Source organism: Eschrichtius robustus, chromosome 17 (genome assembly GCF_028021215.1).
Source record: "Eschrichtius robustus isolate mEscRob2 chromosome 17, mEscRob2.pri, whole genome shotgun sequence".
Lineage (NCBI taxonomy): Eukaryota > Metazoa > Chordata > Mammalia > Artiodactyla > Eschrichtiidae > Eschrichtius > Eschrichtius robustus.
Genome location: NC_090840.1, coordinates 8,331,115 through 8,403,203, shown reverse-complemented (window position 1 = coordinate 8,403,203; position 72,089 = coordinate 8,331,115). Strand labels below are relative to the sequence as shown.

At 46.4% G+C, this 72,089-nt stretch overlaps 1 long non-coding RNA gene across 1 annotated transcript; it reads right to left on the bottom strand.

The window, feature by feature from the left end:
- Positions 1-31,560: 31,560 nt before the first annotated feature.
- LOC137751092 (uncharacterized) lies at positions 31,561-61,579 on the bottom strand. The gene is made up of 3 exons (XR_011070688.1): positions 61,473-61,579; positions 56,914-57,027; positions 31,561-31,652 (listed from the first exon to the last, which is right to left on the bottom strand). It is a non-coding gene; the product is annotated as an uncharacterized lncRNA (long non-coding RNA).
- Positions 61,580-72,089: the final 10,510 nt, after the last annotated feature.

Here is a 72,089-nt window from a genome sequence, read left to right as displayed (position 1 = left end):
GAGGAAGCCATCTCACCTTTGCCGGCTGGAGGCCAGGCTGGAGGACGGACGTGGGTGTAGGTAAATTGTAGGTAGAGGGTGGGAAGTTACCAGAAAGCACACGCATGCCCTCAGTTTTCTCAGTGACTCACGAGGTGAAGTTGTCTGCTGAGAGCAGGGGCGTAGGAACTGAGAGTGTGTCTTGAGAGGAGCGCTGAGGTCTATAAATAGTCTTCTAACTAATTAGACTGCGGAGGGAGACTGGGGGTCTGTCTGGGTGCATTCGAGGCCTGATGGTGACCTCTTACTGGGGACCACAAACCCAGCTCTGCGCCCACTCTGCGTGTGCCAGACGTGCAGTTAACATACCCAGCTCGCGGAGCTTTGCAGCCGCAGGGTCTCGGCCATATTTAAACAGCATTGAGGCCTGGAAGAAGCTATTGATTCCAAAGTGGGAGCTTTTTTAAAAATGGTTTGGCTTATTGTGAATTTTTTGTTTGTGCTTTCAAAACATATGGCTTGATACTAACTGAAATAGTGTGGCCTTCGGAAAGTTTCTTAACTTCTCTGTGCTTCCTTTGCCTCTTTTGGAAAAAGTAAACAAGCGAATTAATCCTCATAGGATTCTTGTGACAATTAAATAAAATGATATATGTAAAACACTGAAAAAAGTTTCTGTTTATAAAAATTAAAGTGCTCAATAAATGATAATTATTTTTGTCAAAAAATATGACTTGTACATATAGATCCATACATTGAATGTATATATATTTATATGTTCGGTGAAAGTATACATATACAATGTGTTGTAGCATTAATATATGTATGTATATGTATGTAGGTATGCACATATGTGTATTATATATGTATGTATGTGTGTATAAACACATATATATATAATTATAGCAACCATTTATTCAATATGCATTTGTTGAGCACATTCTACGTGCCAAGAACTACGCTAGATTCCAAAGAGACAATAATGAACAAAAATAGACGAAGCATCTGCCATTATGGGGTGAACAGTCTGATGGTTACTACAAGAAGAGGGTCGAACTGATGTAAAATGATAATGTGCTCAGTGCTGTAAAGCGCTCTACCGAGTGCAGTGAAAAGGTAAATCAGCACAGGTCAGGGGGTTCCACCCCACCTGAGGTCACAGGCTGACGTGTCCTTGTCCTTCTCCCCGACTACACTACGATTCCTTCGAAAGCTGTGGGTCACTGCCTACTCCTCTCTGTTTATGGCACCTGACCCCCTGACCACCGTGCGCATAGCAGGTGTTCAGTGTGTGTTTGCTGGCTAACCTGATGCCATGGGATGTTCACTAGCAGTTTTAGTCACGACGGCCATGTGGGGCACCCACCGCCTTTCTTCATAAGAAACCACAGATGGGCATCTTGGTGGTAACGGAACATCGCCGTTGTCTGGCTGGTTTGGCAGGAACAGCTCACCCCAGCCACTGCGGGGACTCTCAGCCCTAAAATGCAGCGTCATTGATGCTTTTCCTTCTAAAAAAGCACAAATCACAGTGTTCTTTGTGCTAACGTACATCGAGGACCTATATGTTTATTTCCTCTTGTTTGTCAGCGCAACTTCCATTGATCCAGCAGGTTGTCAGGAAAATGGGGGAATGATTGTTCAATGGGTACAGAGTTTCCCCTTGGGATAACGAAAATTTTCTAGAAATGGATAGTGGAGATGGTTGTACAATATTGTGAATGTACTTAATGCCAGTGAATTATACAATTAAAATGGTTAAAATGGTAAGTTTTGTTATGTTTATTTTACACAATAAAAAAATCCGCCCCCCCCAAAAAAAAAAGATTTAAGCTTGGGAATTTAGAAAATAGAAAAAAAAAAAAAAAACTAGGTATGAATAACTGTCACCTTTTTCTTAAAGTCCTTCAACAGTTCCCCATTTTCTCCTGACCAAATCCCAACCAGGCCCTTCATGGACTGGGTCCCGCTTGGCTCCTCCTACGTCTGTCCTTCCTGAACCCCAGGCTCCACCCAGGCCAGATAGCTTGCGTTTCCCCCATCATGCATCTGTGTTTTGCCTGCATGGGTTCTGATCTCTGGGATGCTCTTCTCATCCCCCACCTTCTAGCTGGAAAGCATTATGCATCTCAGCCTAGCCTCCTCTAGGGAACTTTTCCCAACACCCATTTCAAATCTTTCAGCCCCGGCCAGAGAAATGACTGCTTTCTCTCTCTCTCTCTCTCTCCCACTTTCCCTTGTGTAGCTCATTATCACAGCAAACACAACATTAAATGCACTTGTTTATTTATAGGTCTGTCTTCCTGTGCCCTACCTTGGTGGCAGCAGGGGCAAAATCTTTGTTTTATTTGCATACTATGGTTTTAAAATCTTTGGCTCCAACGGTGTGACCTTGGGCAAGATATTTAACCTCTTCTAGATCTGTTTCATCTTCCATACAATTTGAATAATAATAATAGTCTCTATGACATACAGTAGTTATGAAGCATAAATGAAATAATGCATGTGACGTGCTTAGAGAGGGTCTGATGCACAATCAACAATAAAGCGTTTGAAGAAAGGAGGTTCATAACCAATGACAATTGTTCAGTGGCTAAAAGGATGAATATTTAACGTTGAGAGTTGACAGGAAGAATGAATAACCTAATTCCAGATGTTTATTTAGAAAGACATATGAGGAAGCTGAATGACTGGAAGAAAGAGCATTATAGGAGAACACCTTTTGGTGTGTGTATCATAATATAGTCAAAATACTTCCAACGACCTCCCACGTTTCTGCCATAAACTCTTCCGCTCCCTCCAGAACCAGCCTGATCAGGCTACAGAGGTCTTTATAACTAAAATATCAGAGTCTTCTTAGAAAACAAAAACTCAATGAAACCGATAAGAAAGGCTCATTGCCATAGTCTTCAATACCGAACCAGTGGAGGCTCTTCATGCTTTAAAGAATATAAGGCAGTCCTGCCGTAGACGTTGAGGAATTTTTGAGTGTTTTCTATACTGACCCACTTGCATCAAAATTTTGGCAAACTAGCCTGACTCCTGGAACTTAAATCAGTAAGTAACCTTTTCTCCAATCAGCTTGGCTTTGGGTGTAAATTCTTATTTTACTTAAGCAGATGCTGGCTATTTTCAAGGTATGGAGCTGGCTTATGCAGTGGACACAAAACATCACGTGACGCTTATGCACCGTTTCTTATAAGGCAACACACACTGCAGTGAACAGTGCCAGAGCCCTCCTGGTGACTGTACCCGATTTCCATGCAGTCCCACTAAAGCGGGCTCCACACCGAGCCCCAGGAGTGGAGCTTGTGACCAAGGCCTATGCCATCAGCATATCTCACTTCCCCATCCTTTGATCTTCGTGGATCATATGTGACCTAGTCAGAGTCAATGAAATGCAATGACATTTTCACTGCACTTTCTGGGGAAGAGACTCTCACTCATAACCTTTGACCTAAAACATAAGAGAATGAGTGGGTTAGCAGGGACCTTTCTGGTACCCATAAAACCCAAGGCTAAAGTCAGCGCAGTGGAAGGCAGAACAAAGGAATAAAGTTTCTAAAAGTTGGCAGGTGCCAGTGGTAAGCCTGAGCCCTGAACTGAGACCCATCTGTAGCTAACATCCTCTTTCAGCTTCTGAGTCAATAAATTCCCTTTTGGACTAAGCCAGTTTGGGTTGGGCTTTTCTGTAACCGCAACTAAATAATCCCAACTGGCCTTCATCAAAGCCACTTTTCCCAAACGGGAGCTCCACACTCTGATTCCATCCAAAAGATAACTGGCGTCTCTAGAGAACCCACATGTGAATAGAATCAGGGCATATACAAGAGGGTAAGTGTCTGGGTAAGAAAGTCTCTCCTTTGGGGATACCTGTGGTTCACATTTCTGTGTGGGCCAGGAAACTCCTATAAATTTCACCTGTTGACGCATTTTCTTTGCAGGCACTTTGCTACTTCAGGGGGGAGGAGCCGGAAACAGAGGTGGAGAAGGGAAAGCATGAGGCAAAATGTGAATTATTGTGCAGGAAGCAATATAGCTGATGGCCTTTTAGCAGAGGCCTGGCGTGTGGGTTCATGCGGTGTGAATTCATGGTGGAGGAACTAATCAGGCAATGTTATCTGATCTGGAACAACAAGAAAAAGAAAGGGTCTCTTTCATTTTCCCCTGCTTTGGTATGTCTGAAAGCCCTTATCAGTGTGATAGGGCTTGGAAGCACCCAACCAGAAAACCTTGACTTGGGATTGTGCTAAAGTGGGGACCTGGGATCTGGGTTGTTTTCCAAGGACCAACCATCATTTCATTTTCAGAATGAATCTGGATTTTTGTTCTGCGAAAACAGGGCAGGTTCTGGATTGAAAACAAAAGTCAGACGTGCTGATGCTTGAATATAAAGAACTACGGAGTTTCATAAGTTCTTCTGAGTAATAGAGGCTAGTCTCCAGCCTGGGGCCGAGGAGGCAGTGGGAGCAGACCCAGAGTCCGTGAGGTTATTTCTCCCATGAAAAGCAAAAGCCCGAAGCAGTACTCTGAATAATCTAAGTGCAAAGCTGCTCCCATGGAAGGCAACAGAGCTTTCAGGAGGGGCCCTGGCCTTTGGGTACCAGGACTGGTTTCAAACTTGCTTCCATCCCCCACTGTCTCCATGGTGACGGAGAAGTTAGTTATCCTCTCTGAATCTATTTCCTCATCTGTAAGCATCAGTTAGGTTCTTGAGAGAAGTAAGTGGGTTGACTTACATCAAGAGTGTATGGCCCATCATAAGAACCCAAATAAATGGCAACAACACGATTTCAGTTACTCTGGGGAGACTTGAATCAAGTACAGGGCTGCAGGTACTGAGACATGAATACCTTCTTCTCATTTGTCAGGCAGAGGGGGCAAAGTTCAGTTTCATCTTAATGTGATTTTCTGCAGAATATCAAGAGAAAAACACCAATTTGCCACCAAATTTCTGCATTTTTCTGGCTTCTTCAAAGCTCAGCAAAATCTTATCCCTAAATCGCTGAACAGCTCTATAATTCCAGACTGGCTAGAGACAAAACTAAATCAAAAGATTTTCATTGGACCATCAGTTTCTCAAGTATTCTCAAGTATAAGAATTGGGTTTTATTCCTCTTTTTAGGCCAGATACATAGCACAGCACCTTACGGGTTGCTCAAGAAATTTTTATTCTCTTATCTAAGAAAATGAATTCATTTTCATACCAGCCAACCTAAACTTCTGTTGGAATGTGCTCAAAGAAGCGAGGAAGGATGGAAGGATGGAAGGAAGGAAGGGAGGGAGGGGGGAAGGAAGGAAGGGAGACTTTCTTGGTGTATTAGTTAGGGTAAGAGCTAAGCTGCTAAGGGCTGATAAAGAAACCCCACATTTCAGTGGTTTAAAAGCAGATAGAAGCTCATTTCTCCACCGCGCAACAGTGCAAAGGTGAGTGATGGTGCTGCACCAGGTCATTCTGGACCCCAGGGCGCTGTTCGCACCAGCGTGACCAAAGCTGGTCATAAAAAAGAGTCCAGGGCTTCCCTGGTGGCGCAGTGGTGGAGAATCTGCCTGCCAATGCAGGGCACACGGGTTCGAGCCCTGGTCTGGGAGGATCCCGCGTGCCGCGGAGCAGCTGGGCCCGTGAGCCACAACTGCTGAGCCTGCGCGTCTGGAGCCTGTGCCCCGCAACAAGAGAGGCCGCCATAGCGAGAGGGCCGCGCACCGCGATGAAGAGTGGCCCCCGCTCGCCGCAACTAGAGAAAGCCCTCGCACAGAAATGAAGACCCAACGCAGCCATAAATTAATTAATTAATTTAAAAAAAAAAAAGGATGAAACTGAGGTGAAAAAAAAAAAAAAAGAGTAGGTTAAAAAAAAAAAAAAAAAAAGAGTCCAGAGAAGCACACACATTATTTTAAGGACTGAACCCAGAAGTAGCACACTTCACTTCTACTCGCATTTCACAAGTAACAACTCAGTCACGTGGCCACACCCAGCAACAAGAGAGGCTGCAGAATGGACGCACATCCGTTGTTGAAGAGGATTAAAGACAAGTTACATGATATTTGCAGGGCACATATCTGATAAATGTCTTGCATCATGAATATATAAAGACTCTCAACACAATAATTAGAAAACCAACAACTCAAAGACAGTGAACAAAATATTTAAATAGGCACTAAAGCATATGGACAGATGGCAAATAAGCACATGAAAACATGCTCAACATCATGAGTCATTAGGGACACGCAAGATACCACAACACATCTGTTAGAATGCCTAAAATTGCAAAAATAGATGTTATCGATTATCAGTGACGATAGGGAGGAACTAGAACTCTCATACATTGCTAGTATATGACTCTAAAATGGTACAATCAAGTGAAAACAGTTTGTCATTTTCTTAGGAAGTTATATGTATACCTACTGTATGACCCATCCTTTCTATCCCTAGATATTTACCCAACAAAAAAGAAAGCATATGTCCATACACAGACTCACACATGAATATTCATTGCAGCTTTTTTTGTAATATCCAAAACCTGGAAACAACCAAATGTCCAGCAAAAGTTGAGTGAATAAACAAATTGTATACTACCTGTCTGATGAAATACTGCTTACCAATAAAAATGAACGAACTCCTGAAATACACAAACAGCGTGGATGAACCTCAAAATAATTTCACCGAGTGAAAGAAGGCAGACTAAAAAGAGTGTATACTATACGATTCCATTTATATAAAATTCTAGAAAATGCAAATTAATGTATTGTAACAAAAAGCAGATTAGAGGTTACCTGGGGAAAAGGGGATAAGGCAGAGAGGGACAGAGATGGGGGAATTGCAAAGGGATACAAGGAAACTTTTTGGAGTCATAGATATATTCTCTGTCTTGATTGTGGTGATGTTTTCATGGCTGTAGACATATGCCAAAATTAGTGACTTGTACACTTTTAGGATTTGCAGTTTACTGTATGTTAATTCTACCTCAATTTTAAAAGTATGTGCCTTTTTTAATGGATAATGAGGAGAACAGAACTTGGTGGTCAATCGGAAGTATCCACCACATCTAGTTTCTTTCGTCACGTTACTATCAAGTTCTGGGACATTCTGGACCACAGGAAGGGAGACTATGGAAGGAAGATTTCTGTTGGGAAATAAGACTCAGGAGATTTATCTACAGCTCTCGTCCCTGCCTCGAGCTCACGCGCTTCTCAAGCATCGACCAAGCTTCCTGCTCTGGTCTTGACTCTTTGCAGTGAACACATCCCGTCCCGCACAATTGCATGAAACTCTCCCACCCACCACCAGTCCACAGTGCCAACTGCCAGAGACTTTGCACCCCAGCCTCAGCCCGCCTGCCAGACCACACCTTTCACTGTAGCCTGCTGGCCCCAGGCCCCACTCCAGTTCAGCCCACTGGACAAAGTTCTAGCCGGGTGGACGCTGACCTGGCCAATGGGGTGATTTTGCTTTCCCTGACACTTTCAACAGAGTGAGAAAAGTGACTGTATCTGCACCCCATTGAAGCTCACCTAAAACCTTTCCCCAGAATTCCAGTTAGCGTCGATGGGACTTTTTCTCTCAATACTCTTCCAAAAGATGTCTTCAAGTCTAACCCCTTCTGCAGCCACCACGCTCCTTCCCAACTGCACGGCACATTCGTTTTGGTGACACTTTCGAATCGTCCCAGGTGGAAGGCTGAGATATATAAAGCCATCATAAAAGAATTCTAGAGGGCTTGGGCAGGATTATTCTAAGAATTTTATCCATCCACTTCAAGCAATTTCTTCTGTTGATCTTTAGGATTACTACGGAAACAGCCAAGGCTTTTGCTGATTTATCCCAGAATATCATCCTTGTGGGAGCATAGTGGTGAGGTATCACGGATGCAAAGGTTTTTTTCCTCTGACTGGCTCAAAGTGGGATACCAGAGCTAAGTAAGAAATAAGCCTATGTAAGAATGAGAAGATTTAAAGATTATAATTGATTCTCATAAACTTAGTTGGGGAGAGCAGGCTTGCAGGGGGAGTGATTTTCATCTTCCTGCATCATGTACTCAGGCCTCACATGAGAAACACAGCGTACCACCCACCCTCCATTTAGAGGTGAGATTTTTCTTGGAGGGTTGTGTGTGTGTGTGTGTGTGTGTGTGTGTGTGTGAAGGATGCTAGCATGAGCAGGGCTAGATCAACGGAAATGGTGCTAGCTGGAGTAAATAGCTGCTGATAAATCAAGGAAATACGTGAGAGAAGAGATGGAGGATAGAAAATGCCAGAGGTTGACTAAGTCGAATTACACTGGGACAATGAGATCGGGGCGGTCCTGTTGACCGAAGGCCTTCCCTCTTGGGTTCTTGGAGCAGAATTATCAAAAACAAACTGCAGGAGAGCCTTTCTCCAGCCAGAATTCTTGATAGGCAGTCATGTGGGGGTAATTGCGCCTTTGTCTGGCTCCTACTCCCTCCTCGCCCTCAGACCCTCTGATTTCTGCCTGAATGGAAAGAACTCTTGCTGCCATTAGGTCTTGGGGAGGCGTGGAGGGTGGGGAAGGAGAGGCGCTCCACCATCCTGACAAAGGCCCTGGTGGTTTACCTCTCCCCGCGTGAGACAGGCAGGAAGGAAGCTGGTGGTGATGGATTGTCCAGGATGGCAGGCACTGGGGTAGGTGATTTCTCCTTCAATATCTGCCATAACCCTTACAGCATCCCATGAGATGGGAACTATTAACCCCATCTTCACAGAATAAGGGACCGAGGAAAATAATTTACAGAATAATTTAACCTAAGGAGGTTAAATAAGTTGCCCAAACTTCACAGCTACTACGTGATGGGCTGGAGAACTTTTCCCACACCTGCCCGAAGGTGGGAGTTGACTCACCTGCGGAAGTAAAGAAGCTGGGGGTCTGGGCAAGGCTTGACATCCTGAAACAGGTACTCAGTGATAAATGATACCCAGATCTCACAGACAGGGGCAGAGACAGAGAGAGCGAGAGAGAGATCTCCATCTTGTCTGCCTCAGACCATGTTGATGCAGAGCCTCTAATTTTCAGACGATTTACAAAAAAAACGAGGTCAGGTAGACTTCTTTTTCTGTAGACTCTCTCCTTTTTTGCTGTTTTTTTTTTCTATGTTATTATAGACTGAGATTTTAAGATGTTTAATTCCAATCTAGAAGGCTATGAGATAAGCAAAACTCAGTAGCAAACAAAGGAAATTAATTTAATGCCCTCTCTTGAGGTCCACCCTAGCAAGTGTTCCACATCCTTTGGAGGGAGAGTCTGGCCACTGCCAGAGTCAAAAACTTCTTGACTGTGGCCACAGAAGGCAGACAGCGTTATTACATGTTCAGGCTGGCACACGGCTAAACTGCACTCCCCAGCCTCTTCGCAGGGTGATGTGGCCCTGGTCCAGCATCCCTCCTGCTCTGATCAGTTGAAAAGGAGCAGAATTGATCCACCCCAATCCCAGGTCTGGATCACAAGTCACCTGTGACCCTCCATGTGCTCTTCTCTTCCAGCCACTGGAACGATCGGACTCTGGGAACTGTCTTGAGAGCCACACACTGAACCTGGTGGAGTCACAGAGGAGAGGAGCCGCTTCTTCCAGTCGCCTCGTGGAGGAGAGCTGCCCGACCGGAAGTGTCAGCCTTGGACCATCCTGAGATCAGGACACAGGCTTGCGGCACATAAGGCAGCTACCATGCGGGGATTTTTCTGTTACAGCAGCTGGCACTTCCTTAACCCACACACCGAAGGCCGGGTTCTGCCCACCTTCCCAGGATCAGGATGGGAACCTAAAAGCACCAGACCTGGAAGAACAAAAACTGCTCTTCCAGAAAAAAAAAGACCTATGGATTTCTGAACCTCAGGACTTTCCTCTCCTGCACTTCACATCCCAACTATAGGAAGTGTGGAAAGACTTCTTGGAAAACATTTTCTTTATCTGGTTTAGAAAGCAGCATCCAATGATGGCACCAAGAATATACATACCTTATTGGAGGGTAAAGTCTTAAAGTAAAACATTCTTTCTCAGACCGACTGTGGGAGAAGGGCAAAGGAAATTAGCGATCGGGTGAATGATAGGGTATTTAGGTAGTTTTATTGCAGAAAATAAACAGTAGGCTGAAAGCCCGCAGCCTCCAGAAATCCTCAAAAACCTGCTTGTGTGAATCCAGACGATTTATGTGGACCTGGCATCCATTGTTTGAGTGCGATATGATGGTTTAAAGCGCTTGAGGTGGTTTGAGACAGTTTTTCTCTTAAACACTCTAAATTCACCCTTCCGGCAAATGTGTTTAGTCTGGTAACGTGCACTATCTGAGCAACAAGTAGATTTCATTTCAGCATCTGTCAAACGCTGCAGATTCCAAATGGGTGGCACTACGTTTAATGAGGTTTGTTGAGTCGGTCTCCTTCATATTCCACGATGGGAGTAAAGTATACTATTACTTTAGGAAGGAAGGCTCAACATCGTTAGATGATGAAAGGGTTGGTGTGAAAGATAAGTCTTCTCCAAGGACATAAGAAATCCTGAAATAGGAGCAAGCAAGGAGGCAATGATTTTAGATGCACAGGACTTAGACCGAGACCTTGGGTGCAGATATCGCAGGGCTCTCGCAAGTCCTGACTTCAGCCTAGGTAACCAGGGATTATCACTGGAGCATCATTTACCTGGTCAGGGTGCAGAGGAGAAGATCAGGGCTCTCCCAGGGCTGACTCATGCATCCGCCCTCCTAGGGAAGAGCGATGAGACGGACTGAACAACCCATCTGCACCAAGACCTGGAAGAAGCGTAAAAACATGGAGAAGATGCACTGGGTCTTCAGAGCTGAAAGCCAGCACCCATGGATTACACTCTGCTCCCGGTGTCTTTAAGACGCTACAATGTGTGTGTGGCTGGCCCTTTAAAAACAGTTCCAAGCCAGAGAAACCTCAGCCAGCAGAATTAGTTTGTTTTAGCAACTGCTTCCCGTGCCCTGGTCTCCCATTACTTCATCTGCATTCCCCAGATGCTGGCCCTGTCCGCCCCCAAGCCCACGGCAGTTCCCCTCGTGGCTTTCGTAATCTCCCAGGGAACTCCCAGTACCAGTCCGAGCCCTGTGCCCCGCAGGACGCCGCCTCCTGGGTCACAGGTGGAACCCGATGCCCTCACCCAGCTTCTCTGTTTGCAACCCTACCTGCCCCAGATTTCAGACCTGCGTCAGAGGCTGCCACAGGAGGAGGGGGGAGGTGACCTTGTCTGGTCCTGCCCAGCCCGGCCTCCACCATGCAACTCCAGGCAGCTGAGAGCAGTTCTGAATCCAGGGGTTGCTTAGGAAGGCTTCATTCAGAGGCCTGCCCCGCAAGGACTGTCTGTGTCTTTGCCCAGGGGCTCAGAGACCCGTCTGGTCGGCCTCTGCCTGGCCAGGGGCTCTGCAGCACACCCTCCCTCACACTGTCTCCCACCACCAAGGAGTGGGCGTCAGAGAAATCCCCTTGGATGCAAGGGACAGAGGCCGATTCCAGTGAGCTTAAAACAGAGGTTACTGGCTGGGAAGTGACACCGAGTCCAAGGACGCAGCGGGCTTCGGGCAGAGCTGCATCCAGAGCTGGTCCAGATGCTCTTGTCAGGGACCTGTCTCTCTCCATCTCAGAAGGAGGGAGTCTACTCGACAGGCAGGACGTCTGCTAGAGGCCGGGACTTGCACCCCAATGCTTAGCAACCCCAGGGGAAGGGCCCGTCTGTCCTGACAGCTCCAGGGGGAGATGGCCAGAGAGCCGTACAAGCGGCCAGTCTGGGCCACGTGCTCCACTCTGAACTGGTCACCGAGGCCAGAGGAAGGGATCCCCGTGGTCAGCCAGACCTGGGCCCACAAGCCCCCCCCTGAGGCTAAGGCAGGGGCCGGAGCCACAGCTAAAGTGTATTGACGGGTTTTCTTTACAAAAACTCGGGCTCAGCAGTGGCCTCCCCTTTGCTGGGACCAGCTGTCACCTGTAGGCTTTATCTTCGTTGTCATGGACAACCACCCAAAACACCGACCTGCTCACCCCATTGTCCCAGTCTCCCCCTTAACGGGTCTTTCTCAGCGCCCTGGCCTCCTCACGCTGGAGGCCCCCAAGCTCAGGCCTTGACCTCTCTCCTGTCTCACCCGCACCTCCCCACCCCCAATGGTAACCTTATTCTGCCTGTGGACTCGAATGCCATCTCTGTGCCATGGGCACCAAGTGTCTCTCTGGAGAACCGTCCTCTCGTGGGCTCCAGACTCTACTCTTCCGCTGCGGTGACCGATAGGCATCTGGGGAAGACCCAGCCCCCAGTGCCTTGCCCACTCCGCCCCTCCAGCCCTCTCCTGGCCCCCCATTCTCACTGCCCTTCAGGCCAAAAATCCCACCCCACGTCTTTTTCTCCACTCTCTCTGTCCCACATCACGTGCAGGCTGTTCGACCGCTGTCTGAGCTCCGTTTCTCACCTCGTCCACCTTGGCCAGTCTGGGCCGAGTCATGTCACGTCTCACCAGTATGGTCACAACCCCCCACCTGGGCGCCGTCTCCTCCTTGGTCCTCTTTGGCATCCTCTCATCTCAGCCATCAGAATGAACTCATGAAAGTAGTCAGACGATGACTTCCTCGGGTCAGCACCCGAAGCGACCCTCAACTCACTCAGAGTAAAACTCGTACAGCTGTCTGCAGAGCCCCTCACCCCACCCTCCCCATCTCCTCTCTGATATGCTCTGCCGCCCTACCTTGTCCCTCACTCACACCAGCTCCCTTGCCGGTCCTCTGGCTCACTGAGCACAACTGTGCCTCAGGGCCTTTGCACCTGCGTTCCCCCCTCTGTGCACGGGAAGTGCCTCATTTGTGTGCCACGTGTGATCAGGCCACCGAGAACCAGGGCGTTTCTCCTGCCTCCCAGGCCCCTCTGTGGGACCAGCAAGCTGTGTCCAAGTCCAACCAGTGGCGATGTTTAATGTCCCTTTTCTGCCCAGGGCAGTCACCGTGCCTTAGAGAATGCGTTATTTTGGGAGAAATGATCCTGCCACTTGGAGCCCTTGGAGGCTGGGGGAATGGGATGGGAGATGCAGGCAAAGCACAAGAATGCATCTCCCTCAGACTCCATGGATGAAGATGAAGTCAACAATTTCCTCCAATGGGCAAAATATGCATCTTCAAAAAAAGAAGAATTTGGATGCAAAAGGGGGTTGTTATAGAAACACACAAGGAAAGGAGGAGAGCGTGAACACAGTAAAAAATAAAATAGAATCAAAAACAAGAATGGGAGTTTCTAAGGTTGGAAATCACCCATAGCGCTGTAAGGAGCAGCTGAAATCAGACCGCAAAGAGTTAAGTCCAGTCTTAGCTAACAGCACCTACTGATAAGTCCAGGGCACACAGTGTTATTGTGTTAAAGATAATAGCAGACTTATTACAACAGAGAGCTCCACATACATTAGTGCCCACACAATGTCACCTGTCTGTGAATTCAGCAGAATTGGCTCACAGAAGAATACAGTATTGCCATTGTCACAGCTTAGAACTACACATTCATTAATAGAAATGGTATCTCTAGCACCTCTGTGCAATACTCAGTCCCAAAAAAGGCTCATTATGGAATGTGGCCCCAGAGCCAGTAATGGCAGTCATTATGACAATGTGCATTAATATCAAAGGGTCTGTAATTATTTTTATTCTTCCTGGTGTCATCAGTGATTCTCTAAATTGTGCACCTCTTTTGGTGTAGTCATGGGCCCTTAGAGCCTCTGACCATATGCAAAATTTATTGCAAGCTGTTGCAGAAGATATGCCTAGTAGAATGTTTATTAGCTACCATTTTGTTTCAAATTGAACCTCAGATTGTAGTCAAGGTGATTTTGCTATCATTTAGTGATATTTAGCCAAAATCAAATCAATCAAGTGCTTCAGAATTTATAATTGGAATGAACGTAATGAAGGCAACATCTCTCCTCTTCTCTGTATTGGGTTAGGATGGTTTGAGCTAGCCACCAAAACTGGAGGAAAGGAGAGAAATTGATATACCCAAGAAAACTCAGTGGGAAAAAAAGATGACTTCGCCAGATTTGTATTCATTGCTGTAGAAATTCACAATCTTACCCACATCCAGTTCTCCCCTCCACTTATAGGTGGGCCATGTCCCAAGTTCTAGCCTAGACATGACAATGGAAGTGTGATGGTTATTTCTGGGCTGAGTTATAGAAGAGTCTGTGATACCTTGTACCCTTTCTCTTCCTTTTCTGCAATGTTCTTGTGAAAATTCAGCAAGCTGTATATTTCAATGTGCTTTTCTGTGCATGCATTATCCTTCCATTAAAAAACATAAAAATAATATACATACAATGGAATATTATTCAGCCATGAAAAAGAATCAAATAATGCCATTTGCAGCAACACAGACGGACCTAGAGATTGTCATATTAAGTGAAGTAAGTCAGACAAAGACAAATATCATATGATATCACTTATCTGTGGAATCTAAAGCAATGATACAGATGAACTTATTTATGAAACAGAAAGAGACTCACAGACATAGGAAACAAACTTATGGTTACCAAAGGGGATAGCTGGGGTCAGGGGGAGGATAGATAAATTAGGAGTTTGGGATTAAAATATACCCATTACTCTATATAAAATAGGTAAACAACAGGGACCTACTGTGTAGCATAGGGAACTATACTCAATATCTTGTAATAACCTATAATGGAAAAGAATCTGAAAAAGTATATATACCACTGAAACACTTTGCTGTATACTTGAAATTAACACAACACTGTAAATTAATTATACTGAATACTTCAATTTAAAAATTAAAAATTTTAAAAAGTAAAAATAAGAGGTGGCCTTGAATAAATTTTGCCCTTCAGTTCTAAAAATTCTGCCATTAGCAGCTCCACTCACCAGGGTTCTTATTTTTGTTCATGGGATAATGAACAGAATGCCTTCTCCCTAGGCCCAAGGACCAAAGGAGGGAGAATATCAGAGTCTTGGTCAGAGATCCAGGTGTTCAGGATTCGTTGAGGGAGCGCCTTATGGGAAAAACTGGTGAGGAAGGGAGGGAGTCAAGCATGGCAGGGAGAGAAAAGAGCTGAGCAAGGCTGTTGTCTTGGGTGAAGTCCAGCTCTGCCTGACCCATGGTGGGGGGGTGGAAGGAGCCCTAGGGCAGGGACAGAACTGCAGAGCTATCCCCCCGACCGTGATGCAAATGATCCCGCCTTTTGTACCCTTTTATCAGTGAGTCATTGCCTATGGGCCCCCCAACCTGGAGGGCAGTGAAAGTTTTCCTGACAAGGCTGTTCCCGTCAGCGGAGGGAAATGATTTGGAGAAGCATCCACCTCTGGGAACCAAGATATCTAAAACTGTGTGGACGGAAAACACAAATTTCCCAAGTCAGTCATGATGTTGGAAATGATGGTGAAGAAAGCCACAACTGCTTCCTGGAGCCAGGTTTTGACCTCTCATCCTAAGAAATCTACTACATCCTGAAACAGTGCCTCATCCTCACGGAGTGTGAACTTCATGCGGTCACACTCTATGTGTGACCCAGATGCTTTGTTAAAAGGCTCTTCCACTATTGCGTCATGTTAGCAACTTCTGAATGGTGGGGTAGAGGGTCGAATGAATGATCTCACGGTCATGCACCCACTGCCACACCTCCTTTGCCACAGAGCGAGCCTTTGGTCTAAGGACATGTTGTGTATGATCCTGGGTCACGGACTCTCGGTAAGCCCTTGTACAGTCTAATGACCAAGGTCTTGTGGGCAGAAAAGACCAACCCATGTCCAGAATGTGCATCAATCCCAATGAGTGTGAATCACGGCTCCGTCCAGAATGGGAGGGAACCTTTGTGATAGACTTACCACAAGCGCCTTTTTGGTCTGCTCAAGGAGCTCGGCTTTGCTTAGCTAAGAGATCTGACTTCCAGCAGCACAGTTGCTAAATTTGCCTTGGTGAGCGGAAGCCCATGCTTTGGGGCCCATGCAGAGCCTCCTTCTCTGCCTTCATGCTTACTGCGTTCATGAGCCCGTTGCTCACACACTGGGGAAGCCAAGGGTGGAGGTTAACATCAACTGGTCAAGTCATCCTGTCTGTTTGGCTGTTGAGTACTCCTTACTGCAGTGGCTCTTGGCGTGTGAAGTGGCCAAGGCCCAACCTCTCTCCTGAAAGTTGTTTATGAATGAATAGGAGAGATGAATATGAGAAAGAATTCTCAGTTCATATGAGAGAGATCAAAAGCAAAAAAGGGATTCAAGCTGGTTGGAATTTTGACTAGAGGAAGTCAAATCCTCCGGAAATCTTAATTCACAGAGAGTACCCATCTAAACAACTTTTGTCTCATATGATTCAAGCCAATCTGGGAAGTACAAGGAATTCAAAACCTGAGAGATTAAGTCACCTAATTCAACCATTATCCATTGGAAACACCACCATCGACTGAGTCCTGAGAAAAATAACCACCATCCTGTACTGAAGGAACTTGCAAGCCTATTGGGATGAACTTGGATGCAGTGGGCCAGAAATGAACCACAGAAGGCTCAATGGCCTCATTTTACAGTGTTTCTCAAATTGCAGGTTTCAACCCAAAATTGTATCTCTTGTAGGAAGAATAAGTATTGTTTTGTGAAGTTGTGTTACTTTGGATGAAGCAAAATATATTTCTTACTGTGGTCAAAAAAATTGGAAAAGACTGCATTGAACATACAAAAAAATATAATACTTCAACAAACAAATCAAGCCAGCCTCCAACCAAGGGGCACGGAGTTAGCACGACATCAAGAGAAAAGTGAATGACCAAAACAGAAATGTTTCCAAGACTGATATAGCTATCTGAGACTGATATAGCTACAGATGTTTCTGTATCCTAAGGGGTCACATTAATGAAAAATAACACAGGTAACAGCAATAACAACAAAAAGAGCGTAATGCTTTTAAACGTTCTTTGATCGTGACCCTCTCTCAGGGTCATCTAAGAGAGATAAGTGTTTGTGCATGTCCAGAGTCACTTCACATCACAAAAGGACCTCCTCCAACACCACTCATACATGCTGAGCACTCATTTCTCCATAAAGTGGGTCTGAGGAAGTGGCTTTGATACACAGGCCTGAGCGGGGGAGCGACACACCAACCACAAGGGCAGAGGAGGCTGACGTGGACTTGAGATGCTTGCCAATGCTGCTTAAAAGACTGATCAGCACCAATCCTTATGTTGGCCACCAAGAAATCCAGGATTTCTTCTGTAGCAATCCACTCCACAACAATAACTCTCCTGATCTGAGAATTCCCCCATTATGGGTCAACAAAAGTATAAAATGAAAAGGAAAAAATGTATAGTTTTTCAAAGCACTTTTCATCCAGGAAGGGCTCTATATGAGTCATGCTTCATACTTTCCTTCCCAAAGGGTCCTGAGAGCCTCACCCTGCTTATCACTGCCTCCCATATGGGAAGCAAAGATCCTTGTTAGGGACTCCCGGGGGCCCCAAGCCCTCAAACAGGGCTGGGTTGTGTGCAGCCTGGAGAAGAAGGATATTCATGCTTCTATCTACTGCTGAGATGCTGCAGTTCCGAAGTCTCAAGCATGTCAATAGCCATAGTTTTATGCTTGGTTCATAAACCAAAACTGAGCTGCTGGAATGTCAGGGACTCGAGTCACACTGGACAACCGGAAACACAGCCAGAACTGATTGCAAAGGGGGAGTTGGAAAATCAGTTCAGGAGTTTCGCCCAGAACTTGCCTGCACCGCGTCCTCCCCCAGGAGTCTCTTCCCTCCCACTCTGTGCTGGCCTGGCTGCTTCTCACCCTCAGACTGCAACACAAATGTCACCTTGTTGGAAAGCCCCTCCCTGACCACCCACCTGAGCCAGGTCACCCATCAACGTGCTCTCAGTGCATCACTTCCTTCACAGCGCTGATCACAATGAATAATTATATGCTGATCGGTGTGTTCATGTGTTTAACACCTGCCTCCTCAGGTGACCAGAGGCTCTAGAACAGCCTGTGGGGTTCACCCCGGACACCCAATACACGGCCCCTGGCACCCAGCACTCCAAGATAGAGAATGTTTGTTGAAAGAGCAAACGAGTTCCCTTTATGAAATTGAAATTTCATTACCTGTTATTTACCATTAAGCAGTTGGTTTGCTATCAAGTTTTGAAGAGATAATCACTAGTATCAAAATATGAAGTGTTTAACGTACACTCGTGTTCCTAGTAGCATTGTTTGCAGTAGTCAAAAGATGGAAGCAACCCAAGTGTCCGTCGACAGATGAGTGGATAAACAAGTGTGGTCTATATGTACAGTGGAAAATTATTCAACCATAAAAGGGAAAGACATGTTGGCACAGGCTGCACCATGAAGGAATCTTAAAGACAGTATGTTAAGTGAAATAATCCAATCACAAAAGGACAAAGACTGTGTAATTCTACTTAATATGAGGCACCTAGAGTAGCCAAATCCATAGAGACAGAAAGTAAAATGGTGATTACCAGGGGCTGGGGGCAGGGAGGAATGGGGATTTAACGTTTAATTGGTACAGAGTTACACTTTGGGAAAGATGAAAAAGTTCTGGAGATGGATGGTGATTATGGTTACACAAAAAGGTGCATGTAGTTAATGCCAGCAAACTGCACATTTAAAAATGGTTATGATGGTAAGCTTTATGCTATGGGTATTATAAAAAAATAAAATTTAAAAAATATTTTAAAATATTAAGTGTTTATTACTACTCAGGTGCATGCTTTTGGTGTTACGGCAGTATAGGGCATATTTTGTATAAATGTTAAAAATACTGAAAATGTCGGTCCTCTATTGAATGCAAGTTTTGTATTCTGGCTGTGATTTCGGTGGAGCTTTCATCTCCCGCCTCTTCTAGTTGGAGAGGCCCAGTGTCAAGCTCAGTGTCAGACACACGGCGGGAGCTTAGAAATACTCATTGTATGGCTGCTGGAGGTCCGATAGGATGCAAGGGTGAACAGACAAGTGGGTAGATTAATAAAAGGATGCCCATGATAAAAGAAGTTGTTCAAAAGTATGTTATGGAAACTAGAATTCATATCCTAGATTTTGGTAGTTGTGACACCTATGTCCTCAAATCACTTCATTCCCTTTTCTAATGAAAGGTATATAAATGATAGATATTTTTAAATAATCAAATTTGAGGGGAATCTTAAATAAGAAAGGCAGAATTTGAAATTGTATGACACTCTTTCTGAAAGAAGAGTTTCATTCCCAAAGATTCAAAAAAATCATAATCCTCATTTTAACATTTACAAGTTAGCCATTTTTTATCAGCCACATTTTACAGGAAAGATCATTGGAGCAGAGAGAGATAAGGACCCTGCTTAAGAGCACGTGACAAGAAAGTGACAGAGCCGGGGTACAAGCCAGAGCCCGTCTCGTGAACCAAAAGTTCTACTAGCTCTTCCTCTTAAAAGAAAGAAAGATAGGAAGGAAAGGGGAAGGGAGGGAGAGAGAAGGGACAGGAAGGGAAAGAAGCTTTTAGTTCAGCTTCTTAAAATTTAAAAGCCAAGTCATAATCAACTATTTGGTCTAATTTAATGCTCACATTTTAATACAAACAACTTAGAGTGGAGCTTCTGTGAACCCCAAGCCCACGTCCAGTCCAAGTCTGAGTCTTGCCAAGTGAAGTCTCTTGTTTCCCAGGACGCTGGACCCCGCAGCTGCCCTGAGAGCCTGGCCAGGGGTCCCACAACATCCAGCGCCTCGCTCACCCTTCCTGTAACAGAGGATAACTTCCCTTAAGACACTCCACAGTTTCCAGGAAGCAGCATTGTTCTCAAATTCCCATTTTGGAGTTCCAAAAGACCTCATTTCCTCCGGCTGTTCTTTCCCCTTCCCAGGCAAGCAGGGGAACAACATAAACCCTTCCATCCCCCTTTGCTCTGGTTCACCACCTCCTAAGGGACCTTACAAAATACACTGAAAGTGGTTAAGACACCAATATCCTCCGTGAAGACGCTTTACCACCACGGGAGCACAACCTCGGTGTGGTGTGGAGGGTGTGGAAGGAGCAGGGGCAGGGCGGGAATGAGGGGGAAATCACAGAGGGAGGAGCCTTACGAAGAAAGTCCGTGATACTGGATCTAGATGATACCAACCTACCCGTAAAAAAATTGATCAGGTGCACTCAGAAGTGTCATTGAATTAGAATTTATTCTAATAAATGTTTTTATGATTGATGTCAAGTTAATCTAGTTTATACATAAAGACAATATTTATAAACAGTAATTTAAAAAAAAAAAGAGAGAAGGATTTGAGGGCGGGGATGGTCTGTGTGTACTAGTACTCTGTTCTCCTTGAGAAGTCATTTATCATCATTGCTGGGGTTTCTGCCTGGTCTTTATCCTTTAAACAAGTCTGAGGAGGGCTTCCTGTGCCTTAGGGAAATGATATCTGAGTTAGTCTGGGCAGACACCTGCATCTCCGGGCTCGTGTTAGAGATTACACTGAACAGACCTTCCTTTTTCCCCTCTGACAGTGCAGACCAGTTCTCAGTAATGGGAAGAGAGGTCAGACCCCGGGGCCAGTCACAGGGGCCCAGGCCATTGCACACCTATTCTTCAGGATCAAAGTGTTGGCAATCTCTCTCCCAGTGGTGAGGCTGAGAAATCATAAAATTACTCTTGGGTGTCTTGCCCTTATTTTATCAGTTGACTTTGTAAAGAATAAAAAAAAAAACCAAAACATAGAACTTCCGACTGGAAAATGCAAACAAAAGAAGGAAATGATGGAGACACTATGATTTTTGAGCTCTCAAGAAAAGTGCAGCTTTGGTGAAGAAGGAATTTCAGACTTTCCCCTCCTCCATCCACTTCATCATCCTAGTGAGGTCAGGGTAGGAAACGTGCTGATCTCCTCAAAAGAAAAGACTAAAGACCAAGAATTTCAGGGGTTTTGTTTGTTTGTTTGCTTTTTCACTTGATACAATTTGCTTGCTAATTTTTTTTAAATATACATTTTCACAAAAAGCTGTATGTACCCCCATGTTCACTGCAGCATTATCTACAATAGCCAAGATATGGAAGCAACCTAAGTATTCATCAATAGATGAAAGGGTAAAAAGGATGCGGTATATATACAACTGAATATTATTCAGCCATTAAAAATGACATCTTGCCACTTGCAACTACATGGATGGACTTTGAGGGCATTGTGTTGAGTGAAATAAGTCAGACAGAGAAAGACAAATACTGTATAATCTCACTTGTATGTGGAATCTTCAAACACACACCCAAGCTCATAGATACAAAGAACAGATAGTGGTTACCAGAGGCGGGCGGTAGAGGCTGGGTGAAACAGGGAAAGGCAGCCAAAGGTACAAAGTTCCAGTTATAAAATAAATTAGTCATGGGGATATAAGGTAGAGCTGATGACTATAGTTACTAATATTGTACTGTATATTTGAAAGTTGCTAAGAGAGTGGCTCTTAAAAGTTTTCATCACGAGAAAATATATTGTGTAACTACATATGGTGACAGAGGTTAACTAGACTTATGGTGATCATTTTGCAATATATAAAAATATTGAATCATTACATTGTTCACCTGAAACTAATATAATGTTATATGTTGATTATACTTTAATAAAAAAAGAAAATAAGCCATTGTTCAACTCTGAAAAAAATACGCACACACATTTTCAAATAATATGCTCAGTACTCATCTTTAACTTCCAGAATCCTTTTCCCACGAAGCACCTCTAAACTTAAAGCATTAGGTCCAATTACTAGTCTGAAAAAGTAGACTCTGTCTATTGTCTAAAACATCTGGAAATTCAGGGCAAGTTGTGTACTTATTGTACGTTTATCAGACGTATCCTGAGTTTGGGGACCTCCTATATTTATCTCTCTTTTTCCAAGACCTCTGCTTCTTTTTTGCAACCACCGTACTGGGTTCCTTCAGGAACCATTAACACAACTTCGCCAGAGAACAGTCGTGGGTACAATAAAGTCGCACTGAAAGTTGTACTCAAAGTTACACCTGTCTGGCAATAGTGTTGATGAAGAAGCTCCCAAGATGACATAAGGGGGAGCGACGGTCAGAGAATCGGTAAAACTTCTTAACCAACGACTCTCGGGCGTTCCGACTGTGGGAAGGTCATTCCTGGTTTCTCAGCTCTGAGTCAAGAACTGTTGGCTTCTGACCCTTGAGCTGTGGGCCCAAGGTGAAACCTGATGTGACCCTGGCTCTAACCTCTGCACTTGAACTTGGGGATGACCGAGAGGGCCTGGTGGAGCTGACCCGCCAGAGGAGCAGGTGAAGGGCTGCGTCGCCACCTCTTGAGCCGCCCGAGGCTCTGAGACGGTGGTGTGCGCAAGGTCTTGCTGTTTACTCCTGAGTTTAAACTTCAGCCTATGTTGCTTACCAACAGAAAGGCCATTGGTTCTACGACTTGGTTCATCCATCAAGGTCGGCCCAGGCCGACTTGCAGCAGAAAAGCTGACTCTCTTTCACCAGCCTAAGGCAGCTCCTTGCTGAGCAGCAGCAGGGGTTACAGAACTCCCCAGAGGCAACAGTGACACCGTAGCGCACTGGTCCCCTCTGAGCTCTCGGCCGGAAAGCGCTCAGGCTGTTCAGACCACGGCCGGTGGAGAAAGCCTCCGGGGGTGACTGACACCCTGGAGACAGGGATGTCCCCCCCACCCCACGAGAGATCAGTGGGAGGGGGTCCGCTCTGGGAACCTCTCTGCTCTGTTTTCCTTCCCAGCCCCTCCCCTCTCTGAGGTGCATCCTCCAGAAGCTCTCTCTCACCTGATCAAACCCAGGTCCCCACATTAGGGAGAAAGGACAGGAGCTCTTTCTGTCGCACGGGACAGACAGCAGTAGAATCACCATCCTCTTTGGCGGTTCTGGACTCCTCACTGCCGACCCTATGCGATTCCCCTCCACCCCCGGCGGGGTGTACTTCCCTCCTCTCCACGCTGGGCTCAGCCATGCCACTCGCCCTGGGCGATGCCATGACAGCAGAGGGCATGCAGGCAGAGGTTTTGGGAGTGGCGGCTCTCTTGCAATTCTGCCATCCTCAGGAGGACAGGCCAGGGCTGGTCTACTGTCCCAGGAGCAGCACAGGAGACACTGCAGCCAGAAGCCTTTCCACCTGGAGCCCAGGCCCTCAGACTTGTAAGACCTAATAAAGGGTTGCTGTTTTAAGCAGTGGCGTTTGGAGAAACTTTGTTCGATAGTATTTCGAGGCCACAGTTAAGGAATACATCCTGTTAGGTTTCCCCACTGGGGCCCGCGTTGACTACTGCACTGCAATTTTGTTTGAGGATAGAAGAGTCCTCAGAGCCAGAGGGCACAGGGAAGAAGGAAAAGTAGCCTTTCCCTTATTCTCAGCCCTTCCTCAGTGGTCGCCCTTCCCAAATCTCACGTAAATGGACGAGGGGCTTCTACAGAGGGTAACAATCCTCCAGCTCCCTTCATTCAGCTTTTCTTTACAGCCCAAAGTCCTGTAATCTTGGGGGTGGGGTCCCTGGACCCCCCAAGAACTAATTGGTCATTGACATCTGTTGACGGTCATCAGCGCTTGGCCAGCACCGTCTTACTGTCGGGCTGCAGCACATGCGTTACCCACAGAGGGTGACAGGAAGTGCTTCAGAAAGAGATTCTGACACACAGCGGTGGTGGAAGGCAAGGTAGCAAAGCCCTAGCGAGGCAGCAGCCCCTTTCCGTGTTCTGGCTTCCACTTGGTCTGAGGAAAGAGAGCGCCAGTAGGTGCTCGAATGATGAAGACCACGGGGGCAGGAATGTCTTAACACATGCCTCAGCCCCCTGCCTGTTCTGTCACCCTGATGTCCTTCCCGCCCCCCAGGTCATGGTCTCACCTCTCAGGAGGGAAGAAGGTCTTACCGACAGCAGAGTTTTGTCATCCTCGATGCTACCCGGGCTCCCTAGGCCCAGGCTCTGCTTTCCGGGCCAGCTCTTTCTGGCTGGTTGCACACCTGCTCCCCACACCCCAATCTGAACACACGACGCCTCTGAACCTCTGTGAACATCAAGTATCTTCGTCTGAAAACTAAAACCTTCCACCACTGCATTTCCCCCCTTATTTTATTTTGTTTTGTTTCCTTGAATCCTTCTATGCAAATCCAGAAGACCTTCAGTCTTCTGTCTTCTCGGTCATCAAATCTTAATTTTGCATCTTTCCCCGCATTTTTTCCTTTCATTCAGAACAGACGCCAATTCGTGTTTTCTTGCTTTAGCTCCTCCTGAAACCCCACGTGTCCCACAAAGGGTTTCATCAGGAAAAGCCGCTCATCACCTTGGACCCATTCTGCACTGAATTACTGATGCCACTCATGCTGCTGGATTTCAAGTTCCTCGATAGCCAGGAACTTCGTAATTTGTTTGGTTTATTTCCTCTGCTGTGCAGTTCTGTGTTCATTTACTACTCCAAACACAGAATAATGAGGGAGTAGCAGTGTGAAACCCAAAGGCGGAAAATGGGGATTTTTCTTAAAAGGCACAGAGAGAAATTGGGACCTTTTGAATTATTCTGGTGCCTTTTCGCTCTGAAAGAACCACAGAATTTGCCCTTCTAGCATTTGGCTCTGGATGAACCTAACGTGGAGATGGATGGAGCAGGAGGGGGAATCCAGAAGGTGGGTGAGTAGCCCCCGGGTGAGGAACGGTTCATTCCTGGGAAGATGGCACCACAAGCCCGTGCTAAGGGCCCAACAAACGCCAAGTGTTTGTCCCGATGACCGGAGCCTCGCCGGGCAGCAGGTCCAGAGAAGCAAAGAGAGTGTAGTGCACATCTTCTATCCTCTTCCTGCGACCCTCCTGCCCCAAGTCCACCCTCCCCGGGCCTTCGGCCTTCCCCCCTGCGGGCTGCCATTCCACACACTTCTGTCCTCCTTGAAGAAACTTTCTGTCCTTCCTCTTGCCAAAATTCCTTTCTATTCACTCTGGTAGCTACAGTTTACTGGGTTGTTCAGAACTTGACAGACTTGGAGCAAACATATTCCGGAGCTTTAAATAAAGGATCTCATTTAATCCTCGCAGCAACCCCACAACGAAGTAGGCGTTATTAGCATCTTCCTTTTACAAAGGAAGAAACAGGAGCCCTAAGAGTTCATAACTTGCCCAGAGTTACAAACCCAGCTGAGATCTGGACCCAGCAGCTTGACCCCCAAACTGGCCTCTCTCTACTGCTCGGCACCTCTCCTTCGTGGCGGCCAACCTGGCCGAAGTCTTCGGGCGGGTGCAGCCCAGGGACGTGAGGAGTTTAGGGGGTGAAGGAGCCGTCCTTCTAGGGAGGGGCTTCCCCAGCACCTTGGAAAGCCTGGCGCCTGGCACACAGTTTGTGCTCAAAGAATATTCGACAAACGAAGGGGCGTCTTGGCAACAGCCACCTTCTCCACCCCTGGGCAGAATCCTGCCCCAAGGTTGCTTTGTCGAGGTCTTCCAGGAGCCCCAGAGGAGACCAGGCCTTGGCCCAGCATTGCCCAGAGGCTACGTTTGCGGGAGGATAAGTGTGAGTGTGTAAAGAGCTCTCGTCTGTGCAAAGACGTAGGACCTGCACTTCTCCAAACCTAAACTTCACCACCTCTGAAGCTCCTCCTTTCCACCGATGTTGGAAAATGTAGCCTTGCTAATTCATGATGATTTAGTCAATTCGAGATTTCTTTTCAGTCCCTTTTAGGTAAATACTTAGTCAATTCATATTTTGCTCCCCGTGCCTTGTCATTTCCGTCTTCCCCAAGATGATCTAAGTTCTGGGGAGAGGAACATTTCTACTCTAAGACCGAAATTATTTCTGAATGAAATGTTTGGAGGAGACTATGGCCCTGTTAGCAGTAAATCCTGAATGGAGGCACACCCGCGGGTCTCGTGAGGTCGGCACAGGGCTGCCCAGGCAGGCCCAGGCAGGCCCAGGCCACCTGCCACCAAGCGGGCAGCCCACGGGGGCATCCAGAGGCCAGGCTGAGCCAGAGATTCGCTGAGCTTTCCAGTACTTTCTGTGATTATGGCAAAGAGACCTTAGATGCAAACACACGTTCCAACGCAGGGGAGCGGTGTCGGAGTGTCCTCTGTCCCAGGAAACTGTCGTGCATCTTAACATGACTCGTAGGAGTTGGACCGTCAGACTGGCTGAGCCGCGTGCGAACTAAAATCACCCTGGATCTTCTGCCCTGTTTTACACCCTATGTTAGTTAAGGGAAAGAATAAGTACCAACATTTCTGTGGCTTAACACAATCAAAATGTATTTCTCACCCAGATAACAGCCCAACACAAGGGCTCCCTGTGGGCTGGATTGGTTCATCTCATGATTCTACTATCTCCTGACAGACGAGGGGAAAGAGAGTGGTAAAGTCGTCCCTGATTCTTAAAAGCCTCAGCCCAGAAGTGACAAGTTTCACTCCCACTCACGTTCCAGTGACTGCTCCCCCTGCCCCGCCTCCCTCCCTCTGTGCTCCCTCCACCGTTGACCCAGTTTCCTGGGAGCTGCAGGGGCCTCACAGTAAACCAGACACTCAGGGGGAGACCACACCCTCAGCGGCGCCAGGTGGGGGACGCAAACGCTGGTGGCAAATAAAGCCGGGTTAAAGTCCCAACTTATCTCTAACATGCGAGGTAACCTCGAGCCAGTTACTTCGCTTGGGAGACAAGCTACACATAAAGTGTTCAGCACACCCTTTGGCTCACGTTAAGTGCTGAATAAGTGTGAGCGATCGTACTTGCTGTCGTCTCCTGGTCAGACTGCAGAGGCCAGAGGAAGGTGCCCAGACCCGGGGACATTTGCTCATGGCCACTGGAACCACCTGCATGGCACGCGTCAGGACTGGGGAGAGGGGTGCACACCCTGGCCCTTCTTCACCCTCCTTGGAGCCCACACATCTGGAGGAGGAGCTGAAGCAGACGCAGAGGCAGGAAGGAAGGGCCAGGGCAGGGATGCATGTGGGTGTAACAGAGGAGAGGGGCCAAACAGAGGGAGGGAGAGCCAGAGGCAGCAGGTGAGGGCTGGCGGGGAGGCCGAATGAGGAGCAGGGGCCGCAGGGAGGACCCGAGAGCGATACAGGCCCTCGATGTCTCCCAGCCCAGCCCCTGCCCACTTCTCAGAGAATGGGCTATGGGTCTTGGGAATTATCCTTGTCTACGTTAGGTTCCAGGTCATGATTCTCCCAAGTACTCATCTCAGAAACACACTGTTATTCACCACGTGGGTTGAGCTCTGTCCCCCCAAGAAGATATGTTGACGTCCTAACTCCTGGCAGAGGTGAAAGTGACCTTAATGGAAAATAGAGTCTTTCCACATGTAAGTTAAGATGAAGTCACAGTGGAGTCGGGTGGGCCCTTAATCCACTGTGACCGATGTCCTTATAAGAAGAGACACAGGGACAGGCACACGCAGAGGGGGAAATGCCACGTGACACGACAGAGGAAGAAGGAGGACAGCCAGGTGGCCACAGCAGCAGAGACTGGAGTGCTGCCCTGTAATCCAAGGAACACCAAGGGCTGATGGTCACCGCCAGCCGCCGGGGGTGGAGGGACGAGGAGAATCCCCCTCTGCGCCCCCAAGCAGGAGCTAACCCTGCTGACAGCCTCCAGAGCTGTGAGAGGATAAAGTCCTGTTGTTTTAAACCACCTAGTTTGTGGGGCTTTTTACAGCAGCCCTGGAACACTAATACAACCCTCCTGCATTTAACAAATATTATTGAGCATGGATTATCCACCAGGTATTGTGAACAAAACAGATTTGGGTCTTGGCTTCGTAAAGCTACAGTCTGGTGGGAGAAATCGACCTTAAGTAAATAGCTAATTATGAAAGTCCAGGGTGCCCCCTCTCCCGTTACCCCAAATGTGAAGGAGAAATGGGGTCTTAGTCACTTTTTATCCCTAGATCCTAACACAGTGCTTGTTAGGAAATAAAAAAGCTTCATTAAAGGTGGACCACGCAAAGCTAGGTTACCCTGAGATCAAGCTCTCTGTAGAATCATATTCAAAGCCACACTGCCTCCAAAAGCCTTGGACAATGATGCAAGTCTTTAGTCAAGATTCCTTGACGAAGTGGCAGTGGCGGGGGTGAGGGGGTTTACATCACAGCGCACAGCAAGAGTCTCTCCCCAGAAAGTTCCATTCTCTGTGCAGCTGCTCCAAATTCCTTGCCCTCTCACCTGCCTTTCTCTGGAGGTCTTCTCAACTCCTGGTCTTTTCTCACGCAAAGTAATTTAAACTCTCTGAGCTTCTCAAAAAGGGTTCTGCTTAGATGCTGGGAGAAGGGTAAATCTATTTGATATTTAGACTTCATATTTGTTCTTCTCAGTAACTGGTGAATTGTCAAATGAATGCACAAAGGACCAGCTCCAAGGGCCTCAGGTCTTTGTTTTTAGCAAAGTAGGAACAATTCTGAGTTATGTAAGCAGACCTAGAAAGCCCAGAACTCTATTCAGGCGCCCTTCCTCTAGGGCGGGAAATTAACTCCTGTGAAGCGTCTCTGATATCTGGGCTAGTCTCTGATCTCGTGGCTTCTCACACGGGACCTCTGATATAATAGACACTTTTGCATTTCCCCCGATTTGACTCCAGATCACTGCTTGGTCAAGGTGCCCTGCTGGCAGCCAGAAATGAGAACCTGGGCTGGGGGTTCACAGATGTGTGCTCTTGGGGAAGACCCTCCAGGTCTCTGAGCCTCAGCATGAATCCACACAGAGGGAAAGGATGCTACAGGAGCCCCCTGAAGGCCAGAGCAAGCTGCGGGACGCAACAAGCTTAGGTAGCAGGAAGGGAGGGTCAGAAAGACCAGCCGAAGGACGGAGCCCTCAGTTCCGGAATCTTCGAAAGTTCTCTGTTAAACAGGACTTAGTGATTTGCTTCAGCTCATCATCATTTCTTTGGTAACAGTTTACTTAGGAGATTCCTTGAGCAGCCAGCACCCTTAGAAGAGAGAGGGACCACGACCCAAGGCTCTCAGCATATCTGGCCCAGCAGAGGCAAAGTGGCCAGCAGAGAAATCTGGAACCCGGGAAACTCACGTTGAAATGCCGGGGAACCTCCAGAATTGGGCTTGACACGACCTAACACCTCAGAGTGGGCAGGAATTGCTACCTTCAGTACTCTAATGCCTGGACTCCTAAATGTCGTGTTGTTACTATTTATTGCGTGTGGATTGTGACTACCCCACTTGGAACAAATTCATTTGGTGTGAATTTTGAGTGTCATATGTACAGGACTTTCACAAGAATAACTGTATGATTCAGCATTAATTAAACTATCCTTAAAGTGAAATGTTCACATCAAGTCATATTTCTTGGATCCTTAAGCCACTGGCAGAGCCTTTATTGTAACTATGATTATTTATGAATTGTGTGAGTTATTCTCAAATACGTGTATTCACAGACTTCTCCCAACACCCGGCTCCCCTATCTATACATCACTGCTGCTCTTGCCAAACAGATTTGTCCAGTCAATACCTCCATGTCCTAATCTTTAAAGATGTCACCTTGGGGGGCTTCCCAGGTGGCGCAGTGGTTAAGAATCCACCTGCCAATGCAGGGGACACGGGTTCGAGCCCTGGTCCGGGAAGATCCCACATGCTGCGGAGCAACCAAGCCCGTGCACCACAACTACTGAGCCTGCGCTCTACAGCCCGCAAGCCACAACTACTGAAGCCTGCCTGCCACAATTACTGAAGCCCGTGCACCTAGAGCCCATGTTCCACAACAAGGGAAGCCATTGCAATGAGAAGCCCGTGCACCGCAACGAAGACCCAACGCAGCCAAAAAAATAAATTAAAAAAAAGATGTCATCTTGTGTTCGCAGCTGTTAGCCCATCAATACACATAAAGATTTCTGAGCTGCTTCTATAGCAGTGAAATGTATCATATTTTTACACCACATTCATCTCAAGGACCATCCAGCTAGGAAAGCCCTCAGGATCGTTTCTGTGATACCCCGAAAATATTCTCTTGATTGCTTATCACAGAATGGTTGATTCACCGCTGAACAAAATCGTATTTTAGAATGTGAACGTTAGAATCAGATTACTTCGAGGGGAACGATATTGTAAGTCAGATGACTTCATATGAGCATATTTAGTGTATCACCTCAAACATGCTGATGCCAAGTGAAAAATGGACAACCATGCGGATATTTGTCATATTCCAACCAGACACTGGATATTCTAAACACACAGCCCATCAGTTCTCTGGTGCAAATGGGAATGAGCAGAGAGAAACACAACAACACTAGAGAAGATATTCAGGAAAGAAACGCAAAATGGTAAATCATCGTGGTGCTGACACTTTTTGAACTTGACCTTAAAGATCTCAACAGCAAAAGGGAGTTATTTTTAAGTGGGTCAAACTATAAATTTAATTTATGTGGTGATACGGACCCAAAGCAAAGGTGACACACATATATAATTTTGAGTTAGACAACTCATTTTACTTATTTTATTCATTCCACTCCAACTTTTGACATTTGATTAGCCCTCTTAATATTCAATTTCCAAACCCCTAGAGCAGATGTCTAATGTCTACTGAATCCTTTTTAATTCCATAGTTTGTGTGTGTGTAAAACACAATGTAAGGCAGGGAAGTGAATAGTTTTTTGTAAAGTACAAGATCCATATTAACGCAGTCTTGTTGGCTTTTATTGGGAGACAGTGTGAGTCTCCTTGAGACATTGTCTCGCTCGTGGGCATGACGGTGTGATGGATATGATCTATCACGTTCATTTCCTTCATGCGTTCCTTGCCCTATTGGAACAGGCACGGGATGGTGGTAATCTTACGAAAACTCCACATGATTTGTTTATTACTGGAGGTTTATTTACGGCTGTCACCATCACCTGTATCCATTAGTAACCTCACAGGTTCTTAAAGGGACACTAGTAACAATACCTGATTTTTAAAAAATATCTCCTGAATTTTAGTAAAAGCCCACTTGAAAGGTGTTTCTTTGCTCCACTTCTCCACTGCTTTCCCATCCCTTTTAAGAATCATTTTGAGTTGGATCCACTTTTCCACAAAAAAAACACTTCAGAACATCTTTAATAAGCCAATGTTATGTAGTGAGGTGCACTAAAGAAAATAAAAATGCTCTACACTCTTTTTTTTTTTTTTGTCTGCACCACGCTGCATGCGGGATCTTAGTTCCCCGACCAGGGATCAAACCCTCGCCCCCTGCAGTGGAAGCGTAGAGTCTTAACCGCTGGACCACCAGGGATGTCCAAAAATGCTCTACACTCTTGAGTGAAATTGAATTCTCATGATCTGACTTGGTTTTGAAATGTTTATTTACTAACATGAAAAGAAAAACCAAATCCAGCCTAAAGTTGTAGTGGTTTCCTCGTATCTACTGATACTAACCCAAATTCATCGCGTGTACCGGAGTGGTGGCTGTGCTCATTGTATTCTACAGATACCGAGCCAGCTTAGCTTCTGGAAGGTTACTACAAACCCCGAGCCAACGTAGCTTCTGGAAGGTTACTACAAACCCCGTACAGGATAAACTCAATGCCCACGGCGTCCAGCAAAGAATTAAGCATCTGACCAAGTGCTCCCTGGGAAAAACAGCTGCATCAATGAAAACCTGAAAAGATGAACCAGGCAAGTCGCTAAGGAGTATTTGTTGATGAGGTCTCACCTTTCAGAGCACCAGCAAAAGCTCTCACCTGAGCCTTCTGTCTGGACACCGTACACAGGCGCATCAGGACAGTCAGCCATTTGTATACGCTGGTCCTGCATCTGCAAAGTCAACCAACAGTAGATGGAAAGTATTCAAAAAAAATTCCAGAAAATTCCAAAAAGCCAAACTTGAATTTGCCGTGCTGTCAACTATTAGCATAGCATTTACATTGTATTAGGTATTATAAGTAATCTAGAGATGATTTAACGTATACGGGAGGGTGTGCGTAGGTTATATTTGAATACTACTCCATTTTATATAAGGGACTTGAGCATCCTCAGATTCTGGCATCCATGAGGGGTCCTGGAATCAAATCCCCTCGGATACCGAGGGACCACGGTACCTTAGAATGCAGTTTGCGGGTCCATAGAGCTTAACTCTGTTCAAAATCATATTACGGGTCTGCGAAAAAGATGCATAAAGCACTATGTTTTGAAGTGCTTGATCTGTCAGCGTGAAAAATTTTTTTGTGTCCAGATATGTGAAGCGAAATAGAAGACGGCTACAGCCACTAGTAACCACATTGTGCACACGACCATAATGCTGCACAGACCTCAGTGCTACGTTATGCTTTACCCGGGATCCAGCCATTAGGTCAGGGCCAGGCTGGAGAACCTCCCGAGGCCTCGTTTAGCGAACTGTCAACCCCCCTCCACACACACACACACACACACACACACACACCACCACCACCACCATCACCACCAAGGCACACCACCTTCCCCGCAGGGAAGATAAGCCTCTGCTCTTCGAAATAACAGAAGTGGTTTTGGAATACCAGAGTATCCCGACAGCCGAATTAACTTTCTCACCTCCTGTGTGAGTTTGCAAGGGTTGCCGTCACAAAGAATCATAGACTAGGAAACAGCAGAAATGTATTGTCTCACAGTTCTGGAGGCGAGAAATATGAGATCAAGGTGTCAGCAGAATTAGTTCCTTCTGGGGGCCCTGAGAGAAGGGCCTTTCTCCTTGGTGTGTAAATGGCCATCCTCTGTGTCCTAGCGTGCTCCTCCCTCTGTGCGTGTCTGTGTCCTAATCTTCCCTTCTTGTAAGGACACCAGTCATATTGGATGAGGGCCCGCCCTAATGACCTCATTTAACTTGATTACCTCTGTACAGACCCTGTCTCTGTCTCCAAATAAGGCCACATATTGAGGTACTAGGGGGTTAGAATTTCAACACGTGAATTTGGAGGGGACACAATTCAGCCCATAACGCCTTCCTACAGGGATTTTGGTGTCAGATAGCACAACCTTTAGACACTTTGTTTCTGGTTTTCTCCGTAAAAGAATAAGCCAAACAGATTAAAGGCTGAGTTTGGGGGAGCTAATTCATACCCGTGTTTCTTTGCCAACTCCTTTATATTCAGTAGAGGAAAAAACCCATGAAACAAATTATTATATTAGACAGGAGCTAGAAAGCCATAATGCTAAGGTGGGTAGACCAGGATGCAAGAGGGTGACTCCAGGCCACGGCACACGGACTGCGTGCTGGCCGGTTGGAGAAGCCTTGGGGAACTTGCCCGAAAGCAGGACCGTGACATAACTGTCACAAAGTGGATCCTCCCGGTAATACTACCAACACAGTGTGAAGTGCACCGTCAAGATATCTAGAAGAGTTTGCCTTCAGTCACCAGATGAAGCAAAGGTGATTCCACCTTGAATGTTAATGACCCGACCAAAGAGTCTGATTTTTCCTCTGAGTAGCAAGGAGGAAGGCTCTCCAGCCCTGGGTCCTTTAAGAATGGGATTTTCTGCATTAAATGCAAGCTCAGTAACAAACCCATCTAGCACCGTTCCGTCTGCTTTTCTTGAACCAAATGAAGGCTGTTACTTAGTTGTGACTCTTGCCTGGAAAATAAAGTGGTCTTACAATCTCCAGAGATCTCTAACTTCACACGTGCAGAAGAACTATAAATTATGTGCTTTTGTTCCCAACCCGGCAACTGCTTCCTTACACTTCTTTCCTGTGCAAACATCTGAAGAAAATGCTTGGAAACTGTGGGGAATGGTGCTGTAGGGAGAGAGGCTTCCTTTTAAGGAGAGGGAAGGAGAGTTCCTCTGGAGGATGAGAAAAACATTCTCTGAACTGTGGGGCTTGGTGAGGTGAACTTAACTTTTAAGAGGTGGTTCTAGCATCTGATTTGAATTGATTAATACCAGTGAAAATCTCCCTGCGAAAGCACAATATAGACCATCCCAAACTCAGCAAAAAAAAAGTCCAAAACCCCATCTGTTGCTATGTTGAACCATTTGACTGGGAAAGGAGGTGGATGACAAATTAGAAGTCTCACACATAAATACCTACACTGAGTCCTCTGCTTGGGACCCTCGTTGGGATATATGGATTACTATGTTCTTAAAAATCTGTGAAAGCGTGTGAGTGGCACATTTATGGAACTTTAGTGAAGCAACATAGATTAAGCAAAGGTGTCAGAGAAGTTTGAAGTAAGGAACATTTTAATGCTGCTTTGAAGGGATTTCCCTCCTAAAACCCATAGAATTATCACTTGACGGTTGTTTATTTGCTAAACGAGATGATTACATTGAACATAGTTTAAACCAACCTCTAAAACAATGGATGGTTTGCAGTTGCCCTGACCACGCCAGAATTCAACTCCGTCTTAGAGTGTCGAAGGGAAAAAATTTCCCTGGGAATAAAATACTTTTTAAAACATCGCACATGGCAAGATTCGGCGTTGTCTTTATCCGGGAAATCATGCTCTTGGCGCATCGGCAGTCACTGTCTCTGCGCATCAATGTCCTCTTTAAACAGTGTCGTGCAAGAGCAGAGACTGGCGTTTGGTAATGAAGGAATGGCTTCCCAGATCAGCCGGGTAAACAGCAGTTTGATTAGATCATCTGGCCTTTAATAAAGAAGAATGGAAGCAGCAGAACTGCTAGCCGACCAAACCGTGTTGGCTTTGCAGGGGGAACAGAAAACCCTCCTCCGGCCTCGACAGCAAATCTCCCTGGGTTGTCCCCGCGACTTCAAGTTGACCCACAACGGCAAAGCCCAAGGGAGCAGTTAACACACGAGCTGAGAGCTCGGTCCTGCCTAGGATGTTTACAGTGACGAGCGCGATGCGGCCACACTGGCCTTCGGCGCCGCTCCCGGAGCTCCGGAGCCGGCGGTCGTGCCCGAACCGGCCGGTAGATGGCGCATCGAGCCTCCGACACAGCCTACTCGGCTTGGGCCGGCGAAACAAGCAAGGATTTTGATTCATCAAAAACATAAATTCTACTTGATGAACAATAATAATAAAGGAAATTGACTACTGGGCATCATAGAGATGAATTTTTAAAGCCCTGAAATCAAGTAATTTGAGATTATTTAATTTAATTTACTAAATTTGAATAACTGTGCAGTGTAATGATGCATGGCAGGGCATTTAGGTTTTATAGCTTCTAAATGCTCCTCTTTAGGGCGATTGCTCAGTTGCATGGTCGCCAGAGAACTCTGTCCCCATCTCCAAGCCCCGTAAACAAATCGAGGAAGGAATTACACGTTGGGAAAAGGGCAAGGGGAAATGTAGGAGGGGAGAGACAGCCCAGTAACAAAATTTCCCCTTTTCTCGAGCAATACACCACCTCAAAAGTACTCCAAGGCCAGTGTTGGAGACCTTCTTAACATAAGCACAGCAGCTGAGCCTAAGCTAAGGGCTTTCCAGGTGCTTCCTGAAGTAGGATCCTCATCTCTTAATAAAACAAATAAGAGCTACAACAATATTTATATTCACGTCTCAATTTTTTTAAGTTGGTGAATATGCATCTCTAATAGCTTCTAAACCAACAAATGAGGACACCGTAAAACTTAGAGATTCTGTTCATCTTTTTTTTTTTTTTTTCTGTTCATCTTTTGATCCACGAAAATTTTCTGCAAGCAGATGCAAAAAAGTCCTTTTCTAAAAGTTCAGCCCCCGCCTTCCCCTCCATGTAGCTCCAACGCACACGTTCTGTGCGCACAAACACGCATGTGTGTCTGCGTGCACACACACACGTATTGGTTCAAATATCTCCGAGTGTGAAAAATAAATAAATAAGGCAACTTCAAAAATCAAAATATATATATATATCTCCTGGTGTGTACACGTACATGGGGGGATACACACGCTGTCTGTGTACCCCTCTCCTCTATTGTTTTCAGCATAACTGATTTTGGCACCAGCGCTTTAGCACTTTGGAAGGGCCTTCATTAGCACTGGGACAGTGTCCAAAAAGAATCCAGAAAAATCAACACATGGCTGCTCTTGTTCTCACGATAAATGACAGCTTTGGTGGAAAACAACAACAGTCAAGAAGCAAAACAAAAACCAAAAAGCAACAAGAGTAGCGATAGCATGAATAGAGGAAGTCAGACATCACTAAACTCAGATTTTTTAAATTCAAATTTATTTATTTATTCCATTTTTACAACTCTCTTCCTTTGCCATTAACCCTCTGGGTACTTTCGCACCATTAAAAATATAAATAGTGCAAGTATATTAAAGACCTTAATGGAAAAAAAACCCAACAAGCATGGGGCTTATGTCTCTTTATAGACACAAACATGCTTATTACATTCTTTAAAATGTGTGAAAACATGTAAGGGGCACATTTATGTAACTTTACTGTTATGGTGTGGCATGAGCTGCCCATGAACTATATCAGCCCCCAATTGAAGGCTGTCCCTTGAGCCTTCCATACCAATAATCGACAGTTCTTCGGAACCGGGGTTCTGAAGAGATGAGCCTTTCTTGGAAACTAGAATCTCCCTAATTACCTGAAAGTCTTGTCTCAAAACCATTAATGGGAACTTTTGGGTAGTTCAGATGCCATGAGACTGTGTAAAGAAGGCAGTAATTTCTAAACTAGTCAAAAACCCAGTAACATTCAATATGTGTGTGTGTGTCCTCACACCGTACCTTAATAGGTTGATGATAAATCACACTTTGAAGGAAAGCAGTAACCAAACAAACTATAGAAGACTTTGATTCAAAGGGTTAATTCCTTTGCTTTTCAGCTGTCAAAACAATAGTGGAAAATTGAAGTGTGCGTGGCCCTTTAAGGCTCTAGGCTCTGCTCAGGAGACCAGGCAGCAAGGGAGAAAACCCCGTTGGGTGTTAAGAAAAGAGAAGTTATTGTGCTATTCATTCCTCTTTGCCTTCTCTTTCCTTTGCCTTCTCTTTCCTCAGTTTCTCAGTTAGACTTTGTGAGTTGTTTGTAATTGGAGGGTCTTGAAATTGTTCAAGGAAAAGGGAAAAAGGAACAGGGAAGCAGTGAAACAATGAAAAAAGAAAAAGAAGGGAGAAAGTACATGGGATTTGTAGGCATGTGTTTTCTCCCTTCTTTTCTTTTTTCTTTTAAAATTGTTTCACTGCTTTCCCCTTCCTTTTTCCCTTTTCCTTGAAAACTTTCGAGACCTTCCTTGCTTCAGGACAGAAAAAGGATGAGTGCAGGGTGAGCTAGAACCGCCTTGACGGGGAGCCCTGCAGGATGCTGGTGCTGAAGATCCAAAGGAGAAGGAGGCTGGATGTGAGGAGGTAGCAAGAGAAGCCTCTGAAAGAAACACATCTTAAGCTTTAAGACATCCTGGAAGAACAGCTCTGGAGTAACTCAGAATCAGGAACAGCCTGAGAGAGCAGATCACAGCAGAGAGGAAGCAGTGCATCTCCAAATTAACTCATTCCTTCCACAAATATTAATTCAGTGCCTCTCATGTGACAGGTACCCATTAAGCACTAGGCATGTGAAAGTAAACTAGCTACTTCTTCTCAGTGCCTTTCTTACGTAGAACATGGCCACCATCTTGTCTGAATTCAGACTCAGTCAGTGCACAAAATCCTCTGACTCAGGAGGCAGAGGTGAGAACCCTTGTGAGTCTGTGGACCAAGAGGAAATTGAGGCTATCTCTCCTGGTCACTGCACGCTGGACGAGCGCCCTCTCAGGAGCTCAGCGGTTATTCCAAACTCTAGCTTAAGAATCTGTGGATAACACTTCATCCTTAGAAATGGCTCCATTTCACCCCATTGCTGATCATTATTATGAATAAACTCATGTTGGACAGATTGTCTCGCTCTCCAAGAAGGACCAGAAAGCCGACTGACAGGTCTCCAAAAGGAGAGATTCCAAGTAGAACGGAGGCTACTTCTCAACAGCCTGTTCAATAACTCCACAATACGAGGACAGAAACAACCTGGAGTTTGGCAGGAAGACCAATGTCAACACGCTCTATATTTGCTTATTTATTGGCAGTTTGGAAGGCAGCCACAATTTATGGTCCTTCATTCCCAAATCGAGGGAGTGATGCTTCCTGCCAACAACACTTCCACACCACCTGACCAGTCTCTCTCTGCACAAGCCAGGAGGGGAATGGGTCCAGGACAGTCATCGTTAGCCGCCATGTTTGTAACATATTTAATGCCGCCTATACTCCCAAAGATGCCCAGTGGAGGAGAGAGTGGGCTGCAAGCTCCCCGACGTGGCTTAGCTCTCGCGGAAGGAAGGTTTGCAAGGGCAGAACCTGACTGTCCACACCCAGCCAGCCACACAACCGCAGTGCAGTCAAGCCCACACTGGCATTCTGTTTGCAAGGTGCAACTGGAGGGTTATACGAAGACCACGGAGAGGGCTCCAGAGAGTTTCAGGTCCATGTGGGTGAGGATACGTTTGGGAAAAATATCCTTCTGAGAAACAGCCAAGGACATCAAGATTTGTTTTAATGGAGCAAGGAGGGAAAGCTAGAACGGGGTTGTGGGACCTGTAACCGGCTTCAGAATGACACTGGGAGAGGGAGCCTGTCCTTGAGAGTAAGCAGTGGTTGTCAACCGCTGGCACAGCTGGAACAAGAGAAATTGGGACATCTGAGAGCTGGATAGGTCCTTAGCAATTCTCTAGTCTGACCTCTTCACTTGACAGACGATGAAGTTTATTTTTGAGGGAAAGGTTCTGGACTAGAAGTAGGTCCCCTAGGTCTAAATGGAGGGCTGGATTCTCACAATTGGCTGACACCAGCACCCAAAATATCAGTTTAGACATTATTAGAAGCACAGACATGTCACCAAAGGCACTCCAGCCACAGGTTAAATTCTAGATCAAGGTAAGCAAGTTTGTTCAGTCAGGAGCACAGCACACCCCTTGCCAGAAGTTGAGGGGCCTCCTGAAATCCTTATGATGGGATCAGACCACTCTTCGTGGACCACCGATTATACCGCTTCAGAAAGCAAAGGGACTGTGGGAAGAGGGTACAGGCCAAGTTCGACCTGTCCAAGCACAGGAGAATGTGGTTTTATGAAGTGCGGGAGTCAGCCTAGTTATAAAATCCAGAGAGCCTTCTAGACAAGCAGCTCAATGGCCGCTCTCCTGTTGCTCCCCTGAGCTGACAGGCAATTTCATGGGAAGCAGGTTGTGGACACACCGCGTAAGTTACTAAAGCTCGGTGGACCTCCCCCACGGCTGCAGCGTGAAATTTCCCGTTTGCTCCACAACCTCCAAATTCAAAGCAAAATTGCCACCAGCTGTGCTTTCAACTTTCTCCGTTGCAAGTGAAGAGCAAAGCATCTTTGAGGATAACGTAAATGGAGAAAAATTTAGGGAACCCCTTCTGCACCAAGAGTTCGTCAAGGCTGACTCAAGTCAAAGCCAACCCCAGCACTTGAAGAGAAGTCATCTGCTCTCAAAGATGGCATCCTGCCTAGCCCAATGGGTGAAGTAACGAGCCTGGGCTGGAAGTCGAAGAAGACGGGAGGTCTTATCTTTCTGCACACTCAAGATTTAAGTGGGTCCACAGGAGAAATATGACCAGAACCATTTCAGCAGTTGAAACATTCATCCATTGTTGCAGAAATGAGGTGAGTGTTATATTTTCAGTTCCCGAAACACCTTGCTCTCCTTTTCACCCTGTATCTTTGCACACACCATTCCCTCTGCCATTCCCCAACCCGTGTTCCATCTCCACTTGGCCAACTCCTGCTCATCCTTCAAAACCCAACACAAATATCTTCTCAGGTGAAATCTCCTATTACTTCCTCAACAGAATTAGGGACTCCCTCCTCTGTGATTCCAGGTATAAAATATTACATTTTATACATCTGATCACAGTATTAACATTGATCACATTAAACTGCAAGAAACAGTAAGGAGGAGAGAAAATAACAAGAGCTTTGGTGTCAGAGATAAGAGACTGTATCTCCCAACTCCTCCATTTACAAACTGTGTCCTTGAGCGAATTATCTAATCTTCCTGATCCTTCCTGCAATTCCATCTACAAAATGGGGGCAATAATGCCTACTGTAGAGTATTCTTGTGAAGATCACATGAGATTGGCAAATAAAGCCCCTAGTGCTAGGTCTGACTTATAGCCAGTGCGCCACAAATTAGTCCCCGCCCCTTTCTCCTCCCTCCAAAGGCAAAAGCACACTTTTCATCATTGTGTCCTCAACATTGAATTGAACACACTAAGGATTTAATACATGCAATCATGCAATGAATATGATAACTAAGGGCAAACAGGGGCCAGTTTTTAATCATAGAATGCCAGGCCTAGAGAGGGCCCTAAACGCATGGCATTTGACCAGATGATTATCATGGAGGAAGTTCACAGACGGAAAGCAGCAGGGCCCTTCTCTCGTGCTTGCAGACCAGGACTCTCCCGCTTTCTCCCCGCCAGCACATGCTTACTGCTTTTCGGGGTTGCAGACCAGAGCCTGAGCGGGCCTTTCTGCGGGTGCATTTTAGCCGGCCTTTCTGCCCATGGACTTGGAGACCAGTACTAGTCTTGGTGGCTGCTTTAGTAGGAATCCTGTCCAGCTCTTAGTGGTTAAGTTCAATTTCTCATCATCCACACAAATAAGGCTTCATTCAAATTGGAGATGATAGATGATTAACAGGCATGAGAAAACGCGTTGTGCTACACTCAGAAAGGATGCAAATGACAAAAACACGTTGCCTTCTGGAGAGGCAGGGAAATGGCGGCAACAGAATGCACCCGGCTTCTTGCACCTTCGTGTCTGGCTAGACGGTTTTACGGCATTTAGCAGCACTGTGCGAAGGCACCCACGGCATCCCATAACTCTCACAAAACAGTGTTTTCATGTGCTAATGGCAACGGAATCAGAAACACATGGATTTAATTTCCTCCAAGATACCCAGGGGTATAAAAATCAATGCAGGAAAGCCATTTGGCTAACTATATTGGGGGCTTTTCTGAGCCCAAAAATGGTGAGAAATTGTTGGAGATGGCTGCTGAGCCCAGAAATCCCACCAGGTTCAGCCCTCCCCGAGCACAGCCCTGGCCTAATGTGATGTGAAGCCCCGGCTGTGCTTTTGGAGAGAGGCAGGTGCTTGCTGTGTGGTACCTTCGCGGCCGCCATCTCCGCAGAGTTCCTGCTTTCTGCTGTTCGTTCATTCGCTCAGCTGCTCCCACCACAGAGCCGTCAGGGAGATCTCACTTTGGCAGCAGATCGGGATCCCTGCCTGAAAGTTGATAGAGGTTGGGCTATTTGCAGAAATAATGCTTTCCAGACGTACTCAACAGTGCCCCTCTTTCCAGATGGGGTGCCATTAGCGTTGCTTCCAGCCATTTCCTCACCTTCTGGTGTACTTGTCAGCTCTCGCATGTGCATCACAAGCCTTCCATATTCTGGGGAATCTCAGAAAACTGCTCAAACCCTCAGCTTCTCACCACTTGCCTGCACAAATGCGCGCTCGCACGCGCACGCACACACACACACACACACACATGTCTCCATTGTTCTGTATGCACATACAGTTTTCTTCCTCCACCTCTTGGGAGTCAACTTAGATTTTCCAAGAGTGCTAATCACTAAATGTGATAGTTTAGCAGCTCGGGGAATTAACAGGCTTGAATACCTGGGACACCAAAGAATTCCCTTGGCGTGGTGGTGAGTTCCACCATCCGCAGTCACCGATGACTTTGCTATTCACATTGCCCTTCGGTGGCCTCTGGTTTTCAACGACAGAAGGAGCCCTTGGTGAAGAGGCTACTCCCTGGCCCCAAATCAACCTCTTGAGAGATGAATGAAGCCACTTCGTGTTCGTGGCCCGTACATAAGACACTTAGGGTTGCAGGACCCCACAGTATTACATCCATGTGCTATTTCCTTATTGAGAAATTGCCCGGCTTGCCATATTGTGTGTGAACTCTGGATGGTTTAAACATGCCCAGGCTAGAAATCAGGTCCTTCTCCCAGGTCCTGTGTTAAGGTCCTTCCCAGTTCTCAGGACTCCTGAAGTTACTTACATGCACTCAAGTCTGCAGACTAAAGTGGTCGATGGAGCACCGGGCCGCATGGTGAAAGTCCAGTATGGCAGCCGTGCTCATCTGTCTACCCGTAAGTGTCCCTGTTGGTTTGCCATCCTGCCTCCCTTTCTAATTCCCTCCTGAAGCTGAGCTTCCCTTGTCAGGGGGAGGGGGAGGGGGAGGGGGAGGGGGAGGGGAAGGGGCTACACACACACAGAACCCCTCGCCCTCCTCACTCTCATTTCTCAGTTTGGCTGGGTTTTGTCCCTGAGTGGGATATGCTCTCCCCGAAATCTAAGATCTGTCCTGTTTCTGCCTCACATCCTGGGGTGGATGCAGGAGTGGGGCTGGCTTCTCAGAAGAGCCTGACACTGGAGACGCTCAGCACTGCCAGAGTCTGTGAAAGTCAGGCTGGGCAGCCGAGGCCGATTACTAAACACCATGAAGACGAGATAAAACAGAGAAAGCCGTTTACAAACTACAGACCAGTGGATATAATGGATACCTTCCTCTTCATCTCGGCTCTTCAACTATTACTCAGAATCAGTAGCTCCTGTGTGACCTTGGGCAAGTTACTTAACCCTTCTGTGCCTCAGACGCCCCACCTGTAAAGTCAGGCTAACACCAGTAAATACCTCATAGGTTTGTTATGTGGATCGAATGAGATAAGGCATGTAACATGCTGAGAACAAGCACGAGTGCGCTAAGCAGTCTCTAAGTGTAGGCTGGTAAACAAACCGTGAATTTTCTTTTTACCTCCAGGAAAGCTTACTTCCTATTACCGTCCATGCTTTTCGGGACTAAAAAGTCCTTGGCTCTTGACCCAGCAATTGTTACCGGAAGATGTGATATTTGTAACACTTCTGGGTCATTATGGTCACTGAGATGTTCTCATCCTTGCTGTGTGAGTTGAGTCACTGATGGTCATCTTGCTCCAGGTGGGACCCTCACTGATGAGCTATTTTTTCTTCTGGAAAGGCACTGTCCTCATCATCTCAGGGAAGATCCTCCCACATTCGAACATGATTTCTTTTTTTATTTTTAGTATTCTACTATTTGTGTTTTTATTTTATTTTTTTATTGACGTATAGTTGATTTACAACGTTGTGTTAGTTTCTGGTGTACAGCAAAGTACGCTGGTGTACAGCAAAGAATATATATATATATTCTTTTTCAGATTCTTTTCCATTATAGGTTATCACAAGATATTGAATACTATTCCCTGGGCTATACAGTAGGTCCTTGTTGTTTATCTGTTTTTTATATAGTAGTGTGTATCTGTTAATCCCAAATTCCCTATTTATTCCTCCCCACCCCCTTCCCCTTTGGTAACCATGTTTGTTTTCTATGTCTGTGAGTCTGTTTCTGTTTTGTAAATAAGTTCATTTGTGTCATATTTTAGATTCCACACGTGATATCATATGGTATTTGTCTTTCTCTATCTGACTTGCTTCACTTAGTATGATCATCTCTAGGTCCATCCATGTTGCTGCAAACATGGTATTATTTCATTTTTTTATGGCTGAGTAATATTCCACTGTATATATGTACCACATCTTCTTTATCCATTCATCTGTTGACGGACATTTAGGTTGCTTCTATGTCTTGGCTCTTGTAAATAGTCAAGCCTAATTTCTTGATCCCTACATCTTTTGATCTTGCTAGAGTGACAGAGATAAGCTCATTTTGCAATTGTTGTACCCAACTGTGCTATGTCCTTCCAATCAGGAAAGGAGAGAGCTTAGCAATCAAATAATTGCTTCATTTGATCACCTGTGTATCTTCCACCTTGATCAAGTCTTCATAGGCTTTGAATCTTTCTACCCAAAGCTGGGCAGATTTGCCATGTTTCTTAAAATCCCCAAACTTTTTTCCTTGATGGTTCAAAACAAATAAAAGCAACAACAAAAAGCTTTTTTAAAAAATAAGTTATAGAAATCTTTTTAACATTTCAAAATGCATCTTATTGCTTGCCTGATGGATACATATGGTTTAAAAGTACAAATCAACTGTTCCATATCCATTTTCTTAATGTGCACACTCTTTAATTTCTGGAAGTCCCAAAGAGCAAAATATCACCCTCCCCAATTCTTTCTGCTACTGCTGTTGATAAAAGAAAAGGAAGTATATTAGTTACCACCCATCAACCCAGGCTTCTAATTACATTGTGAGACTTGCTCATTACAGCAGGTATGGGGTGCAGAGCAAGAAAGGAGGTGTTTCCATTTAGCCCGTGATGGGAGTAACAAGTGTGCTCAGCCTGACACACCAGCTCCACGTGGGGAACACCTTAAACAATCCCATCAACACCGATTTACTTCAACCAGGTGATATTTTAATGAGCCAACCCCAGTGCTCCCTGGATGACATGATGCCTCATGTCACACCATGAGAGGGGCACACCACCTTTAAAAGAAAAAAGATCACTAAAAAAGCCAGAGCGTTGACACTTGCAGATGAGTTGAATTCCCTTTGTCCTGTGGACATGCTCAATGCTCGGAGAGATCCAGGCGTGAGGAGCTGATTTCTGCTGTCGTCAGACCTGACCCGCACTCCCCTAGGAGCCCGCGGCCTGTCTGTTGCAATGACAGGAGAGAGAGCCGGGCTGTGGCTTGGGGTCCTCAGCTGTGCGGCACCGCAGGCCACATCCAGCCCTGACGAGGGCAGCTGGATCGCATGAATTTTTAAAGTAAAACAACGGATTTGGGGGGGGAGGGGCAGGGGGCATCTTACTCACCACCACCCCCCCCCTTGTGAAATCCCCACAGAAGAAAAGCACGGACCCAGCATGTTGATCTTGGCAGAGGTACACACAGTCCCTCTGTTCGGAAGATGAGCTGACACGTGCAGATTTGCAGAGAAGCCATTCCAAAAGGTTAATTAAATATTACCATTGTTTTCTGAGCTATTAATGCATGTTCTTTTATTTCTTCATGTGAAAGGCTTCTCCCTACTCAAAATCAGAGTTTGGATTTGCTTCCCAAACCCTTCCCCTTTTGAAGCCTGGAAAGAGGATGACCGAGGGACCCAGAGAGAGAGAGAGAGAGAGAGACAGAGAGAGATGCAGAATGCAGTTTGGAGCTGAGCAAGGAGGGACTGTTGTCTGAAATGAAGTCCCTGAAACACACTCTCAGCTGCAGCTGCGGATTGGAATCATGTGGTTCAAGGGAAGGTTCTAGAAAGGGGCCAGGAAGGAACCTCTGCTCTTTCCACCTGTATTTATTGGCTGATGTAACTGGCCACTGGAGCTGAGGAATGTTGCCAGCCTACGGCCTTCGGTGATTCCGGGGAGGCTCAGCCTGGGGCGAGTGAGGCCTGAGGCGGGAACACGGCCCACCCTGCACTGCCTGTCTGTCCCCTACCTCCTCCAAGCCACACTGCTTTCTCCCTGCCGAGGGCGGGGGCGTCCTGAGGTCGGCAGGACAAGGCCCTCGATGCAAATGGGAGAGGGATTCCAAGATGGACAGCGAGGGAAAATAAGACAGAGGTCAGGGAGAGGCCGAGGTTCCTCCGCGGCAGGAAGTGCCACCCTCTGGGACCGCAGTTGGCGAGAGCGCTGAGCCGCGAGGAGCTCAGCAGTCTGCAGGCGATCTCTCCAGACAGCCCGTCTTACAGAGCAAGCGGGACATGTTTGGTTTGCAAAGTCAAGATGCCTCCCTGGATGTGGGGATGCGGCAGTGAACCTACAGCGTAACGAATGAAAAACAAGGGACAGAGTGAAGACAGGTGGTGACTTGCCAGATTGGGAGGTGTGCTGGCGCGGATGGGAAGAGGCAGGACGGGCGGTGCCAAGTCGGGTCACGCAGTCCCACCCAGGACACCGACCCCGAATCTCTGCCCTGCCCACCTGCCCCTGTACCTGCCCTGCATCTGCAGAGGGCTGGCACCTCACGGTGCTTCCACGTGCAGACTTTGCAGCCCGAAGACCTGGGGTCAAAGCCCACTGCCGGCACTCTGGCTGGGCTTCCTTAATGTTTCTCATTTCCTAATGGCTTCGCTTTTAAACACAAATGGCTATGCTGTGGGGTTGTTAAAATGAAAACATGAAAAGAAGAAGTACGCGAAGTGCCCAGTATATAGTAAGTGCTCTTGCAAAGGAAGGGAAAAGAGGGAGAGTTAGCACGAGCAAGCCTCGGGGAGTGGAGGAGAGCGTGGGGGAGGGGGCCTGGATACCTGGCCCTGTGGGAGCATCTGTTAACAGGCCATCCTGGAGCATCCTGGGTCCAGCTTCCCTGGATGAGTTCATGCCTGTCTCTGATGGTCCTGGCAGGATTCTCTTGCTGGTGGGGACACCTTGGCACACTAGCTACCCACATCTAGGGCTGAGCCCCTGCATCCACTTAAGGCTTGGTGGTGACCTGGCTGGGATGGAAAGCACCAAAGCTAAGTGCGTGTTTGCACAGGCCACAGCTGGAGAAGTAGAAAGGGCAAGCACACACGCGTCCTTGTGCGCAGGTCGTAAGTGCTGAGATGCGGCCTCCAGAGAGAAGTGCTGGGTCTCCTGTAAGGTTGGTGTCCCGGGGACAGGGATGGCAGGAGAATGATGTCCCAGATTCAGAGACCTTGGGCTGAATTCATTCCAACCAGGTGTGTACTGGCACCGTAAGGAAATGTCAGGGGGCGTTAAAGAAGCCTCCCCCCCACCACACACACACACACAGGCCCTGCTCTTCATACATCACATCATGGGGACCAGAGACCGAGAGGGTTAACAGTGACAGCGAATGACAGAGCACAGTGCTAGTGAGTAGGGGTGCCGTCAGGCAGTCAGAGTCACGGGAGGGAGCTGGCAGAAAGGCCAACCGCACAGACAGACAGCCAGTCGAGGTAGGGCGGGTGTGGCAGACACCCACTGGGTTGTCTAGGGACCACCCCACCCCACCACTGGCAAGTGGGCAGCGGCGAGGACATGCCCACTGGACACTGGTAACCGACGTGAGGGTGGACAGAGCCCCAGCTCCCTGGCTCTGGGCTGACTGTTCCAGAAGCAGACTCCTGACTAGAGTTGCCAAACTCGGCAAATAAAGATACAGGATGTCCTGTTAAACTTGAATCTTAGATAATCAATTAATAACTTTTTAGTATAAGTGTAGCCCATGCAACTTTGGGGAGATACTTATAACTAAAAAATAATGAGTTGTTTCTCTGAAATTCTCATCTGCTTGGACATCCTCTACTTTATCTGGCATCCCTCCTCCTGACCCAAACTGGGCCCTCAAGAGAGTGCTTTCTGCAGGATGCAATTAAAAGAGAACGGAGTCTACCTCTTTCCAGGGGCTAAAGGTTCAAAATGTTGTCTGACACCTGAAGAAGGCCAACCAACCAAGGGAGAGAATGAGACGGGGACAGAAGTCAGAAGTCAGCAAGAGGCAGAGACAAAGGGAACAAGATGCTGATGGCGTCTGAGGCCAAGTTCACGTCTCTTGCCTGCCCTTCCTACAGGTGGTTATTCTGCTTTCTACTTGCCGATCCCTACTCCCTGCCCTCCCTGCCCTAGCCCCCAGCTCCTGTGGACAGAGGAGAAAGCAGAGGCATTGTAATTCATCAGCTCAATGGTAATAAATACAAGCAAATGGACCTTTAGCACAAGAAGGCCAGAGTTACTATGTTATATGGTACATGGTCAAAGCCACATTACAAGAAGAAATACCATTTCTTACATAGACCAGACTGGGTGTTTTTCAAAAGGAAATTAATCGTCAGGATGGTGAATTGTGTTTGATTTCCAAATTTAAGGAGAATACAGCCAGTGCTGAAACATACACCTTCTCCCCAGTCAGTCCACAGAGCCAGAAGTCCCCCTGCGAGCAAAGCAGGAAAGCTTACTGATAGCTCACAGACACCTAAGTACCTAAAATTTGAATGACAAATTATTTACCACAAATAATAGGCCCTGGGTTCATATCCTACAAACCAATAAGAAAAAAACTGTCAGCACCTCCCCCCAAAAATGGGCAAGGGGGGCTTCCCTGGTGGCACAGTGGTTGAGAATCTGCCTGCCAATGCAGGGGACACGGGTTCGAGCCCTGGTCTGGGAAGATCCCACATGCCGCGGAGCAACTAGGCCCGTGAGCCACAACTACTGAGCCTGCGCGTCTGGAGCCTGTGCTCCGCAACAAGAGAGGCCGCGATAGTGAGAGGCCCGCGCACCGCGATGAAGAGTGGCCCCCGCTTGCCGCAACTAGAGAAAGCCCTCACACAGAAACGAAGACCCAACACAGCCATAAATAAATAAATAAATAAATAGATAGATAAATAAATAAAAAATTTTTTTAAAATGGGCAAGGGGATATTTGCAAAAGAAATATAAATTTCTAATAAACATATGAAAAAAATGTTTAATCTCATTAATAAGCAAACAAATATAGACACAAACATTGAAATGGCCTTTTTAGACTGTTAAATTGGCAAATTAAGAAAAGCAGTTCTGGACTCACAGACTTAGAGGACGAATTTACAGTTACCGGGGGGAAGGATGGGGGGCAGGGATAGTTAGGGAGTTTGGGATTGGCATGTACGCACGGCTATATTTAAAATAGATACCCAACAAGGACCTGCTGTACAGCACAGGGAACACTGCTCAATGCTCTGCTCAATACTCAATAACCTAAATGAGGAAAGAATTTGAAAAAGAGTAGATACATGTACATGTATAATGGAATCACTTTGCTGTACACCTGAAACTAACACAACATTGTTAATCAACTCTATTTCAATGTAAAATAAAAAGTTAAAAAAAACAGGTAGTTCTACTGAATGCAGCCCAGGGTACAATGGTGTGAGCGTTCTTTTGCACGAATCTTGTGTCCCTAATATACAAAGAACTTCTGCAAAATAATAAATGACAAAGAACCCAGGAGAAAGATGGGCAAAGGGATTGAACAGGCGATTCACAGAAGAGTTACAAGTGGTCAAGATAGATGAGAGAGATTTCACTCTAGATGGTGATTTTGATTTAGGATAGCACTCGTCCTCACAGTCAGAGAAGGTCAGGATAAAACACGACACCAGGGCTTCCCTGGTGGCGCAGTGGTTGGGAATCTGCCTGCCAATGCAGGGGACAAGGGTTCGAGCCCTGGTCTGGGAAGATCCCACATGCCGCGGAGCGACTGGGCCCGTGAGCCACAACTACTGAGCCTGCGCGTCTGGAGCCTGTGCTCCGTGACAAGAGAGGCCGCGATGGTGAGAGGCCCGCGCACCGCGATGAAGAGTGGCCCCCACTTGCTGCAACTAGAGAAAGCCCTCGCACAGAAACGAAGACTCAACACAGCCATAAATAAATAAATAAATAAATTTTAAAATGGTCCACATCAAAAAAATCTTAAAAAAAAAAAAAAGAAAACACGACACCAGCTCTTGGCCTATGATGTCGTAAGTACTGATAACTTCTATTCCTGGGAAGGACATTGGGAAATAGCCAGTCTCACACACTATTGGTAGGCGTCAACATTCCTGCAGCATTTTTAAGGGATAATTCCACAGTATCTATATAAAGCGCCCCAAAATCTCGGACAGCTCTATGTTTCTTCCTTGAAGATATTGCTTACTCTCCTCCTTGTAAAAGGAAATTCCCAATGCTTAGTGTCTCAGGAAATAATAATTATTCCATGGGCGTCCCCCCCCCGAAACACATTTTTTAAATTTTCAAACAATGGAGTTATTTTCCCTGGGTTCTGATCCATTTTCTCTCTATGCCGGGCATTCTTTGATGAATCATGTCTCATTCTTTAACATTCCATTAAGAATGCGGTGACCTATGTGGGCACAGCATTCTTCTTAAAAAACAAAGCATAAATGCCGAGCAATGTAACAAAGTAATTACGTTTTCAGCAAAGACGGGGAAACAGTGATTGTGTGGAGTGGGTGAGGACCTCCTACACGCTGCGGCTCTAAGCAGCTCGGCTAAGTCCTCCTTTTCCTTCTTTGGAATTTTTCCCGCTGCCCCTTCAGCTAAGCATCTTCCCTCCTTCAAGATTTCCTTCGTTCAGGGCAGGAGTCCCCGAGCCTGGAATCCCGCCCTGTCCCGTCTCGTCAGGCTGTCTCCCGAAATCATTCTACCAGCTCCTGAGACCTCGCTTCCGCCACAAGCCCCCCCAGCTGAGAGCAGAGTGACTCTCCTCCGGCCGCGCACCTGTTTGGAGCCACTGCGGCTCCCTCTCTCCCCCTGCCATTGTCTGGACTGAACAGCAGCGGGCTCTGCGGCGTCCTGTCCGCGAAATGGCCGCAGCACCCTCTACGTCCTCTCCTGTGCCTGTCTGCATCCAGAGAAGCCGGAGCCCGAGTGTATCAACGTGCTTTGCTTAGATCAGCAACTCGGGAAGCTGCGGAGTGACGTTTGTATTCTCCGAGGTCACCTTGCAGGGCATCACCAAGGACCAGAGTCCTGTGGCTCAGCACACTAGGCTCGCATTTATGGTCACGCTGAGGCTTCTTGAACCTCTCTGTGCCTGTCTCAGTGTCCCTGGGATACAGTAATGCTGACTTAAACTGGCAAGATCCTAAAATCAAACGAATGATAGTGACCTTCGTGAGACGGAGGTCTGCCTTTCCTTTAAATGGTTAAAACACCACTAACAAGTGGATCTAAATATTCGGCTCTACCCTCCTGCAATTATATTTTCCTCTTCTGTGATTCAGCGTTGCTGTAATTGAACTGAATTCCACAAGACCAGAAATCTGGTATCTAGGACTATAAAACACCTTCAGTAGGTAAAATATTTAGGAAGTTTTCTTTTAAGTCCTTTTTTCAGATTTTGTCTCTATCCACCGTTAAAATGAATTTCACACCCATTTTCCCCCTTTTACCTTTGGGAAAGATGCTTGCTCTTACAGCCTCCTCTTAATGTCAAAACAAAAGATCTCTTATACTTCTTAGAATCTTGAGATCCTTTTCTGGTAAAGAGGAAAACAAATGAGCTCTAATTAAGGCAATCGGGGAAGTATTGGATCACTGCAGACCAGAACTAACCCTCTTTAACTTCCACGAACTGGTAGCTCAAATATTAATAGACAGCATGAAACAAGAAAATGCCAGGAATCACACAATTTTTCACTCGTTTACCCTTAATCTTTTCCTAAAGTGTTGTGTGCATTTTTGTAAGCCACAATTTGAATGATGTACAGTTTAAGGTGAGATACAAAGAGATAAGTTTACAAGATCATATAAAATTATATTCTGGAGTCAACAGTGCTACTGTAGAGCAGAGGATTTTTCTTTCTTTCCCGTCCTCTGTCAGGAAACAAGAGAAACAGAACAAGATCAGGGTCTAAATCTCTGGTTCGTGTGAGTAATGTTTTCTTATTTCACGTAGGCACTGACAAAAAGACCCCAAGGAGGACAAACAATAATAGATAATAAATTATAGATGCTAGAAAATTGAAGGACATTATGCTTCAGCATTTCTGCCTTCTAATCAACCAGGAGGGATGAGAGGTCCTTCTTCATCTGTCTGCTCACAGACCGTTTGTTCTTTCACACCCACCGTGTCTTGGGTCACCTGCACAGGACCTCAGCAGGCAGACTGTAAAAGCAGGTGAGCAGCCGCTGACTGCTGAACCCTGCCTCCCTCCCCCTCCGGCCATCTGATTTGGTCCAAGGGCATCCTTGAGAGCGGAGAGAGATGAGGAATGATGCTTCTCTCGGTGGCAAGGAGGGGCCGAGAAGACTCACAGGTCCCAGCCTCTACAGAACCTTTGTCAGCATCGAGGTCTCCATCCGTGCCTCCCTCCCACACCAAGCAGACAATCCCTTCCCCAAATCCAGAAGATCAGCAATAATTGATTTGGCTTCTGGCCCGTCCCCTTCTGGGGCAAAAGCAACAGTACAGTTCACTAGCTCTTTCTGATGTCTCCCTGCCCTCCTTTAAAGAGAACCCTCGTGTCTGATTAAGATCGGTCATGCGCCGGTCCTGGAGGGAAGAGGTGCTATTTATTTCTGTCAAGTTCTGCTTGGAAGGTTTGAGGCTTCCTCCTACCAGACATTTTACTAGTAAACAGAAAAGTTACCCATATTGTCATGCTTGCCCTGACCTGCAAGCTAGTGAACAATAAATCTTAATTACAGTTAAATGCCAAAATCTGCAAAGAATGAGGCAGCACTAGTCAACTGTGAATTGGCCGACTCCTCGCCTCGGCTGGGGTGCAGCTGCAGGAATACATAAATTAGTTTGTGATTTGTTTGTGCCGGAACAATCAGTTGAGGCTGGTTCTTAAAAGCATTTCCAGTATCAGTGGACACTCGGGCATTCATCCTATCGCCATGTCAAATACAGGTGGCATCTGGGAAGTTTTATCTTAAAGGATCTTCAGCATTATGCTTGGGTTCATAAGAAAGCGCTGTTTCTAAATATCTCGGCAGTTTTCCAAAATAGTGCTCAGTCTCCTGACATCTGCTCCATCCATACTTGCTACCTTTGGATTTGTTTGGGGAGCCGCTGAATAACCTTTTTGTTAGCAATCTCTTTTTTGCACCGTGCAGGGCCACTGGAGCGCAGGCAGACATCCATGCAGGGGCCTTTTTTTTTTCCTGCTGCTGCAAAGCTCATGAGCTCCTTGCTATTCAAGCGTTTGCTTGTCATCATGTTAAATAAAGCCACCCTGTTGTCCCCTTGCCTGGGTCCTCTTGACACATTGGCACCTATATGCAAGAATTAGAAAGATGATTGCCCACATAACTCTGTTCAATGGCTTCAGGCTGTTCTATCAATTTTGAGACTGACAGGAGGTCGGAGATGCAACGGAAGAAAGAACGGAGTTTGGGCTGCTCCGTGCTTGGTCCCATGAATCAATCTGCAATCTACTCATATTATTCTAGACGCAGATCCTGTTCTCATTGGGAGTCAATCATCTTCTAGATGCCCCTACCGGCAGGTTCCTAATAATAAGGTGGGCCCCGGTTCCCCCGAGCCTCTGAAATCAGCAGAGGGTAATGGCAGGCCCGGGGTGCGATGCTATTGCACTAAAGAGGAGGTGGATACGTAAGTGGGTAAGAGCGAAGTAGAAAAACCCCTTCCCGACAGAGGTGGTGGGAAGAGAGTTGCAAAATAGGCAGCTTTCTGCTGTATTTTTAAGAAAAGTGTAAGAGGGAGCATTATACCGTACTTAGATGGCGACGTCAATTTCACTTGGGATTCCCCGCGCGGAGAGGCCCCCCCCCGCCCTTCCTGCCCTAGGCCGCCTGCTCCCCCAGCATCCCGGCGGCCCCGCCGCCTCTCCGGGCTCTTCCCGGCTCTCGCAGGGCCCCATCCTGTCACCAGCGGTCCTGCTTCCTGTTTGTGTTGCCGCTTTGTTGCTTCCTGGCGGTCATCCGGAGCCGCCCTTCTGCTGCGCCTCCGCCCTGGGACTGGCTCTCTTCCCAGCTCTCTCTTGTGCTGGCAAATCTGTCTCCCTCCGTCTCGGTCTAAACCCCACGTTTTTAAAGGACCCGTCCTGGTGCTGGAGTCCTTGCCGCCAAGCCCCGCGGGGTGAGGGTCGGCCTCTTCCACGTGCTCTGATTCTCTGCAGACCTTTATCCGAAGAGCTGGTTCAAAGCATTTTTGCATTTGCTACCTCACCTGCCCTTTTGCATTCTTTTGAGGAGGGGCCGGGGGTTGTTTCCCGCTTGTATTGATTGAGAAAGAAGCCCAGAGAGACTGAGAGTTGACGTGGTCCTGAGGAAGAGGCGGGTGATTAGCAATCTGCTCACCCAGGCTGCAGGCTGCTGGCCTGACAGCATCCACCCCCGTCCAGTTTGTACTGCAGGCCAAGCCTTTCCAGGCCTCCTTGCATTTTAATCTCCCGTAGGCGTCATCAGCTTTATTTTAAACCTTGGAAACAAGGTTCACAGAAGTTATCATCTTGCCCAGGGTCATACAGCTGGCAGCACACTGCCTGACTCAAATCTTCCCTCTGCAGGTCCCACTGCGCTTCCCCCAATGACACCCGTGTCTCCTCCAGGGCTCTGCCCAAATGCCACCCCACAGATGAATCTTCTTTAGATTGCTCAGTCCCAAATAGAACTTTCTGTCCCCTCACCCATCTTTATTTATCTTTGGAGCATTTATCACTACCCAATAAGTATTATATACCAATGCCCAATAATTATTATATATATAAAATAAGTATTTTATTTTTTTATTATTAAAAGAAAATTTTTTTTTCTTGTCTAGCTGTTGCTAGCATGTGTCAGGAAGTTTGACTGTTTTGATCACTGCTGTATCCTCCCGGTCATTGGCAGGCATTTAATAAATATCTGTGGAAGGAAGGAAGGAAGGAAGGAAGGAAGGAAGGAAGGAAGGAAGGAAGGAAGGAAGGAAGGAAGGAAGGGAGGGAGGGAGGGAGGGAGGGAGGGAGGGAGGGAGGGAGGGAGGAAGGGGGGAGGGAGGAAGGGGGGAGGGAGGAAGGGGGTGCAATGCTTTCTAGCTCGAAGCTAAATCAGTCATAATGTTTGGCCAGGTTGCCAGAAATGTCAGGCAACAATCCCATGTACGTATGGAGAACTCGGGCATGAGGTGGACATGTTCAGGATTCTACCATAAACCACTGGTCGATCTAGGACTAAACCATGAAATTCTGGACTAACAGACTAAGCTATCATCAGTTATCCTAGCAGTGGCTTCCTGCACCCTGGGAATCCTGTCCGGGAGCTGCTTTATTACGCTTCTCCAAGTTTTCCTCCTGCATACTGCAAAACTCTTGCCTAGACGTTGCTAATCCAACCACCAACACTTCATGGCTCCTGCAATGCAGAAGGTGGCAGGCCTGTTGAGCTGACCCCTATGCCTTCCAGACAGTACATATAGAACTTACTGCCTTCCTGCTGGCCACTCCCCAGATCCATACATTTTTTTTAAGTCAAAGACTGTAATTCCGGTGTTTGCCTGGATCATGGAAGTAAGCCCTTCCAGTGTTTAAAATCCCTCACGCGCAGAGGATCCAAGAGGAAGTGTTTGGACCAGGACCCCCTAGAGTCCTGGTTCACTAGAAGCCCCACTAGAAGTCCCACACTTGAAACAGAGTCCCTTCAGAAACCCCCTCTCTTTTTTGTCCTTTAAGTGTTTTCCTCTGAGCTGCAGAGAACCCGCCAGGGACGGAAGAGAGCATATTTGCAAGTCCCTTCCTGGCCTCTGCCTCTGGGCCCAGGAAAGAGACATCTACCAAAGTCAGATGTGGGGTGGCAGATCTGATGTGCTAGACCAGACCAAGGTCAAAACCCAACTGTTCTCCCTGCTTTTTTCTTTTCTTTTTTCCACGTATGGTCCTTTTCGCAAGTCAACTTAACAGAGATGGACCCAAAAAGAAAACTGACTCTAAATGGAAAGCTTTCACTCTTCCCTAATCCTGATGGCCCACAAGGAGGCAACTTGAGAAAGCTTTAGTGCAGCTGATGGAGTGTAGGGGGCTAGAAAGTGTGTGAGGCCGTTTCTACTTCAATTTCAAGGAGATGAGCATCTCGGATTAGACTAGAATACAGGTCAAAGTGGATTCATTGGAGGCACCGATGTGCTTTGAAGGATAAAAAGGAAGGAGAAATAACCGTTGACAGAATCACAGTTCAGAAAATCTGGAAAGATTTCATGGAAGAAGTGACTTCTGAAATAAATCTGGAAGGAGCAACAGGATTTTAATAGGCAAAGACGGTGTGAAGGGAAAATGCCCTGGATGAAGGGGGTGACAAAGGCCCTGCAGTGGAGAACAGGAAACGTGAAGGGTGGGGACAGAGGCTGGATGAGTTTGGCTGGAGTATGAGGTCCATGCCCAGGAACTGCAGAAGATAAGGCTGCAAAGGAATTAGGGGGTCGAATACCAGTCAAAAGAGTTTGCACTTGATATAAAAGACAGAGGGGAGTGAGTGGTCCAGCCCTACAATGGGATGGTACTCTGCAATGAGAATGAGATTTTTTAAATTTGATTCAAATTTAACTAGTGTAAAGTCAACTCTAAAACCTGATGTTCGATTCAGTTACTGGCAATGTTTAAGGTATGTTTGGACAACTTGGTTTGTGAATCTTCTCTTACAAATGTAATCTTACGAAAGCTAAACGCAGATGAAGTATAGCTGATAAAATTTAACTTTAAAATTGAGATGGGCTGTAACTATGCAACACACACGGGATTTGAAGCTCAGTACAAAAATAGGATATAAAATATCTTATTCTTCATTCTGATGTGGATCACACTTTGTAACGATAACATCTTGAATTTCTTGGGTTACGTTAAAATGTTATGAAAATGAAGACAAAAAAAGGCAAAGAGGAGCCATTGGAGGTCTTTGAGCTGGGCTGCTACCTGATTAAAGATGCATTAAAATAATAATAATTAATAATAAGAATAACTTTGAGCAAGTGTGTGAGGCAGGTTGCAAGGAGAGTCTAGAGACAAGAAAATCCACTGAGAGGTTCTTTAACAGCTACAGCAGAAAAATCCTGAGTCAGAGGCTCAGAGATACACACTTCACTCTCCAAACATGGCTCAGGAGTAGACCCCCTGTTCTCAGGGATGTTCCCACTGGGCTAACACTAAGCCTTACTCACTCCCCCAGTACTTCACAGTCAGGAAAGTTCTGGGCTCTATTGGGAGGGGTCAGTTACTGTGAAGGGTCACCCCGAAGGGTCCTGGACCAACCCTGACCCCTGGTTTGACTTGGAGGCAACCTGAGAAACTTTGTTATTGCATCTCGGGCTGGAATTTACCATTGGAAATGCAGCCTTTATCACTGGCACAAGGAGAACTGTTTTGCATTTGATGACATTTTCGAAATGGTGTGAAAAAACCTTGACATTTTTATTAGAAAATCTATAAAGCCCAAACAAATGGTTTCATGCTGCTTTGCCTCATTCTTCATAGGTTCATTGGCAATCCATCATCCCTCCCACTCCCCTTGAACCCAGCAGCGGCAACGTCTTGCCTGGGAACAAAAGGGCCTCTCAGAGCAGCCGTTTCAACCTCGGTTGTCCTCTGCCTCTCAACTTTTACCCCTTAAATCAGCTACAATCATCCCATTTTCACGGCCCCCTTCCTGGAAGCCTAAACAGTGCTGTCACCTCCTTCCAGAGCCTCTTCCTTTACCTCCCATGACACTGAATTACAGAAGCTTGACCCACCTTCTCTTGAGTCGGACATGGGACTCTCCTTCCCTGGACTCTCTTACACGTGATTCATCTTCCAGTTTGGACCAGATAATTGGATTCAGAGCAAATCAGTGAAGGCTTTCTCTCCTGAAAAAAAATGATACGTCCCTTTCTTAGGTTGCCATTTTGGATAAAGATCTCATCTTCCCTAAATTTCAACTAAGGTAGCCTGCATCATTCTGCCTCACTGTCAACTGTACCTCACCCGAGATGACTTCATCTGTCTGCCCGTCAGTATGCGACCTCCTGCCTCTGCCTTTAGGATTCCTAAGACGAAGTGTCGTTTGACTTTCTCTCACCATCTCCACCGTGGGGTTTCTCCCCTGCTCGCCCTTCTCCTGGCCCTGTCTCCCACTCACTGGGCTGACACTGGGCTTAAGAAACACGGGTATCACTGCTCATCCATTGGACCCTATCACTCTTTCTGCATCTTCAAGTGAGTCTGGTGTCTCTGCCAGCACCATCACCATCTGGTTCTTTCTTAATTCTCCACCTGGCTCCCTCCTGCTTACTTTGATTAATCAGCTTCTATGTTCTATTCTGTACTCCCCTATTTCTTTCTTTCTTTAACCAAATTTGTTGAACCAACCAATGGTTGGCCAAGGAGGGTGTTAGCATGAGCTTTGTCTTACAAGGTCTTCATGTTTTCATTTAATTCTCACACCATCCTTATGAAGGAGAGAGGACGGAGGTTATCGGCTCTATTTTCAAGAGGGTAAAATGGAGGCTCAGAGAGGGTAAATCCCTTTCCTAAGGCTCCCAGCTCATAAAGGGCAGAGGTGAGACCCAGGTCTTCCGCCCCCAAATCACAATGCCTCTCTGCAAAACCCCACGTTTTCACTTCCTCATTGCCGCTCTTCTGCACTCTCATTTCTTATTTCTGGCCTCTCCCACCACTCATCCGTTCTCTGCTTGGCTCGGCTTCACCCATGTGGCTTCCTCTCCTCTTCATCCTCTGCCCCAGGTTCCTCGTGCACAGCAACTGCCGGCCAGCAGCCTCACACCCTGAGCTGAAATGGACAGATCAGCCAGAGGTCCTGGGTCATCCCAGAGCCCACACCCTGTTTGGCTGCAAGCTCTTTAGAGTAGGATTTTGCTCTGAAATGCTGCCACTGGCTGTCCCCCACCTGCTCTCCACCCTCCCGCTGTCCTGTCACCTCCATCTCACAAACACCCATCATACCCCAGGATACTGGCTGCTGGCTGGCAGGATTGTCCCATGTGTTCCCAAATCACCTTAGGCTGTAGCACCTTGGGGGCTCATCTGTGTTTTTTCATCCTTATTGTGATTTGTAGGACTCTCTGGGAGCAAATAGATACCAGGGTGAGGGCTGACAGGAAAGGAAGACCCAGCTGGCAGATTCTCTGGCCACACAAGGGACTGACTACCTGTGCCAACTTAACTGCCTGACAGTCAACAAACCTGTACTACAGGTAAAGGGAAAGTCTGTCCAAAAAAAAAAAGGTCTGCTTTGTTGTGGGTTTTTTCTTTTCAAACCAAGACTTTTGGGGTCATGTTTACTGACTCCCCTCCAAGACCAGGATCAGACCCAAACAGAAATGCAGGGACAGTAAACAGAATTCCTGTGACACCTCAAGTCTGGCAGGAATTCTTTTTGTCCCTTAATCCATCTCCTGTGCCACCAAGTGTGACAGCAGCCAAACCAGGCAGGCCTGAAAAGCCACAGAGGAGAAGTGGTGCCCCCTCCCCGTCCTTCACCCCAGGGGCCAGCGCCACGAGGACAAGCTCTCACATCACGTGGCACTTTGGTTGGGTATCCTGGTATTGTACTGCAGCTACGGAATCAAGGTCAAACAAGTTCACTGAACAAGGCTGAGGGTCTTCCAGCTTGAAGATGATACCAGGATGGGTGGGAAGCAGGTAGGGAGTGGGTGGGGACCAGCCAGCCAGCCCTCCCGGCGTGACATGGCACCTCTCTGCCTGTCCTCTCAAATCCTTGCCAGCTAAGGCCTCAGCACGGCCAGCAAAAGACTGGGACCAGCCCCCTTCCTCCTCATGTCTTTTGTCCTCCCTGACAGAGCACTCAACTAGGAGTCCACTATATCAGCGGTCCCCAACCTTTTTGGCACCAGGGACCGGTTTTGTGGAAGACAGTGTTTCAACAGCCAGCGGGGTTGGGCGGGGGATGGTGCAGGCGATGGGGAGCGATGGGGAGAGGCAGGTGAAGCTCCGCTCGCCAGCCCGCCGCTCCCCTCCTGCTGTGCGGCCGGTTCCTAACAGCCGCGGACTAGTACTGGCCCGGGGGTTGGGGACGCCTGCGCTATGGATTCTTTCTTGCTGGAAACGATGCAAAAGCACAAATGCTCATCGCCCCAGCTTGTTTTTTGGTTTGGGTTTGGGTTTGGGTTTTTGGCCAAGCTGCGCGGCTTGTGGGATCTTAGTTCCCTGATCGGGGACCAAACCCGAGCCCTTGGCAGTGAAAGCGCCGAGTCCTAACCACTGGACCACCAGGGAATTCCCTATCAGCTTGTTTTTAAAAGAAGATCATGGGGTTGAGAATCTGCCTGCCAATGCAGGGGACACAGGTTCGAGCCCTGGTCTGGGAAGATCCCACATGCCGCGGAGCAACTGGGCCCGTGAGCCACAACTACTGAGCCTGCGCGTCTGGAGCCTGTGCCCCGCAACAAGAGAGGCCGCGCTAGTGAGAGGCCCGCGCACCGCGATGAAGAGTGGCCCCGGCTCGCCGCAACTGGAGAAAGCCCTCGCGCAGAAACGAAGACCCAACACAGCCGTAAATAAAAATAAATAAATAAATAATTTTTAAAAAAAAAGATCATGCCTTCCTTCCAACCCCTTCCCAACCCTCCCGCCATCCCACACATACACACACCACACACACACACACACACTCACACTCACACCCAGAAACACCTGAGGGTTGGTAAGAATCCTGAGAGCGCTGTGAGCTCCTTTCCATGAACTCTGCATAAATATTAGAACATCTTTTGACCATGACCACCTGGCTATTTAAAGTGATCCTACACTATTTAAAAGAAAAAAATCTTAGGCTCTTTTCAGCTAAAGAAGAGAGAGCTTGGTAGCAGCTTGAGTAAGGTGACAGCCTCCCCTTTCCTTGGTGGCACAGTCTACACAGAAGGAAGAGAGCGGCTGGGCCAGGCAAGGCACGATAGGAACCTGGTCCCTTCCCAGCTCGGTAGCCAGGGGCGTGTTCCCAATGGCAATGTGGGAAAGTTGACAACGGATGGAGACTAGAAAAACTTGGGATCTGCCACCCTCCTCCCCATTTGATTTTATTCTAACCAGCACAGATTTAATACACGTACACTGTATATGTATACATATATATTTAAATATATAAGTATATCAAATTTATACATATTAGCATACATTTATATGCTACACAGATTGTTTGCTTGTTGTGAGCCCATGCTCCAGACACTGAGAGTGTACTACTGGACTGTCAGTCTGTATTTTAGGCAAGGACGTCCCACGATTGTTTCTAGATGCTAACTGCAGTGGCCCCCAGGATTCCCAGCATGTCTGTCCACTCCCTGAAAGCTCTTTGAGGGCTTCTCGTCATTAGAGTTCCCTGAGTTTTCACTCTTTCCTGGCAAGCCATCTGACCTCTCTGCACTGCAGCTCTGGTCACCCTCCACCAAATCCATCCATCAAGAGTATTCAAAATTGCAACCAGAAATTTTTTTTCCCGAAAATCTAGAATTAAAATTTTCTTTCCTTCGAACCTCCATTCAGGTTTCATGCTTCATTTTTTTTTCCCCTCAAATTCATTATTTATGCTCTTGGAATAGACAGGGCTGTGCACAAGAGAGAAAATGTCTACCTTTATTTCATCATTTAGCCCCGTTAGCTGAGGCCGCTCCCCTCCGTGATGTGCCTCTTGAACACTTATAATTGCCATTAAACAGAAGAGCAGAGGCGGGCAGAACGAAGGGGTCTTCGAGAGTCAAATGTTGCAGACAAACAGCCCACGGGCTTGAAAGCCTCTGCCTGCTTCTCCTCAGAAGAAGGGGGGGGTGCCAACCGGCAGGCCTTGCCCACAGCCATGAACCATAGCCGGGGGGACATTTTGAGTGACAGAGAACCACCAGAGCACCACTCAGAGGAATCCATAACTGGCGATGGCATTTGTAGGATGCAGGAACGTGGGACCAGGAAGAAAGAAACGCGAGAGGAAAGGCCCAGAGCCAGAGCTGCTGCTGCTGTGACCTGGGACAGAGGCGGGGACGGAGATAGAATTTTCAAAAGACCTTTTCACTTTTCTCATCTTCAGAACCAAGTAGCTCTCTCTCCTTCTTTCTTCATATTTTTGGTGGTTGTTACCGGTGCTTTTGTGTTAATTGAAGAAACACCGAAAGGCTATTTTGTGAAGATATTGCAAGCAACCCCATGGGCTCAGGACAGATTTTCCTTCGTTCTTAAGATGACAATTGTGAACCTGTGCTCCAGTGACACAGGGCATGTGACCAGTAAGACAACAGTTGGGCGATGTCCTGAAACCCCTAACAGGATGTGGCCAGAGGAGACTCACCAAGTCCATTTTTGATTCAGCAGCGTCGCAGCCAAAAAAGTTCTCAGCTCTGCCCTCATTTGCGCCTCGCCAGTGGTGGTACAGCAGGCATGGGATGTGAGGAAGCTGGGCGTGAAACAGAAGGAAACAAAGTCTGATTGCCAGTTCAGCCCAGTCAGAGCTGCAGTAATATCCGCTCACGGACCATAGGTTATCCCAGCGAAATACAGGGCAGCAACACATTTTTTTCTTTTTTATATTGAAATATAGTTGCTGTACAATATTATATGTTACAGATGTACAATATAGTGATTCACAATTTTTAAAGGTTATACTCCATTCATAGTTATTATAAAATATTGGCTATATTCCTCGTGTTGTACAATACATCCTTGTAGCTTATTTTATACTTAATAGTTTGCACCTCTTAATCCCCACCCCTATCTTGCCCCTCCCCCTTCCCTCTCCCCACTGGTGACTGCTAGTATGTTCTCTATATCTGTGAATCTGCTTCTTTTTTGTTATATTCACTAGTTTGTTGTATTTTTTTAGATTCCACATATAAGTGATATCATACAGTATTTGTCTTTCTCTGTCTTATTTCACTTAGCATAACGCCCTCCAAGTCTGCCCATGTTGCTGCAAATGGCAAAATTTCGTTCTTTTTTATGGCCGAGTACTATTCCATTATATATGTATATAAATACCACATCTTCTTTATCCATTTATCTGTTGATGGACGCTTAGGTTGCTTCCATATCTTGGCAATTGTAAATAATGCTGCCATGAACATTGGGGTCTACGTATCTTTTCAAATTAGTGTTTTTGTTTTTTTCAGATATATCCAGGAGTGGAATTGCTGGGTCATATGGTAGTTTTCATTTTCTGAGAAACCTCTATACTGTTTTCCACAGTAGCTGCACCAATTTACATTCCCACCAGCAGTGCACAAGGTTCCCTTTACTCCACATCCTCGCCAACATTTATTATTTGTGTTCTTCTTGATGATAGCCATTCTGAAAATGTCAACAAATTGAACCAGCACTGATCAAGTGCCTGCTTTATCCAAGTTTTAATATACAATTTTTCATTTAGCTTTCTGTTATGGGCTGAACTGTGCCCCCCACCCCCACCCCCCAAAACTCATGTGTTGAAGTCCTAACCCCCCAGTTCCTCAAAATGGGACTCTATTTGGAGACTGGGTCTTTAAAGAGGTAGTTAAGGTAAAATAAGGTTGTAGGGGGTGGATCCTAATCCAATCTGACTGCTGTCCTTACAAGAAGAAGAGATCAGGATACAGATCAAGGAAAGACTATGTTTAGACACAGGGAGAAGACGGCTACCCACAAGCCAGGGAGAGAGGCCTCAGGAGAAACCAACCCTGCAGACACCTTGATCTCGGACTTCCAGCCTTCAGAACTGTGAGAGAATAGCTTTCTGTTGTTTCCGCCCCCAGTCTGTGGTATTCTGCAGCCAGAGCAGACTAGCGCACCTTCTCAACAGCCTGCACACTCAGAATAGAAGCGAGGATATAAAAGCTCAGTGACAGAAAGTAACTTGTTCAGAACCCAAATTGTGAGGAGGCAAAGCAGGCATGAAAAGGCATCCTCTGTCTTCAACTCAGGAGCCTTGAACAGACAGTGGAGTTTCCAGCTCCTAAAGACAGGAGAAGCTCTGGGCAAGAACGTCCCCTCCTACGGATTGAACCCAGGGATTGAACCCGTAACACCCCACCCTGGGCAGCTCTAGAGAAATCATTGACGTGGAGGTCCATGAGGGGCTGCAGTGAGGCTGGCCTGTCTCCTGCCACTCGGAGGAGCGAAGCCCTGAGCAGCTTCACGGGCAGGTCCTTCCCCAGGGCTCCACGTGTGTCACACCAGGTGATCCTCACTGCGTCCCATGAGCTCGGGACGACTGTCACTGCCATTTTATACCCGAGAAGCCCGGGGTGCAGGGTGAAGTAATGGCCCAGAGTGCCCAGCCAGCGGGCACTGTTGAACGAAATTTTGCCCAGGCTGTCACTGTACAGACCGCTCTGGAGCCTGAGATCCAGGGGTAGACGTCCATGCTTGGAACTATATAGAGACGAAGCAAAGGCCATTCCAAACTGACTGTATATTAACTAAATGGGAAAAGATTCTCTGGTTTGGGGAGATGCTGTAAATCCCTCTTCCTAATTCCAGAAGGTCCATAAGGGGCTAAGGACCAAACAGTACTTTGGGCTTCCCCCTACCCACAATTCAGTGGGACTGTTGTTATTTTTACATGAAATTTAAGGGAAATTGCTTAAAGAAAGAAAAATCCCCATAGCTTTCCAGATGTTAGGAGTCTTTCTTAGCCCCTCATGACACCCTTGTGAGGGAGATGAGAAGGTATTTTTGTAATGCTCACCCATCTTTCCTTCTCCCAAGGGTGAAAATGAGGCTCAGTGAAGAAAATGACGTGCTCACAATCCCAGCGGTGACCGGGCTCCTCCATGGGGTTTCAAGGACCTTCCATGACCTTCCCTAACTCCACCGCCCCACCTCCCATCAGCTGCTGCAGTTTCTGTGAACCACTCCCCACGTCCACCTCCTGGTTCTCCCAGGTTGTGGGCCTGAGCTCTTGGCGCCATGGCTTTCTCTTCTCAGTTCATCTGGTTCATCTAAGTCTAATAAGATCTTTAGTCTGTCTTAAATCTCTAGACTTTCAGAATTTTCAGAAAAAGTAAGTTCACGCCAAAAAAAATATGTACATAAATATCTCCATGAAAGTTTTTGTGCAGTTGCTAGAGGTTTGCAAACCTCCAAAAACACCTGGCCAACACCCCCTGCCCTAGGTGTTCCCTTCTCCTTCTCTAGTAAGTCTTTTCTCTTCATCCATTTTTTCCCCATAGCTTTCCTCTCTTGGGTGCCCTCCGTTACATTGATTCAAAGAAGACCTCTGCTTCAGAAAGTGTTCTTTGGGTCACTTCTTGTGGTGCTGTTTTATGCCACTTCCTGTCTGCTCCTTCTAGCACTTTCTCTCCACCTTCCTTTCTCACAGAAATGCTATCTTCTCTTGCATGCTACACATCATACACGTGCAAGCTGACCGTGTCTTTATTTTCTACAACTGTGGCCCCTGCAATTAAATATTCTGTATTCAACTCCCACTAGACAGGAGGCTTGGAAATAGGTGATGGAACACAGGAGACAATGAGACGTAGCTGTGCTCTCGTAGAGTTTACAGGTGAGTATAAAAGATGAAAGCAGACAATTACTTACAAATTAGACACATTTCCTTACCAAAATAGAGACATATGGGACTAAAGCAAGTTACTGAATGAGCTGCCCGAGAATGTGGCATCTCAGGGAAACCTGAATGGTCAGGGCTTGGTCAGGCCAGGCGGGAGCGAGGATGAACCGGACAGAGCAAAGAGCTTGCTGGCTTTTCGCATCAGAGCAGGCTTGGCTGAGCTGGGAGCCCGTACAATCCGTGTGACAGGCATGAATGAGGTGAGAGGACGCAGAGGCCACATTGTGCCCATCCTGAAAAGCCACCAAAAGGACTGTGCACTATATACCAAGGATAATAGGACCAGACGAAGTTTTTTTGTTTGTTTGTTTGTTTGTTTAACTTTTTTTCTTCTTCTTCTTTTTTGGCCCTGCTGTGCGGCTTGCAGGATCTTAGTTCCCCGGCCAGGGATTGAACCCAGGCCTCGGCAGTGAAAGCGCCGGGTCCTAACCACTGGACCGCCATGGAATTCCCAAAGGGTTTTTAATAGAGGAAAAACATGGCCTGATATGGAGAAGGAGCTGAGAGCTTATATTACTTTTTATTTAAAATTTTTGATATGCAATACCTTCACATGTTTTCAAACACCAGAAAGCATGAGAAGGTGTTCAGTAAAAGCTCCTCCCTTGTCCCTCATTTGCCTCTCTCCTAAACAGGTATCGATTTTTTATAGTCTCTTATGTGTCCTTCCTGACTTTTTCTATACTCACACATAATCAAATAAAACTAGCAATTCTTATTTTTCTCCTTACATATTCAAAAAGTAGCATACCATGCACAGTGTTCTGTACCTTGAATTTTTCTGTGATAGCTTTTGACTGTTTTGCATATTGTCGATTTAGCTCTTAGTGTTAGTATGAGTATGAGTACGAGTATTAATATTAGTATTAGTATTAGTTATCTTTTCACAAATGTAAGTTTCTCCTCCCCGACCAGATGGTTCTGAGAGGCAGAAGCTGAGTCTTATTCAATTTTGTATGAGGTAGGCGTTCGTTAAAAAAAATCTGTCGAATTGAAGTAGGTGAAGAAAGAGTATCTTTGTCAAATAAATCAGTTACTATTGAAAAAAACAAATGCTTCATCTGGCCTATTCACTTGAATTTTTACTTTTACTTAGGCTACTTTCCCAACAGTCACAAAGGTAGACAGAATACATAATGAACCCACTTCGCCATACCCCAGCTTCAACAATTACCAACACTTTGACCATCTTGATTCTCATCTATGCACACCACCCATCCACTTTGGGGAAGGAGAGGGCTGAAGTATTTTAAAACAAAGACATCATGTCACTTCCTCTGTAAATACCCGAGAATTCACCTCTAACCGATAGAGCCTTCGCTTCACGAACATAAGGGTGTGCAGACAAAATTAACAGTAGTTCTTCAGCTAATATCCACGCCATGGTCAGATTTCCCTGATTTTCTCCAGAAGGTCTGTATACACTTGGCTTGTTGGAATCAGGAGTCACACTCAGCCCACAGATAGTACTTGGTCATTGTGCTGATAGTTCTTACATCGCCTTGATTCCATCACAATCCCCTCTCTTCCCTCTTCTCTCTCTTTCATGCCATTGATTTGTTAGAGAAACCAGGTCGTTTGTCCTGCCCAATGTCCCACATTCTGCATTTGGCTGGTTGCTTCTTTGCGGTCATAGAACTTATTTTCTGTCCCCCATATTCTCCTGGAAACTGGCAAGATTTTTGTTTTGAAAATGTGATCCAAGCTGCGGTGGGGAGAACTGATTGGAGGTGGGAGAGTGGACAGGGAGAGGCCATGCTGTCCCCCAGGCAGAAGAGAAGGGTCCTACATGACAGCGGTGGCACATAGCTGCAGGGGTGCGAGGACAGAGAAATGGGATGATTCGAGAAAAACTTAGGAGATACGCTCAACCAGACTGTTGGCTAATTGGGAAGGAGTATGCTTCTTGACACTCTGTGAAGAATCTGGGCCTCACCATGAGACAAACGGAAAAGTGTGCTTCTCCTGGAAACATTTACACGTTTTCTGGCAATCTCCTCACAATAACCATGTATGACAAATTTTAAGGGCATGCAAAGTTGTAGTATTATTGTTGGTATTAAATTTTATTGCTGTGGCTTTAAAATGTAAACAAAAATAATTCCTTAAGTAGTTGGAAATTGTAATGATACTCTTGGGAATAGATTTTATTGCTATGGATACTGTAAAGCACAAAGATAATAAATTTAAATTGTGGTATTAGTATTGGGAATATATTTTATTGCTCTGGCTAGAACACAGAGAAGCAGGATTCCTAACTTTCTTCTCCCCAGCAACAGGTTTATATGCAATGACACAGGATCTGGTGTATAGGGAGGATCAAAGGTCACCAGCATCACAGATCCCGTGACAAGGTGATAAACCTGGGCTGATGGGAGAAGGTAGAGAGCGGCTTGACTCTTACAGGTGGCCAGGGAGCTGGACAGACACAGGCCCGGTGAGGAGTAGGAGGTGCAGGTGGTCACATGGCCTGCGGGAGGGTCATCTGGGAGGAACTGCTGCAAGTCCCCACCCCACTGAGATGTCTTTGCATCTCACCCACCAGCACACGCACTGCTTCACATGCTCCCAATTTGAGTCTAGTTTTGAAAACAAGCTCTACAGACCATTTGGGTTTTGGTATTGTATGGTCTCTCACTTCGTGGACACTGCCTGCGGCTCCCTCCGTATCCATCTCAGTGGAGGGACCCCCATGCTCCTGGCCAGAAGCAGCCTAGAAGCTGCTGACTCTCCTCTCTCTCACCACGGCGCATCAGCAGCCACTAGCCCTGCCGATTCTGCCTCCCCAAGTATCTTTCACATCAGTTGCTGTCTCTCCACCCCATCTCAGGCTGCCATCATTTCTCACAGCGTCTTTACTGCTTCGGATCCCGCACCTTGCAGCCCACCCTCCACGCTCATCATCATAATAACCACTGTTACTGAGCATCAGTAATGTGCCGGGGACCGTGCTCAGCACCTTATATCCGCATCTCATCCGACCCTCACGACTTCCCGATGTTGGAGGGACATCTCTTTTTCATGAATGAGGAAACTCAGTTCAGAGGTTAAACATTAAAAGACATAATAGCCTTAACGAAAATCACCAGGCATAAGCAGAAAATAAATCTTAGGTCTTTTTTTTTTTAAACATCTTTATTGGAGTATAATTGCTTTACAATGGTGTGTTAGTTTCTGCTTTATAACAAAGTGAATCAGCTATATATATACATATATCCCCATATCTCCTCCCTCTTGCCTCTTCCTCCCACCCCTCTAGGTGGTCACAAAGCACCGAGCTGATCTCCCTGTGCTATGCGGCTGCTTCCCACTAGCTATCTATTTTACGTTTGGTAGTGTATATATGTCCATGACACTCTCTCACTTCGTCCCAGCTTACCCTTCCCCCTCCCCATGTCCTCAAGTCCATTCTCTACGTCTGCAACTTTATTGCTGTCCTGCCCCTAGGTTCATCAGTACCTTTTTTTTTTTTTTAGATTCCATATATATGTGTTAGCATATGGTATTTGTTTTTCTCTTTCTGACTTACCACTCTGTATGACAGACTCTAGGTCCATCCACTTTACTACAAATAATTCAATTTCATTTCTTTTTATGGCTGAGTAATATTCCATTGTATATATGTGCCACATCTTCTTTATCCACTCATCTGTCGATGGACACTTAGGTTGCTTCCATGTCCTGGCTATTGTAAATAGAGCTGCAATGAACATTGTGGTACATGACTCTTTTTTGAATTATGGTTTTCTCAGGGTATATGCCCAGTAGTGGGATTGCTGGGTCGTATGGTAGTTCTATTTTTAGTTTTTTAAAGAACCTCCATACTGTTCTCCATAGTGGCTGTATCAATTTACATTCCCACCAACAGTGCAAGAGGGTTCCCTTTTCTCCACACCCTCTCCAGCATTTACTGTTTGTAGATTTTTTGATGATGGCCATTCTGACCGGTGTGAGGCCTGGGTCCTTTTTTATTCTTTAATACTCCTATTGTCATTTCTTCCTTCCTCCCTTCCTTCCTCCTTTCCTTCCTTCCTTCTTCCCTCCCTCCCTCCTACCCTCCCTTCCTTCAACAAATAAACCCCTTGGAATGAAACACAACAGCACTGCCAATTTCTCCAGACTCATCCATCACCACAACCCTAAGTAAGGGTAGCACTCATTAACAAAGTAACTTATAGTTCTTGGAATGCCATTTGCTCTTATCTAGAATGTAATCCCTTTCCCTTTTATTATCTCAAGTCCTATCATCCTTCCAGATTTATTTTAGACATCATCACCAGGAAGGCTACTTTTTTCTTTTTTTTTATTGAAGTGTAGTTGCTTTACAATGTTGTGTTAGTTTCTATCGTACAGCAAAGTGAATCAGCTACACGTATACATATATCCCCTCTTTTTTGGATTTCCTTCCCATTTAGGAGGAAGTCTACTTTTAAATTATGCATTTCCAAACACCATGAGCACACGCGTGTACACACACGGCTGGATCTCTGGCTTCCTCCTGGCTCCTGCTGTCCCCTGGGCATCTCCCTATCTTGGTGTTTATCATACTACATTGTAACCATCCCCCTGGTCTTGGAAGCACTTCTGGGCTGTAACTGGCCTGAGGGCAGGGACTGTGTCCTTTGTGTGTGAGCTCCCAGAATCTACTACCTGAATCCCAGTTCACAGTGAGCGCTCAGTGACAGCTTGCTGAATGAATACACGAGCAAACAGAAAGTATAAAATACAATGAATTCAACAGTAATTATTAGAACAATGAGACATAAGCCTCTTCAATCTCAAAGAAATTTCAGGTCATGCTTTATTTAGTTTGAGGAATTATATTTATATACTACATTTCAAATTCAACCCACAGTTACTCACCTGTTCTCAAACACCCAGCAACACACTACCTATAAACTCAAGGCAGAACATAATTAATGGAGGATAAGCAGCCCTTTTCAGTGGCCTTCAGCGAGTGCATGGAAAAGAGCACCATAGCAACCACACAAATAAATATTGGGAGTAATGTTTACCGCATCACAGCAAACTTGGAATGCTACAATCAGTTAAAGAAATTAGGTTGAGTAAGTTTGAATGCTCTCAAATGCCAGAATCAGCCTAACTTCTGTGAGCTTCTTGTTTGGGAGAAAACTCCTAAATTCTCAAGTTACATGAAGCTCTTTTCTTTGCATTTGGTCCCCATTGAGGTCAGAAACTTGCAGAGTCAGAGTATGGAATCTGAGCATATGGAAAGTACGAGAAGCCGACAGGAACCAGGCCTCTGACCAGCGCCGCTTCCTGCCTCCATTTCTGTTTCCATAGAAATGACCATCGGCTCAGCAAAAATAAGTTCAAGATTCTTCCACTTTGTTTTCCTTTCTTCTTCCTTTGAGATAACCCCTCAAAGTTTTACTAATTAGAGAAAATGGGCTTGTGGATGAAATTTGAAATGTTTGAGAAGTTAAATATCCTCCTAGTAGCAAGAGCGTATTTCTACTCTGTCTCACATAGGCCTGCTCCAGTGACAGCTACCCGCCCCCATCTGGGGAGGCGCTCAGAACCTCTGGATCCACAATCATCTTTCCGGTCACTTCCGGCAGTTGGATAACCTTTATGACTGAACACGTTGCTGGGGATTCACGATGGTCCCTATCAAACTGGGATGAATGCATTCCCTAATGTCTGTTTTTATTACATTAGCCTGGGAAGATGAAATCAAAAGGACTACGTTCAACAAAAATGTCCTGTGTCGACAGTTCAATACTCTTTCTACAGGCCCTGGTGATTGCCCTGATTGTGTGCTGGATAAAGGCTAAACGTGCAGCTACCTGTTAGTTTGACAAGGCTGTTCTCAAGCCAGCAGGTTGCTTAGGCTTCTTTTTTTTTTTTTTCACAGCAGCCCTCTAATTCCAACAAACCTACTGGATTAACAAAAACCTGAAAGTAAAATAGCACAAAATGATATCCCTGCATGAGCTACTATTCTACTTTGCAAACTACAATTACACCAGTTCAATCTAAATGGCCCCAAACGTTATTTCATTAATTCAAGCCATTTCAGAACTGGTAAATATTTCCTCTTCTTGGATTTTCTATTATTATTCGTTCTCAGCAGAGAATCACGAAGCAGGCAAAGGCCACAATGGAGAATGGCGCTAACGGCACAGTCAAGATGACAGGAAGTGAGGGGCACAGGAATGGGAGTGAGAGTTGACAAAGTCGATTTGGAGAGAAAAAGACAGAAAACGAACAGGGGGAAAGAGAAAGAGAGATCAAAGAGAGGGAGATCAAGGAGGAACTCTCCAGGCGGGTAGGTGGAGCTGAGCGGGCTGGTCCAGTGCCCGCGGCTGGCGTGGGACAGTCACCTCGGAAGCCGGGTCCAGCCCCGCTGAGCCCCACGGCCGCAGGGCATGTGCAGAACCTGAGCCGGCTTTCAAGACCCGCGTTCAAGACACCTTAGGGTCTGAAAGTCAAATCCTTTACAGAGATTTCTTCCTGTGACAGAATCCTTGGACCAATACAGATGCAAGTGTTAGTTAATTTACAAGAGCAAAAAAAACTGTCCTAACATTCTTAGTTGGTCCAAGATCTTCGCTCAGTAAAATAGCTTTCCCAGCTGGGAAAGAGGATTTGGGGGAAGATGATTGTGGAGTTGGGCGCAGACAAACGACTTGTGTATTCTCAGCGGCTCTGTGTTGGGCAGGAGAGGAGAAGGACAGGGAAAAACTATATCCCACTCGTGGATTCATTTCCATGGCAGTTGATGGTTAAGAGGAGGGATTTTGAAAAGAGAAGGACCTTGATTCCAATAGCAGCTTTGCTACTTACTAGATGTGATGGGGGGTAAGTTATTGAACTTCTACAAGCTACCATTTCCCCATCTATAAGAAGGAAATTAAAACAGCACCTACCTGAGAGAGTTTCTGTGAGAACTAAAGATGCGGATAAAGAGCTTAGCAAATTGCTGGGTGCCTCTTTGACCTCAAAGGAAGGTTAGATAGTATTATTTGAAGCATAATAACATATGAGATGAATAGAACTAGATCTTAGGAGTCTATGAGAGTGAGGGAAAGGGGTTAAAGCCAATCTGAGGGTTTTAATTCTCATTAGCAAAACTGGGACATGAAGCTTCACGTTGGTGGGTAGCATCTTTCTAAAATCAGGTACTAGAAAAGGAAAGAGATTCTAGAAAGAGGGAGGAGTCCACCTGCACCATCTGCACCGTCCGTCCCTTCCTGCTGGTGAGGATGGCCGTTTGCACCTGGGAGGGGGGGAGGGAGGGAGGCACCCAGGAAGTGCTGGGAAGGGGAGGGGTCACAATGGAGGTGGAACTGAAACCAGTGGAGGTGGGGAAAGGATTGGCAGGGATGCAGGTCAAGC